Source organism: Prenolepis imparis, unplaced genomic scaffold, assembly GCF_030444845.1.
Source record: "Prenolepis imparis isolate NDT839.2.m4 unplaced genomic scaffold, iyPreImpa1.0 SCAF_63, whole genome shotgun sequence".
NCBI classification, from domain to species: Eukaryota; Metazoa; Arthropoda; class Insecta; order Hymenoptera; family Formicidae; genus Prenolepis; species Prenolepis imparis.
The window spans coordinates 74456-146544 of record NW_028141221.1 but is presented as its reverse complement, the minus strand read 5'-3'; the positions used below and the strand labels follow the sequence as shown (position 1 = coordinate 146544).

Here is a 72089-nt window from a genome sequence, read left to right as displayed (position 1 = left end):
TAAGTTCGTGCGGAGTGTATCGCGTGCCTTCGTGTACACTAGTGTTATATGAGAACGTAGCTAACTTCAAAAATTGATCCCATTCGCGGTTTTTATTAACATATTGTTTAAGGTATTCCCATAGTACATGGTGGGATCTTTCAATCGAACCATTCGATTGCGGTCTATAAGCTGTAGTTTTATATTGCTTAATTCTAAACTTACGTGCTATATTGCGCAACAGAGAATTAAGGAAATGTGACCCTTGGTCAGTTAACCAAGCTATAGGAGCGCCGTATATACATATGAATTCGTTAGTGAGTGCATCGGCTACGTCGGTTGCGGATGCGTGCTTCAATGGAATGGCTAGTGAATACTTAGTTAAAAGGTCCTGTATGGTAAGAATGTATGTATTTCCTAAAGAAGTTGTAGGAAGAGGTCCCATTATATCCATTGAGATTTTATCAAATGCTGTGCCTGGCGTATCTGTAAGCACCATTGGTTGTTTAGTTTTTACTCTTACTAATTTTTTCAGTTGACAATCTTTACATTTACGAATATATTCACAGACGTCTTCCTTCATCTTTGGCCAGGAGTATCGTTCTTTTAGTCGGTTATACGTTTTAGTTACTCCTTTATGGCCTCCTATCGCTGAGCTGTGGTTATCTTTTATAATTCTTTCTCTATCTGCAGGGAGTGGAATTTCGATCTTGTTTGCGCATACGAATATCTTAAGATTAGTGTCGCTTAATGTACGCTGCAGCAATGAATATATGATATTCCAGGTAATGCTATCTATATTGTCTTGACATATCGAGATTGACTGTAGGTCCAATTCTGTAACTACGTCCTTTAGTGAGCGTAGCGTTTCTTTGATAATTTCTATTTCAGTGGCGGCTGAGACTCTTTCTTTAGCGATAAGTGATATTAAGTGTCTGTTACCGTTGCAATTAACTTTTGCTCTGCCCAACGTGGCGTCTTTAATTACGGGTAGTATGTTATTATCATGCAACATTTGAGCTCCTCGTCCCAGCGGTACGCCTTGTTGCGTAGCAAATATAACAAGATTGTCTTTTCTGGTTATAAAGTTATCTGGAATAGTTATTATTTTGAATCTCGCGTTCGGTTCTCGTAATTCAAAGGGGGTTCTAGGGTTATCGAAGATTTGATTCTCTTCGTCTGAACTGGAGCTATCGTCAGTCTCGATTTCTTTGTCGGATTCATTTTCTGCGGTACTATCAACGTTATTTCTTGTTGATGAATTTACATTTGTTGGTATGGGAGAATCGACATTTGTTGGGGCTTGTGTTTTCTTATGTTGATTAGTCGAAAATAGTGATTCGTCGGAGTCGGATGTGTTTACAAGCGGGAGAATTTGTTCGATAACAGGGTTTCTAGATAACGCGTCGGCGTTAGCATTTATTTTACCTGCTTTGTATTCTACTTTATATTCGTACTCTAGTAATTTTAGACGCCATCGGACTAAACGCGATGATGGGTCCTTTACTGAGTGTAGCCATACTAAAGGCTTATGATCGGTCACTAACTGGAATTGTCGGCCATATAGGTATGGTCTGAAATAATTTACACTATATACTATTGCTAACAGTTCTTTCTCAATGGTAGAGTAGTTTATTTCTGCTTTATTCAATAGTCTCGATGTGTATGCTATAGGAAGATCCTTCCCTATAGTGCCCTGGCTAAGTATTCCTCCAACCGCATATCCGGATGCGTCGGTAGTTACAATGAACGGTTTAGTGAAGTCTGGGTATTGCAAAATCGGTTCATTACAAAGCGCATTGCGGAGCTGCGTGAAAGCCGACTCTTGTTCCTCTTTCCAGACGAATGATTCCTCTTTTTTTAGCAGATTCGTGAGAGGTTGTGCTATCTTGGAGAAGTTAGGTATAAACCTTCGATAGTAGCCCGCGAGTCCTAAGAATTGTTTTATGTTTTTCGCGTGTTTGGGTCTAGGGAAATCTTCGACCGCTGTTATTTTCTTGGGATCGGGTTTTACTCCGGCTTCACTTATTACATGGCCCAGGTATGTGACTTCTTTGCGGAGGAATTCGCATTTGTCGGGCTGAAGGCGCAGTCCTGCCCTTCTGAGTCGTTCCGCTAGTTTGTGGAATTTGATTTCGTGTTCTCGCAACGAACTGGAATACAATACTATATCGTCGAGATACACGAAGAGTTCGGCACCTTGAAGTCCCGACAGTACCTGGTCCATGAGCCTTTGGAAGGTCGCGGGGGCATTTTTGAGCCCGAATGGCATTCGTTTAAATTCATAATGCCCATACGGAGTGGAAAACGCGGTTTTATGTGTGTGGGATTCGTTCATCTTTATCTGGTGAAAACCCGATGCCAAGTCAAACACACTAAAGTATTTCGCGCTCCCCAGCTGATCGAGGATCTCTACTATGTTTGGTAAGGGGTAAGCGTCCCCGACTGTTTTTTCGTTTAGTGCTCGGTAATCTATTACCATTCGCCAACGCTTGTTACCTTGTGAGTCCGGTTTTTTGGGCACGATCCACAAGGGGGAGTTATATGGTGACATAGATGGTTGGATTACATCATTCTCAATGAGTTCTTGCACTTGTTTGTTAATCTCCTCCTTGTGCATCGGCGGGTATCTGTATTGTTTTGTGTGTACCGGAAGTTCGTCGGTCGTTGGGATGGTGTGTGTGGTGACGTTAGTAGAGTGTAGTTTGTCGGAAGGAAGGCGAAACAGATCATTGTAAGTGTGTATTAGGTTATGTACGTGTTTCGTTTCTTCCGTGTTTAGATGATCGAGTCGCAGTAGTGTCTTAATCTCGTCGGGACGGGATGTGTTTTGTTTACTTAGTGTTGCGACGTATTGTGTTTTCTTAGCGAAGGTCTCCTCATGCCCTAAGGTTGGGAGAGCGGCTTCGGAGGTTTTATGACTCTTGGTCGAGGGATGAGATTTGGAGAGAGTGCTTTTACGACTCTTAGAAGGGGGCGGTGAGCCCTCATGGTCTCGAGGATAGGATGTGGAGAATTTTTCTATCTCTTGAAGACTTATTCTAGGTAAGTTGAACTTGAGATCCTTATTGCTTGTATTGACGGCTTTTATGTAGGCTATGCCGTTGCGGTTGGTGACGATGGCGTCTCCTAAGTAGATGTCATCGTTTACGTGGATCCGTGATATATACCCTACGCTAACGTTGGTATCGCTAACACGGAGCGGTAGTGTAGTTCGCGATCTTGCTGGGATCGTGAATGTTTGTTCGGCGTTGAAAGGGATTGAGGCCCCATGCCAAATGATGCAGCGTTTGACGTAGTCTATTTTAGACGCGTCTTGTAAGAATTCGGAACCTAAGATTCCGTCTTGCGAGATTGGAAAATCGTCGGTGACGACGTGGAGTTTGATTTGGTGACCGAGGTATTTTATGCTAATAGTCCCGAGCGTTTTGATTTTATCGTTCGTGATTCCGCTAAGGAAGATCGTCGAACTTTTATCAATGTCGTTGCTGGGGAGTATTTGTCCTTGTTTAACAAGATTAGGCGCTGCACCTGTGTCTATCATAAAGCATGTCTCGGTCGATAATCCACCTGCGGCTATGGTGACCGCGGGCGCATGTGAAAAATCGTTCGGAGTTAACATTGCGATTCGCGTGTTTCCGGATCGTGTTCCGTGCTTATCGCTCTTATCGGGCGGTTCGTTTGAGAAGAGGCCCCTTGGTGAGGTGTACCCGACCTTCCCGCGGGGCTCGGTGCGTTTCCCGACTCATTTTTTTGTACGTTATTATTATATTCACGTTTTCTGCATTCTTCTATCTCGTGCCCGTTGTTTTTGCAATAGCGGCACCATTTATTGCGACGGTCGTTGTAACGAGTAGGCGCATTAGTGTTTGTGTTAGTATTATTGTAATTTTGGCGTCTATCGCCATATGTTGGGCGTTCGTCGGAGAATCTCACCGGATCGTTACGCGTATTGTTCGGATAGCGTTCCCGAAAATAATTTTCGTTACGCGGAGGCGTATTAGCGTATCCTCGACGCGTATGTTCGTTTCGCGGTGGTTCGGGTTCGCGGCGGTCACGTGTTTTATATCGATCGCGGTCTATTTCTTCCCGTTTTGCGAGTTCTTTCGCTCTCGCGAACGCCTCAGACGGGACGGAGTATAATCGTCTGTCCATCTGCAATCTGTACTGCAGAGGGAGTCCTTCGCAGAAAGATCGTGCCGTGAGCTCGTCGATTCTTAGGGCTGTCTCATTATCTATGCGTCCCATTACGCGGCGTTCGGCGTCTAAAATCGCGGATCGTAGATCTTTGACGCGGCTGATGTAATCTAACATGTGCTCTTGGGGTTTTAAGTATACGATACTAAGTTCTCCCCTGTATTGATCGATCGTTTTCGCGGGCCCGAATGCGTTATTTAATAGGTCGATCAGTTGTGTGATGCTTTCGCAGGGCTCCCCCTCGACGGCGCTATAGGCACGCCCGCTAAGCTTATTAAGTAAGAGTTTGGTGAGGTTGCGTTCGGATGTCGGGGGAATTATTTCTTTCGCGCGTTGGCATGCCCGTGTAAATTGCCTTAACGGTATATTATAACCGTCGAAAGTAGGCACGGTTTCGGTCGCTTCGCGAAAGGAGACCTTGGGGGACTGGGGTCGTCCGGATGGTAACTCGGAATGCCCGGCGGAGTCGTCGAGCGATAGTAGAGGTTGGCCCGAGAGTCTGATAGACGGACTGGGCTCTCGCCGCAGCCGATTCACCTCATTGCGTAATATTTCGATTTCCGCGAGGAGATCGTTTTTGAGGGAATTGATATCCTCAGGGATGGTGCCCTGGGGTTGGCTCTTTCCCGGATTCCTTTCCATATTTTCGCGGAGCGTTTCGATTTCGCGTTCTCGTTTATCTGCTCTTTTCCGTCGCTCTTCGAGGAGTGCGGCCTCCTCTCTTAGGCTGATTTCTTTGGTTTTCGCGAGAGCTTCCCTAGTTCTAATACGATTTTGAGCTTCGATAATTTCGACTTCCTTTTGCTTTAATTTTGCTTGTATATCCGCGAGCTGTGCTTCAGTTAATTCCTTTCCCGCGAATTCCTTTTCAACCGATTCTTCCTTATCTCCCTGTCTTCCGCGCGTCCCGACCATAGCTCGGAAATTTCAGTATCCCACCGCTGTCACCAGTTTTGTTACGTCCGGGGGTGCAGTTGCGGCGTAAATTTTACGAAATTTAAATCGGGACCTACGAACTCGAACTGCGGGGCGGACTACGTCGTATTTCGGAATTACTCCGGGGATACCCACGACGACAGGTATTTCCTTTATGGTCACGGTTGCGTTTTTGGGAGAAAGGGAGCGTTTCGTATAGGTTCGATTACTGACGAATCAGTCCATGTATCCGCGGAATCGTTCGAGTGAATCGTTGACGGAGTGGAAAATAGTGATTACTGTATTACCATCCGAGTCGATACGGTAGGGTTCTTCACCACGGCGGTACAGAAGGTAAGCTCGTTGGCAATGATAACAAGGGTGGTCGATGTCACGTGTTTTCGACAGTCGGTAAAAATTGCAGACTGAGCAAACGACTCCGGTCGGTACGTCGCCGATAACGAGGAGATGCTTAGCGCAAGTTAACCACTCAGATTGCACGCCAATAGGTAAACGCATACGGCAATCCGTACAGAGAGCGGCACTTGTTTCCTTATTAATAAAACCGATTATCCGTTGGCAATACGGGAGGTTATTTAGGGTTTCTTCAATAGTTTCTTCCTCGGAATCATCCTCGGGGAGGAGCAAAGTGGTGGGGATGTCCAAGTGTGACGGTATTATTGGACACATAGGAGTTGATTGTTTAAACTAATGTTAGTTAAAATAAATAATTGCCATGAGGTTCATTTGAATGTTCTAACACGTTCACGAAGTTTCTAGATATTCTGGAAAGATTTAGAATTTTCCAGAGGGTTGACTGTAGGATACCTACTGCAGTTTTATGAGGGCCATAAACTGACCCTTGATAAAAAAAAAAGGTTTCGCACGATTTCTCTTTTTGGGAGATGAGAAAATTTAAGACGCGCAGAGAATATTCTGGAAACCACATGGTAAGCTAATATTTCTAAAATTGCAAGAGAATTTATTAGTTATTATTGTTAAGTGATTCAAAAATGCGTAGACGTAGTTTCCGAAATAGATTCTTGTATTTCGCGGGTTCCCGGGCAGAAAGGAGGCTCGTGTTGTAAAGAAATATCTTGAGCACCTACCTTATTTAATTTCCAAGGAATGGACAACGACTGGATGGCGATGATCCGGGGTACTCGCGTTGTAGAGGGTGTACAGGATGCCAGACCTTTCTGCAGATACCTTGTACGGCGTGGATCGTTGTCCGGGATGTCGTTCAATGGCACCTTGGAATTCTTGATTTCGATCGCGTGCAATTGAGTAGGCCACTCCCGTAATTTAACGTCCGCGTGATTATTATTATTATTATTAATGCTAAAAGGCACGGAGTCGCCGAACAATCTATCGTATTCCGCGTCGTTGTGATAGTCGATTCCAATGAAATTAGAGAGACCACGTGTTGATTCAGTGCGATGTAGTCGTGCTGTTATACGCCGTAGTTGATTCTTTCTTCCTGCACGGCGTGTTTTAGGCATTATAAAATTTAAACATTCTGAACGTCGTTTCGCTTCTGCAATAACTAACGTGCGGCGATCCTCACTGTTCGTTGTTGCTTTCGGCGAGAGATTATGAGCGGTTCGTCCTCTCTGAATAATCACTACGAGGTTCAGGAAATATTTCTATGTTATAGAATAGTAATTTGTTAGGAATGGATTATTTGACGCGTGTTTTAGGCATTGTAAAATTTAAACGTTCTGAACGTCGTTTCGCTTCTGCAATAATTAACGTGCGGCGGTCCTCACTGTTTGTTGTTGCTTTCGGCGAGAGATTATGAGCGGTTCGTCCTCTCTGAATAATCACTACGAGGTTCAGAAAATATTTCTATGTTATAGAATAATAATTTGTTAGGAATGGATTATTCGGCGTGTGCAGGCGAGAGAATTCGAGATGCGTTGTAGAAATAATATAGGCTTGGAGCTACACGAGGTTGGAACTAATTTAGAATGAATTTAGAATATATATATATATAACACTTTTATTCTAGTATAACACTACGAGTAATACAAAGTATCTAAGTTAAATTTTAGAGTTAGAATCTTAGAGTTAAAGTTAGAATTAGAGTCTTAGAATTAGAATTAGAATCTTAGAGTTAGAATTTGAATTTTAGAATTCGGAGAGAGTCTTAAAGGTGACTGCTCTGCTTGACGGCGCGATTAGAACTGAGCTCCTCTGGGCTCGCTCTGAGGTCCTTCGGTTTTCGGCAGCTCGGTTGCGGCGGCCGAGAGTGGGGGAACTCTCTAGGGTAGGGAGTTGCCGTGGTAGGGAAGTTCCCAGGTGCTGCGGAGCGCCGCGCTCAGGCACTAGGCGGAGTTAGATGTCATGGCCGGCATTGGCGCGCATTTCGAACGGTGTTATAAGAACTTAGAATTATTTTGCATAGGAGTGAAAAATTTAAGTAGCCGGACGTGACACTTGTACTTAATTTGAAGTAACAACGTATGCACAACGCGGCGTCCGTACCTAGATGAATGTACCCTGTGGCACGTTGACAATAAATCGTCTCGACAGTCTCGATTGTCTCGTATTCCTCCTCAAAGGGTGGAATAATATAGTTGGAGAAAATACGCGGACACATGAGTAATATATTGTTCAAACAATTAAAGCGTGTTAATATTGGAAAATATCCGTTCTCTTACTCTAGCACGAAAAACGAAACCGGCCAAAGAATTTGGAAAGAGAAATCGCTCCTTTGTCTTTTTTTTATGACTGACCCTTTTTTTCTATCGGACCCGAGTTTCACTTTCATGACTGACCCTTTTTTTTTATCATGACCCGAGTTTCACTTTTATGACTCTGTAGCTACGTACTATTTTAATTTGGTTTGCCCGTTGAAGAAGTTGTTCATTTACAGTTAAAGTAGAACGTTATTGTTACTTTTAAGTGAAACCGAAGGATCATAAGTTGACGAGAGATATTTCTTTTACTTACCTTTTAGTCCAGCTTGTAGTTGGTGGGTGGCAGTTCCACGATGTTTTGAAGTGGCTTCTCGTATTGCTCGTGCAAGGCTTCAGCTCTGCGTTGGAGGTACCCGGATTTGCGGGGGTCGTTTTCTGGGATGTCGACTGGCGGGGACTCAGGTTTTTCGATGTCGATTTGCGATAATTTCGCGGGCCACTCTCTTAGTAGCACGTGTTTGGTAAATAATGCCTCGTATTCAGGATCGTTGTAATAATCTGTGCCAATAATAGCTGAATATTCGTTTGGTTTTGCCGGATGGTAATAACGCGCGACTATTCGGCGAAGCTGATTCTTCCTTCCTGCACGGCGTGTCTTAGGCATTATAAATCATATAGAACATTCTGGAGACTGCGTTACTTTCACAATAAGTCGACGTGCGGCGGTCCTCACTGTCGGTTATTGTTTCGGTATATAACTGTGAGCGGGTTGTCCTCTCGAAACAGTCACTACAGGTTCCAGAATTTAATAGAAGAAATGAATTGTTTAGCAACGATGAGTGGTTCATCCTCTCTAAATCGCAGCCTAGAATTCAATCGATAATAGTTTATTTAATAAGTAATTATACGACACGTGCACGCTGGAGAAACAACTGAATTTAGAGATTTTGAGAATGAATATAAGATGTAGAACTAGAAACGCGTGAGGTTAAAGATGAGGTTGTATTTTCAAATAAATATTAGAATTGTTAATATAAAACACATAATTTATTTAAAGTTAACACTAGACGCACTTAATACAAAAAAATCAAATCTTAGAGTTTGAGCTTATTATTAGATTTAGAATTAGAGTTAGAATTTGAACTAGGATTTAGAGTTAGAGAGCGTTCGGAGTAGAACTGCTCTGGTTGGAGTCGCGATTAGAACTGACTAAGTTTGGGACTGATCTGAGGTCCTTCGTTTCGGCGGCTCGGCGTTGCGGCGGCCCATGGTGGGGGACGCTTGCCGTAGTGGGAACGCTCGTCGTGGTGGGAAAGTTCCTAGGCGCTACGCAGCGCCACGTTTAGGCACTAGGCGGAGTTAGGCATCATGGCCGTCGCTGGCGCGCTTTTCAAACAGCGCTAGGGGACTTAGAATTATTTGTATGAGAAACATAAGATATTGAAAAATGTTTAGCGGCCGGACGTGACACCTCCCCCCTTAAATAGAAAATGTTGGACCATGTTCCAACATTTTCCGAATTTTATTCTAGAGATTAGTAATATATATGTTACGGTTTTTTCTCTTATTTTCTACGCTTAATTCTAATTTTCGCTATCGCGTTGACAGAGTTTAACTTCTTCTGAGAGAAGGTTGCGCAGTTCTCTATAGTCAATTTGCACTTCACTCGCTCGCACTTTTTCGGTTGGAGGGGGTTGGTTTCCTTGTGTGGGGGGGGGCTAGGGGTGCAGAATCTTCCCTCTCGTGGGATGCGGCCTTGCCGTGGCGAGAGGGCTCACCCCTTGCAAGAGGATAGTCTTGCAAGGGGTGCTAACAGCATCCCGTACCCGAGTAGCATCGGGTACATCAACTCCCCGAGTCTGGGGAGTTTCCCCAGTCCTGGGGAGCCCTCCCTGTGGGAGGAGGGGGCCCACTTCCCCTATAGAGCTTCGGCTCGTATGTGGTAGAGGATGGCGACCTTGAATACAAACGCCCGGTGGTATGGCACCGTTAGGGGATGGACATTGCACGGCGCCTCTGGCGCTGTCCTCCCTCCATGCTTTTGCGGCTTGTGCCGCTGGGATTTCCTCCTCCGTGCTCTGGGGGGGGGGTTTTCGGGGTTTCTTCCGAGGATTTCCCCCGGGTTTTGCGGGGGTGGGGATCTCGTGCGGTGCGGGCCGCGGGGGTGGGGACCGACCGTGACTACCCGAGGGGCATCGCCCGGAGGGAGTCACGGTGGTCAGTCGCCGGGGCCGTTCGGACGTATTCCGAAGCGGGGCCCGGCGACAAGAAGGGCCCAGGGTGCCGATTGGGAGTCCCCAGGCTGGGTAGCCTGGGTCTCCGTCCCGGCGTCCCTGGGGGGTAGCCGCGCCCGGGCCACTCGGACGTATTCCGAGCTCGGGCCGGGCGCGGCGTGGAGGTCACGCGTGGTTACCCGAGGGGCTCTGCCCGGAGGGGTTACCCAAGGGGCATAGCCCGGAGGGTGCCACGCGGGCCTGCCGCCGGGGCCGCTCGGACTTATTCCGAGGCAGGGCTCGGCGGCGAGAGTAGGTACTCCTGGCCGGTCGGGACCGTTTCCCCTTCCGAACCGGCCGGTCAGGAGAGGCGTGGTCCCTTCCGCTGGACGTGATTCCCGGCGGGGGGACGTGCTGGTCGCCACGGCGGGCAAGGTGTGGACGGGGAGCGGCGTCCTCACCCCAACCGTCCGTGGGGCCCCCTGGGTGGCGCCACCCCCAGCGGTGCCCGCGCTGTCGGAGGCGCGGGACCCCCGAAAAACCCGTGTGCGGTGTCACAGCTTCACACGGGGGAGTAAGGGGCTGGAGCCGGGCCAGGGGGGGTCTTTATCCCCTCTGGTTTCGGCATAGGTGGGCTCCCGGTGAGTCCACCGGGCCCGGCCGGCGGAGTGTGCCGGTCAGGTTTCGGGCACTTCGTCGGTCGGTGGGAGATACGCCGGCCCACCGAGCCGCTGGGGGTAGTGGGATTAACCAAAAATGACGGATCTAATTATAACAAAAAAAATAAATACGGGCGGTAACCCCTCGTTTACAGCGGGGGAGAACGGAGAAGAAGGAGAGAACAGGAGGGCGACGAGGAGCGGAGCAAGCTCGGCTCCCAACACCCTTGTCTCCACTACAACTGAGGGGGCCTTGACTCAGGAACGGATCAGGAATCTTATAGGGGATGCTTCTCCCAGAGTGGTTCTGGACCGCGTGCAAATGGGAACAGAGGAGGCTGTTGGGGGAACGTTTGTCCCTCCAACAGACTATAAAAAGCGGGAGAGACTCATGAGGGACAAACGCCGGAAGAACGTAAGGACTGAAGGCTATTCAAAGACGAGGACGTTAGGGACATCCTTGACCCCTTTGTCTGCGGCGTTAAATAGCGACGATGAGGGGGATGCGGAGGAGAACCGGAGTAGAGATAGGTCCTCCCTCAACTCTGGTTCGGAGCAGGAGGAAATGGACAGCATGGGGACTACTTCCGATGACGTCCAAAAAATAAGGAAGGGAATGCCTTATAGCACAGGGCTGAAAATCGGCGTGCAAGCAGTTCGCCGCCAAATGAAGAAGGAGGAGGAAGAAGATACCTACCTCCAAGCGGATAGAGAGCTTAGAGAAAATTGGCTGGAGGGGTGTAGCACCCGCTCCATGCAGGTCCTTCTGGGATGCCCCTCTGAGGAGAGGATGGAGGACCAACGCGGGCTCAGGGATCTCACTGCCACAGAGATCGTTGCAGAGACAATGAAGAGTGTGGGGGCGATTAAGAAAATATCCACTTTTACGAAAGGCTACAAGGGTACCTCTCGTAAAACTCTTAGGGAAACTGCCGAGGTTTTTACCTCGGCAGTGATGGAATTATGCCGCCGAACACAAAGCGGCGAGTCTAGGAGGCTGTTAGAAGAAAATAACAGGCTTAAGGAGGAACTAGCCTTAACGAGGCAAAATATGGAAAAAATCTTAGGGGAGGTCCAGGTACTGAGGGGAGAAATCGCTTCCCTTCAACGAAGGGAGGCTTTCCTTGCCTGTACCCCCTCCCCCATGGAAATCTCCACCCAGTCTTCCCGAAAGGGAGAAGGGGCTGCTATGAGGATAGGGGAGGGAGATAGTAAGCCCCCCACCACCACCCTGGGGGGAAATCCCAATTTCATCGCCATGGAGGCCAACATCTCTAAACGGATTATGGAGATGGTCTCGGCCCGTTTGGCGGTGGTCGAGGAGAGGCTCCCGGCGGATAAAGACTTCCGCCCCGAACTCGGGAATTCCTTCTCTAAAAAGAGGGAACCGCCTGGGGCCGCCCCCCGACATCATACGCAGCAGCGTTGAAGTCCGGGGGGAGGGTCCGGGAGGAGATGCTCGAGAGGGCTAATCCCTCTAAAGCTTCCACATCCCGAGAGGGGCGGAAAAAAGCTAAAGGCGCTGCGACAGCGCAGCCTTCCAAAGCCCCAGCAGCTCCACTAAGGAAGTCCGACACACCGCAGCAGACTAAGATAGCTGTGGAAAAGGGCAGCTTCACCAAAGTGGAATCAAGGAGGAGCAAAAGGAAGGCCAATAAGCCTTCCGTAGAAAAGGCGCAGCCCCCAAAAGGAAGTTTGCCTAAAGGGGGCAACGCCGAGAAGAAGAAGGGGACTCCTAATAAAGAGGAAGCAGTGCGCCTGAAGGCTGGGGATACCCCTCAGCCTCAGGCGAAGAAGAAAACCAAAGTCCACCCCCCCAAGAGAGCGGCTATACTGATTAGTATGGCCGTTCAGGGGGGGGACGCTATGGAGGTGACGGATTCCGCCGGGCAACCTGTTAATAGGCAACTCGGGGAGCTTGTAGCGGGGGTCCAAAAAGATGTTCGTCTCAAGGACTTCGGGATCCCCACTCTCAAGCCGAGAAGGGCTGCTACTGGCGGCATCCTCTACGAAGTAGTAGGAGAGGGGAGCGCAGACAAAGCGCAGAAACTTGCGGAGACCCTCAGGGCGGCTCTGGAGCCGAAAGGAGTGAGGGTCTCCGTACCCGTAAAGATGGCCGAGCTCAGGGTTTTTGGCCTAGACGACTCGGCATCCCCAGAGGGAATAGTCGAGGCCTTAGCCTCAACTGGGGGCTGTCCTGAGGGGAACATCAAGGTGGATAAAATCACCAGATCCCCTAGGGGCGGCCTGGGGAGTTGCTGGGTGCAATGCCCGGCTCTTGCAGCCAGCAAGATCCTGCGCTCGGGTCCAATACAAATAGGATGGATCACGGCAAGAGTAGAAGCCCTGGCGGCTCGTCCACTGCAGTGCTACAGATGCATGGGAGCGGGCCACACCAGGGCCACGTGTACGGCCGAGGTGGACCGCAGCGGACTATGTTACCGCTGCGGAAAGCCCGGCCATACAGCTGCCGGCTGCACAGACCGGCCTTGCTGCCCGTTCTGCCGTGTCAATGGGCGCAAGGCTGATCACCGGTACGGGGGAGGGGGATGCTCCTACTCCCGTGCCGGAAAGAAAGGGGGGGTCAAAAACTCAAAAGAGTTAAGCAAAGATAAGGGGAAGGAGAAAGAAGGAGAGACAACTCCCCCCCCCCAAGGATGCGGCCCAAGTGGCCCCTAGGGAGAATTGCCAGGAGGAGGCGGCTGTGCAAACATAAATGTTGCACAATAGCCGCCTTCTCCAAACAAATATTAATCACTCCGCCAGGGCGCAGGACCTATTATTGCAACACATGGCGGAGTGGAATATTGACTTGGCGGTGGTGGCGGAGCCATATCAGGTCCTCCCAAGAACAAATTGGTTAGGGGACACAGTGGGCTCCGTCGCCGTTATTGGGGACAGGGGGTCAAATTCCCTCCCGCTCTCCATTGAGGGGAGCGGTGAGGGATATGTGATCGCAAAATGGGGGGAGATCGTCGTGGTAGGGGTCTACTTCTCGCCAAACAGGGACCTTGCCCAATTCGAGGCATATCTGGGACGGATGGGGGCGAAGATTAACCGTTTCCTGCCCGGCTTGGTATTGGTCATGGGGGACCTCAATGCCAAATCTGGCGAGTGGGGTTCTCCCGTGACCAATGCAAGGGGCGATGTCCTTGGTGAATGGGGGGCGGAGCTCGATCTCTTAGTCTTAAACAAAGGATCGACTCACACCTGTGTGCGGCAGAACGGGGGATCAATTGTCGATGTGACATGGGGATCTCCCAGAGCTGCGCGCATGGTGACCGGCTGGCGTGTGATGGGGGGGTCTGAGACCCTCTCTGATCACAGATACATACGGATGGAGGTCTCGGACTCCTCCTTGGGCAGTCAGCCGCGCTCTCCAGGCGGGGGTAGACCACTGCCCCCCCGATGGGCGCTCAAGCATCTCGACAGGGACGCCTTGAGGGTGGCCGCTATTGCAAAGGCGATGGAGGAAACTCCCGCGCCTGGTGCCTGTGACGTGGATGAAGAGGCGGCCTGGTTTCGAGCGGCCATGACCGATATATGTGATACGGCCATGCCGCGGTGCCAGGCCGACAATAAAAGGAGGAGAGTGTACTGGTGGTCCGCGGATATAGCGAGGCTCCGAGCCATATGTATCCGGACAAGGCGCAGGTACACCCGTTGTCGTCGCAGGCGCCATGAAGAAGCAGAGGCGGCCGAGCTGTTGGAGGGATATCAAACTGCAAAGAAATCCCTTCAGCGAGCCATCAAGGAGGCGAAAGCTCAGGCATGGGACGAGCTCCTGCAGACCCTTGATAGGGACCCGTGGGAGCGCCCTTATCTGATCGTTAGAAAGAAACTGCGATCAGGGGGTCCGCCGATCACGGAGGGTCTCCACCCTCGATTCTTGGAGGAGGTCGTCTCCACTCTCTTCCCCTGTGACAGCGGAGAGGAGGGTGGGGAAGGACCAGCAGGTCCTGAGGTCCAAACTAACTGGACCGAGGACTTGCAAATAACGGGAGAGGAGCTCACCTGGGTAATCCGCAGGCTTCGGGCAAAAAATACCGCCCCGGGGCCTGATGGGATCCCAGGAAAGGCCTGGGCTATCGCGCTGAGCACTCTCGGAGGCCGGATGAGGCAGTTGTTTGACAACTGCCTCAAAATGGGACGTTTCCCCCGCATATGGAAGGAGGCGGGACTCGTTCTGCTAAGAAAAGAGGGGCGCCCCGCGGACTCTCCCGCGGCGTACCGTCCCATCTGTTTGTTGGACGAGGCGGGCAAGCTCTTTGAGCGTATTATTGCGGCCCGCCTCAGACTGCACCTGTCGCGGGTAGGGCCCGATCTGGCGGACTGCCAGTACGGATTCCGAGAAGGTCGATCTACGATAGATGCGGTACTGCGCGTGAAGGCCTTCTCGGATGAGGCGGTCCGCCGGGGCGACGTGTTGTTGGCGACGAGCCTTGATATATCGAACGCCTTCAACACGTTGCCCTGGAGATATATACGAGAGGCGCTTCGCTATCACGAAGTGCCTCTTTATATTCAGGAGGTGATCGGGAACTATCTTAGTGATAGGTGCATCACATACAGGGGACGGTACAAACAGCTGCACACAAGGGAAGTATACTGTGGGGTTCCGCAGGGTTCGGTCCTTGGACCAATCCTGTGGAACCTTGGATACAACTGGGTGCTGCGGGGCGCCCTCCTCGCGGGCCTGCACCTGGTGTGTTATGCCGATGACACGCTGGTGCTGGCCCGTGGGGATAATTGGGACGAAGCCGCACGCAGATCGCGCGCGGGGGTGACTCTCGTCGTTCGCCGGATTCGCGCATTGGGACTAAGGGTGGCCCTCCAAAAAACAGAGATCATGTTCTTCTCCGGGGAACGAAGGGGAGGGCCACCCTGGTCCCATATCTCGGTAGAAGGGGTCCGAATGGAAGTAAAGCCCCAGATGAAATATCTGGGACTAACACTTGATAGCCGTTGGGACTGGAAGGATCACTTTCGTCGCTTGGCCCCTCGAATTAGGGCGGCGGTCAACAGTATTGGCCGACTGCTGCCCAACATCGGGGGGCCCAAGGAGAGGACCCGCCGCCTCTACATGGGGGTGGTCGGGTCCATTGCGCTCTACGGGGCTCCGGTGTGGTCGGGCAGCCTGACAGTCGCCAGCGTAAAGTCGCTGCATGAATTGCAGCGGCAGCTGGCTGTCAGGCTTGTCCGAGCCTATCGCACCGTCCCCGTAGAAGCAGCGTGTGTGGTGTCAGGGTCGATACCATGGTCTCTGCTAGCGGAGGTGTACAAAGAACTGTACAATCAGAAGAGGGACCTCCGCGAGCGGGGACTGGCCCTGACACAAAGAGCGGCGGAAGTGGAGAGGGCGAGGGCCCGGCAGCGCGCGGTTGACAGATGGAAGGAGAAGCTTCTCCTTCCACGAGCGGGGCTGCGAGTTGTTGGGGCCATCCGTCCGATTCTGGACCAATGGCTGGAGAGACCCTTCGGACTCACCTACCGAGTAGTGCAGGTGCTCACTGGGCACGGCTGCTTTGGTGAGTACCTGCACGAAAAGGCGGGGCGCGAGGCAACGACGAGATGTCACCATTGCACGGAGGTCAGGGACACGGCGCAGCACACGCTGGAACATTGCCCGGCGTGGGCGGTGCAGCGTCGTGCCCTGACCGATGTGATAGGGGAGGACCTGGCTCTCTATACTGTGGTCCTAGCTACATTGGAGAGCCAGGCAAAATGGAATGCCGTCGCCTCCTTCTGTGAGGACGTTATCTCGCGGAAGGAGGTTGCAGAAAGAGAAAGGGAGGGCGATCCGGACGCCGACCCCATGAGAAGAAGAAGGGGCGGCGTCCGGCGTCGTCGCTTCGCTGCTCAAGCGGCGATAGATTGAGAAGAAGGCGGCGGAATGGGGGGGACATAAACCGGCTTGCCGGTCGGTCCCTCCCATCCCGCCGCGGGAGAAGGGGTCGCTTCCCTTAGGGGGAGCGGCTGGACCCCCCAAGAAAAGATAGCCTCCCGTGGGCTGCGGCCGGATCCTAACCCCCTCTGGGGGCGGAGGTGGCCGCGGTCCGCGGGAAGGAATATGGAGGAGCGGGACGAGGGGGACACGGTCTTCACCCTACGGGATGGAGACCTGGAACCCCTTCCTCCCGCTGAGGGAGGCCTCCTCTTTGGAGGTCTCTCGTAGGTGCCCCCTGGCCCGCGGCCGAATCCTAACCCCCTTTGGGGGCGGAAGGAGCCGTGGTACAGGGGGCGAGGGGCTTGCAGAGTTCTGGGAGCGGGGGCTTCTAGGACTCATTGCACGCAGACCCCCACGAGGGGAAGAGAGGTGGGTGGCCCCACTTCTCTTCTTCAGGACCGGGGTCAAACCCGGCTTATATCAAGGAGGGGAGCGCAAGCTCAGCGTACTGCGGTCCCGGAGCATGCGAAAGCGATTCCCGGGGCCGCAGTACAAGCGCTCAGAGGGCCACCGTGTGGTTTTAGTGGGTCGGGGGAGTCCCCGGGACGCATTTGAGTCCCGGTGGCGTTGATCCCAGCCCCACATAACCCTCCCACCTCCCCCGAGGTGTGAGGGTATGCGGTCGCGCATTTCCACACGCAAAAAAAAAAAAAAAAAAAAAAAAAAAAAAAAAAAAGGGGGTGCAGAATCTTCGGTCGTCGAAGGGGGATTTAATGGTAACAACTCTTTTCCATTCTTCTGCCCTTGGTCTGCTGGTCTTCCTAGATGTAGCAGGACATTAGTCACTGAAGTCCAGATGGCTCCCAAAAGATGTATACTCCACCCGTATACGGAGTGAAGTGCGTAACCGTGGATGAGTGTGTCGATTATTAGTTTAGTGAGACGCGCAGCGACGAATATTCCCAGTATTCCGGCACTGGCGTATCCGAAAGATATAAAACCTTTCCAGAGACGTGCTCCCGCGTTTTCTGCTATTTGATCCAGCGATTTTTCGTCCAGGAGATTCATCATCGAGAAACTTCCCGCTGAAACTTCCTGCCCCATAGCTCCTCTCGCAATTGTATTGAGCATAGAGGGCTTTTCCATTGGAAACATTATGTGATCGTGGAGTCGGTCGAGATCCTCGTTGGTGTAGATGCCGCTGGTGGCAACTGAATCAGGACTCACGTATTTCCAGGAGGGTTTAGTTAGTGGTTGTATCGTTGGCGGCGCGATCGACTCTACTGGCCTCGGCGTCAAGCGGTACCAGGTGTTGTGGATTTGATACATTGCCGAGAGTAGTTCGTTGCAATCCCTAAGTGTTCCTGTTTTGGTGAGTATCCTTGATCATGGTAACAGGAAGAGGGATTTGTTTTGGTTGGTTACGGGAAGCTCGTTGTAACAGTTCTCGGCTGGGCGTACTCGGCATTCTACTGGCACGCATTTGATTAGATGAAGGACTTCACCTGCTGTAATGGCGGTGTAGCCTGGTGTCTTCATAATTCGGTGTGCCATCTCGTCCGGAGCGATGCTGGCGAGTGAGAGGGCGTTTTGAAGAATTTGCCTTTCCAAGGCGCAATTTTGCTCCATTATGTCCTGGTATAGTTGCGTCAGTTGTGTCTTGAGGTGTTTCTCCACGTAAATAAATTTTGTGTTTATGTAGGAGAATATGTCGAGATTATCGATCAGGATTCTGAAGCGGCCATTGAACGCGTGTCCAGGTTGCGTCTCGAGGATACAGAGTTTGGGGTGCTCCGTTCTCAGAATTTTATATCCGCACACGTTTATTTCTGTTGTTCGTGCGAGTGCGAATGTGGTCTCCTGGGTGGTGACTGTGTAGACAGTCGGGGATTCTCTCTGCATAGACTTTGGCGTGAGTCGGTAAGCAAGTCCCTGGTATAGAACGTCGTAACGATTGAAGTGACAGTTGTCGGCGGGTAACACCGACCAGTAGGTAGTTGTACCGTCTACATCGTTGCATTCTCCTTCAGTTACGTGACACCGAGCACCGGAGGGTAATATCACCTCGTTGGTGCTATGTTTGACAGGTAGTTCCAATTTTCGAGTATAAATCTTTATTGAAGCTTGGACGACCACGTTATCCCATGTTCCAAACGGGTCACTGAACTGTGTACCGATGCATCCTCCGTCCAGTCTTGATCCCTGCGAATGTGAGGCTGCGTTGGTTAGTGATGTTTACCTTGATGCCGCTGATGTGACCGTTGTTTCCTAGGAATATGGTCCCTGTGTCATACAGCTTTTTACAGGTTTCAGTTGACACCTCGCGTATGTACTCGCGTCTTCCATTGTGTACTACGGATACATGCGAATGCATCCCACAATAGTAAATAGTTCGATCGATTTCGATTTTGCATTGAAGTCCAATGGTGTGATCAAACTCGCTTAGCTGTAGTAGCTGCACGTACACCTCTTTCTTGTCAGGCTCGATATTATCCATCTGGCATTCTCCTATATCTAAGAGAGAAAGCGAGGTGATATTTAGTCCATGACCTCCGCAGCCATATCCTACTAGTCCATGAGCCGGTATGGCTGTCAGCGCTATCAATAAGAGTGCGATGTTAGTCATTTCGACGTTTGCTTGGAACTGGCCGGTCCTCCATCCGGGCGTCGAAGTTATAACAGTTTGGCTTGGAGTGGGGGTCCTCTTCGGTGGGGGTACGATGCGGTGAGACCTTCAGTTTATCTTTGTGTCTTATTACTACTTATAGCTAGTTTAACGTTATGATTTCCTAAGAGTTTAATTATCCTATATGGACCTGTATATTGGTCCGCTAATTTCCCTTTTGTTGGTTCTTTTAACAAATAGACATAATCTCCTCCTCTAAATTCACGAACATTGGCTTTGCGATCATAATAAGTTTTTGATCTTCGCTTAGCATTATTAAGTTTTCGCGGGCGATGGCCTGGACGTCGGTTAATTTATTAAAAAGAGTTGTAAGATGTCACGTCCGGCCGCTAAACATTTTTCATTTTCTTATGTTTCTCATACAAATAATTCTAAGTCCCCTAGCGCTGTTTGAAAAGCGCGCCAGCGACGGCCATGATGCCTAACTCCGCCTAATGCCTAAACGTGGCGCTACGTAGCGCCTAGGAACTTTCCCACCACGACGAGCGTTCCCACTACGGCAAGCGTCCCCCACCATGGGCCGCCGCAACGTCGAGCCGCCGAAACGAAGGACCTCAGATCAGTCCCAAACTTAGTCAGTTCTAATCGCGACTCCAACCAGAGCAGTTCTACTCCGAACGCTCTCTAACTCTAAATCCTAGTTCAAATTCTAACTCTAATTCTAAATCTAATAATAAGCTCTAATTCTAAGATTTGATTTTTTGTATTAAGTGCGTCTAGTGTTAACTTTAAATAAATTGTGTGTTTTATATTAACATTCTAATATTTATTTGAAAATACAACCTCATCTTTAACCTCACGCGTTTCTAGTTCTACATCTTATATTTATTATCAAAATCTCTAAATTCAGTTGTTTCTCCAGGGTGCACGTGTCGTATAATTACTTATTAAATAAACTATTATCAATTGAATTCTAGGCTGCGATTTAGAGAGGACGAACCGCTCATCGTAGCTAAACAATTCATTTCTTCTATTAAATTCTGGAACCTGTAGTGACTGTTTCGAGAGGACAACCCGCTCACAGTTATATACCGAAACAATAACCGACAGTGAGGACCGCCGCACGTCGACTTATTGTGAAAGTAACGCAGTCTCCAGAATGTTCTATATGATTTATAATGCCTAAGACACGCCGTGCAGGAAGGAAGAATCAGCTTCGTCGAATAGTCGCGCGTTATTACCACCCGGCAAAACCAAACGAATATTCAGCTATTATTGGCACATTATTACAACGATCCTGAATACGAGGCATTATTCACTAAACACGTGCTACTAAGAGAGTGGCCCTCGAAATTATTGCAAAACGACATCGAAAAACCTAAGTCCCCGCCAGTCGACATCCCAGAAAACGACCCCCGCAAATCCAGGTACCTCCAACGCGGAGCTGAAACCTTGCACGAGCAATACGAGAAGCCACTCCAAAACATCGTGGAACTGCCACCCACCAACTACAAGCTCGACTAAAAAGTAAGTAAAAGAAATATCTCTCGTCAACTTATGATCCTTCGGTTTCACTTAAAAGTAACAATAACGTTCTATTTTAACTGTAAATGAACAACTTCTTCAACGGGTAAACCAAACTAAAATAGTACGTAGCTACAGAGTCATAAAAGTGAAACTCGGGTCATGATAGAAAAAAAAAGGGTCAGTCATAAAAATGAAACTCGGGTCCGATAGAAAAAAAAGGGTCAGTCATAAAAAAAAAGACAAAGGAGCGATTTCTCTTTCCAAATTCTTTGACCGGTTTCGCTTTTCGTGCTAGAGTAAGAGAACGAATATTTTCCAATATTAACACGCTTTAATTGATTAAACAATATATTACTCATGTGTCCGCGTAGTTTTTCCAACTATATTATTCCACCCTTTGAGGAGGAATACGAGACAATCGAGACTGTCGAGACGATTTATTGTCAACGTGCCACCGGGTACATTCATCTAGGTACGGACGCCGCGTTGTGCATACGTTGTTACTTCAAATTCAGCACAAGCGAAAAGTCTAATTGGGTAATTTCAGTAAAGCACCTCCTCATAATCGGCGAGTTGCCCACTGGAATAACGTGTTCCGTGTGTAATTTGAACAGATTGACACAAACTCGCGATCCACACCACCATTGTCTCATGTGTCAAATCGCATATTTAAAGTATCTCGACGGAGAAGAAACTCCCTACACGAACAGTGACGGCAATACAGTAGTGACTGTTTTCCACGCGATTAACAATTCATTCGACAGGTACCCAGAATACCTCTAACTAAACAACGCAAATTCGTGTTTCCTTTTCACTCTTGTATCTATCCGTTCTGGACGCGTGACCATACATTCGGATAGCCTCCGTCGCGGGCAATCCCCGGAAGTAAATCTCCGAAAAGCGACGTTGTCTTGCGCAATAGTCCGAGTACGTTGTTCGTGAAAATATATTTTGCGAATTATACCCCGCGACTCCGCGCGGACGTAACAAAATTGGTGACAGCGGTGGGATCGATAAATCCGTACAATGGTTATCACGCGCAAGAATCCGGAAGAGAAGGGAGAAAAGGAAGGATCGAGTAAACAACTATCTGATTCCGAGTTAGCAGATATTCAAGCGAAATTAAAACAGAAGGAAGCCGACATTGCGGCAGCTGAACTTAGGTTAAAAGAACAGCAAGAAAGTTATGAAGTAAATAATGAAGCTGCATACTTAGTAGAACAAAGAAAGAAACAAGATAGAAGAGAGCACGATATCGAACTGCTCAAAAGCCAAATGAATTAGGATAGCTTCAGTCATAAGCAAGGGGTTAACTCTAGCGAAATGGATAATTTCAAAAGTGATATTTTGTCCGAGATAGAACAATTACGTAGGGAGTTCGGGCGACATCGGCGCTCAACTAGTCCGACACCGCGCCACTCCGGGCAACCCATGTTAGTCCTCGATGAAACCGGACCAGTTAGAGAATCGACGTATGGATCCTCTCAACCACGAAAAGTATCCTTTCGCGAAGCCACGGAATCCGTGCCAAATTTTGACGGATATAATGTATCGTTAAGTCAATTTATCCGAGTATGTCGCCGCGCTAAGGAAATCGTGCCTCAGTCATCCGAACGGAATCTCACGAAACTGTTAATAAATAAACTTCGCGGACGCGCATACTACGCTGTCGAAGACGAACCTTGTGAAACCGTCACTCAACTAATGGACCTTTTAAACATCGCCTTCGGATCTGCGAAAACGATAGACCAATACCGCGGAGAGCTCAGTACGGTATATCTCAAACCGAACGAGCATATGTTAGATTACATAAGTCGCGTTAAGGACCTCCGTTCCGCTATCCTTGACGCAGAACGCAGAGAGACGGGATACCTCGACGAAGGGACTAAAACCGACGTAGATGAGCTTATCGCGCGCTCTTTTTGCGATGGCCTTCCGCTACAATATAGGTTACAAATGGACAGGCGCCTCTACGTCTTCCCCTTCGAGGCTTTTGCAAAAGCCAAGTCCCTCTCGAAACGAGAAGAGCTAGACAGAGAGCGATACAAAGCTCAAGACCGCCGTCAACTAGATAGGCCGCGATACGAATACGCTCAACGCCCAATTACCTATGCACCACCGCGCGATGGAAACCGCCCTAGAAGTTACCTCGCGAACGCTCCACCGTGACGCATATGTAAGACACGCTATTTCTCGAGAACCGGAAGGACGACGTGACAATAACGAGCGCAGGTCCCCTAATGCGAATTCAAACGCGAACGTCGCCCCTCCTCGGGATAGTCAGCTCACTAAACTGTGCCGGTATTGCAAACACCCAATGCATGAAATCGACGAATGCCGGAAAAAACAATATAACAACTCACGTCAAGAGCAGGGAAACTTCCCCCGCCCCTCGAGGCCAACGGACGAACCTCGAGCGGAAACCTCTCGCGAAGCAGTCCGTTCGATAAGAACGATAGTCGCGGAACAGCAGGAAGGAGCACAAGGATCGCAATGCTAAGTCCCGACGACTTCTCCCACGCACCCACTGTATCTATATGCGCAGATGGCTTATCGCAAGAAACAAGCTTTATGTGTCACGTCCGGTCATATAAAATTTTTACTTTCACATGAAATAAATTCTAAGTCCTCTAAGCGCTGTTTGAAAAGCGCGCCAGTGCCGGCCATGATGCCTAACTCAGCCTAGTGACTAAGAGAGGCGCTGCGTAACGTCTAGGAACTTCCCACTATGGGGAAACGCCCCCGCCACACCGAGCGTCTCCCACTCTCGGGCCGCCGCAGCGCCAAGCCACCGAAAACGAAGGACCTCAGAGCGGTCCCAAAATCCGACAGATCACATCGCGACTCCGACTAGAGCAGTCATACCTTGAACGCTCTCCTAATTCTAAATCTAATTCAATTCTAACATTCTAATCTAATATTATAAGTCCTAACTCTAGTATTAAAACTTCAACTTTAGTTAACTTTGTATCGTGTAGTGTTAATTTAGAATAAAAGTGTGTTTCATTTATAATAATTCTCCACATTTATTTTAAACAATTCCAATTCCAATTTCACGCGTTTTCAATATAATATTTTGCTTTAATATTATTACTATTCTAATATTACGATTTTAGTATTTCTAAAACATTCTAAAACGAGTTCTTCCAATCTGCACGTGTAGTGAAAATCCATTATATAAATAATTTTCTTAGTGGAATCCAAGCTGCGACTTAGAGAGGACGAACCGCTCGTCGCTGCCGCACGATTTCACTTTTCTTATAATTTCTGAATTTTGCTGTGACTACTTTGAGAGGACGAACCGCTCGTAGTTACGCACTGGAACAATAACCGACAGAGAGGACCGCCGCACGTCGACTTATTGTAAAAGTGACGCAATATTCAGAATGTTTTATATTATAAATCATTATGCCTAAGACACGCCGTGCAGGCAGGAAAAACCAACTTCGCCGTTTAACCGCGCAACTCTACTATTCAGCATCATCGAGTGAATATTCAAATCTCATCGGCATTAACTATCATAACGACTCAGAGTACGATAATTTATTTGACGGAACCGCGCCGTTCGCTGTTAATAATAAAGACGTTAAACTGAGAAAGTGGCCAGTGCAATTGACTCCAATCGAAATCGAGAACCCTCGTATTCCGAGAGACGACATCCCGGACAACGATCCTCGTCGCACCCGGTACTTGCAAATCAGGGCGGACATCCTGCACACCCATTACGACGCGCCTATTCCAGAGCATCGGGGAACCACTGTCCACCCCCTAAGAGATCAACTAAGGTAAGTCTCAACAATTATGAACAATTGAAATAAATAATAAAATTCAACGCTAAGATTCTAATATTAAAAGATAAGACTATTTGCCGTCACAAATAGCCAAATTATCAAAATAATTTCAAATACATACGTGCGTGTATAATTATTGTTTAAACATATTTAAAATTAATATTTTCTACGAAATTTGAAATATAACCTTACACGTGGTCTCTAGACTCTTGGAAAACTGCGTTTTCCAAGGGCCATAAAAGTGAAACTCTGTTTTTTGCCTAGGGTCATAAAACCGACCCTTAGACACTTGATAAAAAAAAGGGGTCTCGACGATTTCTCTTTTGCAAACTAAGCTAACGTAGCACACTCAATGAATATTCTAGAATTCAGAATAAAATAACGCGAACGTTTTATTCATTTATTTAATTCCATTTATTTAAATAATTCACCCACGTGCCCAATAAGGCCTCAGTACCTCACCGCCCCGTACATCTTGTCTCTTCCCGAAGAGGAAGAAGAGCCTATTGAACAGGGAACCCCTTACTGCCAAATATCAGTCGGGTTTATTAATAAAGAAACAAATGCCGCCCTATGCGTAGATTGCCATATGCGCTTACGCGGTACTGCTCGAAACGAATGGTTGAACATTGCCAAACATTTGCTCGTAATTGGTAACTTACCAACCGGAATACTTTGCTCAGCGTGTAACTTCCATCGACTGTCGGTAACTCGCGACCCTCAACTCCACTGTTACCGTTGTCAGATCACTTACCTACGGTACATCAACGGCGAAGAAACCTTTCGTATCGACACCGATGGCAACATCGTAATTACAATTTTCCACTCCCTCGATGATTCCCTCGAACGTTTTCAGGATTATATTCGATAATATCCCCATACTCCTGAGTAACATTTGCAACTCCCTCGTATGAATCTTAAGGCGACACCCTCCACTCCGCAAGACATTGCGTGTAGCCTTGGCGGAACACCCTTTCGTCGTGTGTATCCCCGGAAAAGTTTTCCGAAATACGACGTTGTTCAGCGCGATAGTCCGAACACGTGGACCGCGATAATCATTTCTCGCGAATTTCACGCCGCGACTGCGCTCCGGACGTAACAAATTGGTGATAGCGGTGGGATAGAAAAATTCCGTAATATGGTTGGCACGCGCGGGAATAAGGGGGATAAGGAAGATTCAGTAGAAAGGGAGAACGCAGGCAAAGAACTAACCGAATCAGAGTTAGTAGGGATACAAGCGAAACTTAAACAAAAAGAAACCGAGATAGCCGAAACTCAAAATAGACTTAGGACGAAAGAAACTCAGCTAAAAGACAGGGAAAATAGTTTGAGAGACGAAGCCATCTTCTTGGCAGATCAGCGGAAGAAACAGGATAAAAGAGGTCGCGAAATAGAACTCCTCCAGGAGAAAATGCAAAAGAACTCAGAAGTTCACGCCCAAAGCGCCGCCCTTGAGGATATGACCGCGCTTAGAAACGACCTTCTCGCCGAAATGGACGAGTTGCGTCGGGAAGTGTTCCGTTTACGCCAAGGGACTAGTCCGTCTATTCGACTTTCCGGACAACTCTTGACACCACTCGACGAATCCGGCGGACGTATCGAACCGCCTCCCGAACAATCCCATCTCCCTAAGGTCTCTTTTCGCGAGGCAACAGAATCCGTGCCTATTTTCGATAGGTATAACGTATCGCTAGGACAATTTACCCGGGCATGCCGTCGCGCGAGAGAAATAATCCCTTCAAGTTCGGAACGCAATCTTACCAAGCTTTTGGTGAACAAACTCCGCGGACGCGCCTATTATGCCGTCGAGGACGAACCCTGCGAGAGCGTTACACAATTGATCGACTTATTAAACATCGCTTTCGGCTCCGCAAAAACTATCGATCAATATAAAGGGGAACTCAGTACCGTGTACTTAAGACCCCAAGAACATATGCTTGATTACGTCAGTCGCGTTAAAGATCTCCGATCCGCGATCCTTGATGCCGAACGCCGCGTGACAGGACGCGTAGACGACGACACGACGTTAAAAATCAACGAACTAACAGCGCGTTCATTCTGCGAAGGGTTGCCTTTGCAATATAGATTACAAATGGACAAACGCCTCTACTCCGTCCCGTCCGAGGCATTTGCTAAGGCAAAAGAGCTCGCAAAAAGAGAAGAGCTGGATCGGGACCGATATAAGACGCGTGATCGCCGCGAACCAGAACCGCCGCGTAACGAACACACTCGTCGAATATATCCCCAGACAGCACCCCGCAACGAAACTTATTTTCGCGATCGCTACCCGAATAATACGCTACGTAGCAATCCAGTCAGACTCCCCGTAACGCGAGAGAGAGAGGAGCGCCCAATATACAACGATAGATGACAAACGTATAATAACATGAATGTAAATACGAACGCTCCTATTCGCCATAACGACCGTCCTAACAAATGGTGCCGTTACTGCAAGAACAGCGGCCACGAAATCGAAGAATGCCGGAAACGCGAGTATAATAACAACTTACAAAGGAACGAGCCGGGAAACGCGCTGAGCCCCGCGGGAAGGTCGGGTACCTCACCAAGGGCTCCACCTCAAACGACCCGTCCGGTAAATTTAGTCGAAGGAATGAGTACCGAGAAGCCAGAATCGCAACTCTAAATCTGCAAGGGCATTCGCAGGCGCCCACCGTCGCGTTAGTTGCTGACGGGCTTTTACACGAAACAACATTCATGATAGATACGGGGCCGTCCCTAATCTAATTAAAATCCGAAACTTACATCCCGAGACGAAAACACAACACGACACGTTGTACCTTAGCGGTATAACAGACGGAAAGATAAAAACCCTCGGGTCCGCCGAAGTTCTTTACATGGGACATCCCATCTACGTCCACACGGTGTCAAACAATTTTTCAATTCCTCAAGAAGGGATCCTAGGATCTTCGAGATGCTAGTAGTATCGATTTTAGAGATCGGTCAGTACACTGGCAAAATATTCGAATTCCTTTTTCCCAACGCGAAACCGTGGTAGTGCCTGCCAGATCGCTCTCGACATTCTATGTCAATATAAAAAATCTCGACATCGCAGTAGGATACATTCCGCGTCTTAGCGTCTGCGAGAACGTATTCCTCGGGGAGGTGATAGTCACAAATCGAAATGGGAAAGCATACCTTCACGTTATTAACGTTAGCGACACCGACCGTGAATTAGTAGTCCCGACGATAGATCTACAAGAGATCGACCAAATTTCGATAAACACGGGCGAAGAAGACTGTAAAATTACCTTACCGAGCACTGAGCTCCACGAGGTTGAAATATATTCTACATCCAGTCTTCAGAACCTTACTAACTCAAATTCCATATCTTGTTCTTCACAGAGTCATAAAAGCACTTTTCCGAACACCCACCCTCTGTCTAAATGTCGTAAAAGTTTAGAGAGCGATATCTCGTCCCTAGGGCACGAAACGAACACTCCTAAACAAACATGACATGTCGCAACATTAAACGGGAAGAGCGTACAATCCCGTAACAAAGAAATACAGTCTTTGCTGCGACTCGAGCACTTAAACGAGGAAGAGACGGAACACGTCCATAACCTTATAAATAATCACGACGATCTGTTCCACCTTCCGTCCGATAAACTACATTCCACTGACACTGTTTCACACACTATCCCGACGACCGACGATCTTCCGGTCCATACCAAACAATATAGATTTCCGCCTATACACAAGGAGGAGATTAACAAACAAATACAAGGCTTAATAGAAAACAACGTTATACAGCCGTCAGCTTCACCTTACAACTCCCCCTTGTGGATAGTGTCAAAGAAACCCGACTCCAAAGGTAATAAGCGCTGGCGGATGGTAATAGACTATCGCGCCCTGAACGAAAAGACAGTCGGTGACGCCTATCCCCTACCCAACATTGTGGAAATACTCGACCAATTAGGCAGAGCTAAATATTTCAGCGTGTTCGATCTCGCATCCGGATTTCACCAAATACCGATGCATGAGTCTCACGCGCTAAAGACCGCATTTTCAACGCCGCACGGGCATTACGAGTTTAAACGCATGCCGTTCGGACTAAAGAACGCACCCGCGACGTTCCAAAGACTCATGGACCAGGTATTGACCGGACTACAAGGAATAGAGCTATTTGTGTATTTAGACGATATCGTACTATACCCGAGCTCCTTACAAGAACAAAACATTAAATTCAATAAATTAGCCCAAAGGTTGCGAGGAGCGAACTTAAGACTCCAGCCGGCCAAATGCGAGTTCCTGCGAAATGAGGTCGGCTATTTAGGCCACTTAATTAGTAGTGAAGGCGTAAAACCAGACCCTTCCAAAATAATCGCAGTCAAAGAATTCCCCAGACCCCAACATGCGAAGAATATAAAACAATTTTTGGGTCTGGCCGGTTATTATCGTAGATTCATCCACGGATTCTCTAAGATTGCACGACCTCTCACAGATCTTTTAAAGAATGACGAACCATTTGTCTGGAAGGACGAACAAAAGATAGCTTTTACGCAACTCCGCGACGCGTTGTGTTCTAAACCCATCCTACAATATCCAGATTTCACGCGACTATTCGTCATGACAACCGACGCCTCAGGACACGCGATCGGAGGAGTCCTGAGCCAGGGAGACATCGGCAAAGATCTGCCCATCGCGTACACCTCGCGTTTACTAAACAACGCGGAAAAGAACTACTCCACAGTCGAGAAGGAGTTGATAGCTATCGTTTACTGCGTTAACTATTTTCGTCCTTATTTGTACGGACGTAAATTCACGTTAGTAACAGACCACAAGCCACTGGTATGGTTACACTCTGTAAAAGACCCAACCTCACGACTCGTCCGATGGCGACTGAAACTCGCAGAGTACGAATATTGCGTAGTATATAAGGCGGGGAAAATTAATAATAACGCCGACGCGCTCTCCCGAAATCCTATCCTACTTAACGCTTTACCTAAAAGAAACAAGACAATGCAAACGTTACCCCTTAGACACACGCGAGAACTCTCTAGCTCGGAAGAATCACTATATAACCCGAAAGGGGGGCGAATCGAAGAAACGCCGCGACAAGTATTAGATGTAAATGATAATATAGATCCTTTATCGACCCCGCGATCTCTTAGCACGGACGAAGAAAATAACGAACCGAGCGAAACAGTGTTACGTCCGCGCGGAGTCGCGGGGTATAATTCGCGTAATATATTTTCACGAACAACGTACTCGGACTATTGTGCAAGACAACATCGCTTTTCAGAGATTTACTTCCGGGGATTGCCCGCGACGGAGGCTATCCGAATATATGGTCACGCGTCCAGAACGGATAGATACAAGAGTGAATAGGAAACATGAATTTGCGTTGTTTAGTTAGAGGTATTCCGGGTATCTGTCGAACGAATTCGCGTGGAAAACGGTCACTACTGTATTGCCGTCACTGTTCGTGTAGGGAGTTTCTTCTCCGTCGAGATACTTTAGATATGCGATTTGACACACGAGACAATGGTGGTGTGAATCGCGAGTTTGTGTCAATATGTTCAAATTATACATGGAACACGTTATTCCAGTGGGCAACTCACCGATTATGAGGAAGTGCTTTACTGAAATTACCCAATTAGACTTTTCGCTTGTGCTTAATTTGAAGTAACAACGTATGCATAACGCGGCGTCCGTACCTAGATGAATGTACCCTGTGGCACGTTGACAATAAATCGTCTCGACAGTCTCGATTGTCTCGTATTCCTCCTCAAAGGGTGGAATAATATAGTTGGAAAAACTACGCGGACACATGAGTAATATATTGTTTAAACAATTAAAGCGTGTTAATATTGGAAAATATCCGTTCTCTTATTCTAGCTCGAAAAACGAAACCGGCCAAAGAATTTGGAAAGAGAAATCGCTCCTTTGTCTTTTTTTTTATGACTGACCCTTTTTTTCTATCGGACCCGAGTTTCACTTTTATGACTGACCCTTTTTTTTTATCATGACCCGAGTTTCACTTTTATGACTCTGTAGCTACGTACTATTTTAGTTTGGTTTGCCCGTTGAAGAAGTTGTTCATTTACAGTTAAAGTAGAACGTTATTGTTACTTTTAAGTGAAACCGAAGGATCATAAGTTGACGAGAGATATTTCTTTTACTTACCTTTTAGTCGAGCTTGTAGTTGGTGGGTGGCAGTTCCACGATATTTTGGAGTGGCTTCTCGTATTGCTCGTGCAAGGCTTCAGCTCTGCGTTGGAGGTACCCGGATTTGCGGGGGTCGTTTTCTGGGATGTCGACTGGCGAGGACTCAGGTTTTCGATGTCGATTTGCGATAATTTCGCAGGCCACTCTCTTAGTAGCACGTGTTTGGTGAATAATGCCTCGTATTCAGGATCGTTGTAATAATCTGTGCCAATAATAGCTGAATATTCGTTTGGTTTTGCCGGATGGTAATAACGCGCGACTATTCGACGAAGCTGATTCTTCCTTCCTGCACGGCGTGTCTTAGGCATTATAAATCATATAGAACATTCTGGAGACTGCGTTACTTTCACAATAAGTCGACGTGCGGCGGTCCTCACTGTCGGTTATTGTTTCGGTATATAACTGTGAGCGGGTTGTCCTCTCGAAACAGTCACTACAGGTTCCAGAATTTAATAGAAGAAATGAATTGTTTAGCAACGATGAGCGGTTCGTCCTCTCTAAATCGCAGCCTAGAATTCAATCGATAATAGTTTATTTAATAAGTAATTATACGACACGTCACGCTGGAGAAACAACTGAATTTAGAGATTTTGAGAATGAATATAAGATGTAGAACTAGAAACGCGTGAGGTTAAAGATGAGGTTGTATTTTCAAATAAATATTAGAATTGTTAATATAAATCACACAATTTATTTAAAGTTAACACTAGACGCACTTAATACAAAAAAATCAAATCTTAGAGGTAGAGCTTATTATTAGATTTAGAATTAGAGTTAGAATTTGAACTAGGATTTAGAGTTAGAGAGCGTTCGGAGTAGAACTGTGGTTGGAGTGGCGATTAGAACTGACTAAGTTTGGGACTGATCTGAGGTCCTTCGTTTCGGCGGCTCGGCGTTGCGGCGGCCGTAGTGGGAACGCTCGTCGTGTTGGGAAAGTTCCTAGGCGCTACGCAGCGCCACGTTTAGGCACTAGGCGGAGTTGGGCATCATGGCCGTCGCTGGCGCGCTTTTCAAACAGCGCTAGGGGACTTAGAATTATTTGTATGAGAAACATAAGAAAATGAAAAATGTTTAGCGGCCGGACGTGACAAATTACAATTTTATTTACAATTATATTTTAATATATAATTTACAATAAATATACACACCGATCGCAGATATATTTCTTGTGACCATTTTTGCTCAATTGCGTATTCATAAGGCGGGATAGATTCTTGATCCACGCGAAATGTCCAACGCTGTTACTGTCTTGCACATACAGCAAGTTGACATGCTTGTCTTTCTTTTGCTCCGAAAGACGTATCGGGACGATGTTATTCTCAATACTATATACATTGATGGAGATATTATTTGCTAGTTCAAACTTTTTAATTTGATTTATGGTCACTGGAAATTCAATGTCTTGGAGATTCAGCACTGTCGTATAATGAGGATATGACGATGTTCTCTCATTATATTTTGCAACTGGATGCAGAGCGGCCACCACTGACCACGCGAAACATGCATTGTCCGTTGATCGCACATTCACCACCGCTCTCTTTGTCACAATTTGTCGCGGCAAGTTTAGATAACACCCTGCGCGCATTGAATTATACTTATTTATATTTATAGTCAAGTTAATTATTTGTGACAACGCCCAACCACTATCGCGTTCTTGAAACTCTTCTAGCGATGCTAGCGTGGGCTCGATAACGCGACGCTCGTACCACTCGTGTAAATCGGACGTGTAAAAGAGTTCATAGTTTTTTGTATTGACACTTTTGTTGGCGCGTTTATCACCGGACACAAACTCGCCATTAAACATGGTGTTCACTTTTACATTAATGTGTTTTTGCATCACTTTCTGCACGTGTTCGATCACAATGTCTTTGGCATCTTCGAGAAATTGACGAGTTTCGATGTAATTATTGTTTATTACCGCACCGGTCAAGATGCGGCTCTCGAACGCCGTATCAATCTCTCGCCAAACTAGTCTTTCCGCGTTATTGTCGCCACTGTATTCACCACCACTGGATATAAATTGTTTCTGCAATCGAATTTTTGCACCCTCGAGTCGCGCGATTCTAGCCACCAAAGACTGTCTATTTCCAATCGAGAGTCGCGGACGCTTGTTACGGCTGTATCCTTCGAGCAAATTGATAAATACCTCGCAGCGCAGCGCCCATGCAAAATATTCACCCAAGGTGGTGACTTGGCGGGACCGCTCCAACATATCGCGTTCGTTCTGCTCGATGTTTTCCATTATTTCTTTTATTCACTATTATACCACTAACACTTCTAATATAAGAAAGTAGCCACTAAACTTTTTTCACCGCTGCATCTATGCGCTTTCAAATCGTACTATGGTTTGACGCGTTCTCATCCTCCTTATATATATTTCACCTAATTCTATGTTCTTTTCTAACATTTGGCGTATCTCAAAAGATAATTTCCCGAGATATTGGTTTTATGGATAGAGGAGTAAGGACACAAGCAGCCGAACGTTTGCGCTGATATGTTGCATTCTTCCTTAAAAAATATTAAGAAAAAATGTTTCGCTATCTGTTTACGACCGATTTTCTGCGAGGGTACAAAGCAGCCGAACGTTGGCGCCGATACGTTGCATTCTTCCTTAAAAATATTAAGAAAAAATGTTTCGCTCTCGTTTATGAAGGATTTTCCGCGAGGGTACAAAGCTGCCGAACGTCAACGCTTTTGCACCTAATCACGTTTCAACATGTTCGTTGCAGCGTTGGCCCTAAAATCTTCATTTCTTTCCTAATGATAAAATGTCCATAAAATGAAAAACATAGTTTTATGGATTCTAGAACGCTCCGTTGACAAGTTCGAGCAGCCGGACATCGGCGCTTCCGTAATAAAATTATTCTAATGAGGATACAAAATTGTCGATCGTCGACGCTTGTTTTATACCTTTTTGGGAAAATGTCTAGGATCCCTCATAAAAAAAAAAAGTCGTAAAGATATCCATCTACAAATATTGCACTCAGAAAACTCCCCCCTCCTTTGTCGAAACATCCCCTCCACCCGCGTGACGTCAGCCCCCGCGCCTACGAGATTCCCCCGCGCCCCGCACTCCCCTCGGAGCCCCGTGGGTTAGAATTGGCATAGTATACCTACTGTCTTTACCACTCTTCGTATGGCACTAAGAGCAGTAGCTCGACCAACATCAAATTTTTCATATATAGATCTGAAAAGACACCATTTAGTAATCATAAGCAAGAACTACTACAATTGTGACATCCAAAAATCTATTTCACAAGCAACACTTACCTATAGGAATCAGGAGTTGCCATACGCCATATTGCGATAAGATATTGTTTTTCAGAAGCATCTGGTCGGCTAGTTCCTTTTTATCGCCTATCAGCGGCGGAATTCGGTTCGCGACCCAAAACGTAACGCCACGCGCTCGGCGTATGTATTGCGCTATGTGGGCGAAAGCGGAATTAGGTGCGGTTACATAATTTGCGTTAGGCGCCTAAGGATGTCGCCATCGATCGGATTATCGATCGCTTATCCCTTCGTCGCGGTGATTGTCGCGATCGCGGGAAATCTCAAACAGATACAAAAGTATAGACGAACTTACAGTCATATGTATTAATTACGGTGTCAAATGAAATGCCATTTTATAAATGGTATATGCGATGTAAGGATGGTTAATAATAAATATAATACATGTGTCTTGTGACATGACTAATCCGTAACTGTGAATATTTAAGTCCTAAAGCAACAAACATTAAACGACTTTAATAACCTTATCGTATATAATGTTTAAATTCTCTGTGTCTCTATGTAGGTTAAGGGTTTTATTAAACTTTTTTATATTAAACATCTCAGCTATTTCTCTTTTTCTGGTGTGTTTTTCATTATGCAAAATAATCGGATTATCCCAATCGAAATCGTGATTAAATTCAACTCTGTGTTTACTCACTACTGAATAATTGCTGTCATACAATTTTATATTATTTTTATGTTCTTTTAGGCGGGTATTAAGATGTCTCTTAGTTTGTCCAATGTATGAAAATTCACAATCTTTACAATCGATCTTGTATACTTCAGTTTTCTTTAATTTTGAGATCTTTACCGCGTTTAATAATACAGTTTAATTTCTTCGGGATCGAATATACTACATTTAAGCCTACTTTAAGAAGGGAATATTTTATGTTTTCACTGAAGTGCTTTATATAAGATAAAGTGATACACGAAGTGATGTCGAATCTATTTTGTTTGTCTTTTTGTGGTTCGTCATTATTTTTATTTAAGTTTAAGTATCTTAGTCGTTTTTTAATAATTCGGTTAATTAAATTAGAAGGGAAACAATTGTTGACTAGGATTTTGTTAACTAATTCTATATTGTCATTGTGAAATTGTTCGTTGGACAGTAAAATTGCGTGGTCAACCAAATTAATAATCGTATTAATTTTATAATTGTGTGGATGACTCGAAAGATAATTAATATATCTGCCTGAAAAGGTCGGTTTACGATACCAGTTAGTAATTAAAGATTTATTCATTCTTATGATTGTTGTATTTAAAAAGTTAATCATGTTATTGTTTTCAATTTCATGTGTGAATTTTAATCGATCATGGTATTTATTGAAGGTATGAAGAATAGTATTGATTTTATCTCTAGGAGTCACTAATAAAATATCATCTACATATCTGAAATAAATTCAATTATCGAAATCTAACTCTTTAAGGCATTGTGTTTCGAGGTCATCCATAACCATATCTAGTATAGGAGACAAAGGTGACCCCATGGGGCTACCAAAAATTTGTTCATAGAAATCTCCATTGAAAGAAAAACTTGTCGAGTCTAAGATTATTTCAATGGCATATATGAACTAAGACAGACTGAATTTTGTGTTTTTACAAATGTCGCTCCAGCGTTTCTCAACAGCTTCAATGACGAGATTTGGGATGTTGGTGAATAACGACACATCTAACGACATTAATAATTCGGTTTCTTTGATTTTTGTGTTGTTAATGATTTTAGCAAAAGACCAACCGTCTTAAATGTAGGATCTGGGTTTTTTGATAGAATTATATAAGATTTTATGGATATAGTACGCTATATTGTATGTCGGGCTACCGAGAGAAGATACTATGATTCGGAGTGGGGCGTTCTCTTTATGTATCTTAGGTAACCCGTAATATCTCGGCAGATTTCCATTCCTGCAATTCAGTTGTTTATAGGTGAAGTCATCTATGAGTTTATTATCACGCCAGGATTTAATAACAGTGTTAATATTAGAAGAAATACGTTGGATGGGGTCCTTCTTGACCTTATTGTAAGTCGTCTGGTCATTTAATGCTAAATACATTTTTTCACTGTAGTCACTTTTACTCATTATTACCGTGATTTGGCCTTTGTCAGCCCTAGTTATAAGTAAATCATTATTTTTACGCAAAAAACTTTGACAATGTGAGTATCTATTCGTGAGAAATCTCTCCAAGTAATTAAGTGTTTGTTATTACAAAGAGATTTGTGAATCGCGTTAGTTATATTGTTTCGTGTGGTTTCAATCACTTATGTAGGTATTTTTTGATAGTTAGCTTTTACGTTTTTAACAATCTCTAATAAAGAAGTAACCCGATCTTTATTATCTCTAGTGTTAATTGGTAAACCAAAATTTTCGCCTAGACATAAAAATTCATTAACAGATTGTGGGATGGTTTTGTTGCTAATATTCACCAGCCATTTAGATTTGTCAATATTCACCAAAGGGTTGAGAGGTATTCTTCTTTTTAGTACTAAGTTATTGAATTTATTAATCAAAGTAATCTTTTTATTGTAATTAAGGTAAGAAATCTTGTGTTTGTTGAATGTAATGAATCTGTTTACAACGTCAGCAGGTAAAGCTTCGAAGAGTCTTTCTTCAGTAGAATAAATTAATTTTTGTAAAAATATTTATATACTATTTTTATATACATTTACATACATTTATATACATTTATATTCTTTTAAACACACACACACAAATGTATAATACACATTTATTCATAATTAAAAATATTTAATATTAAATTAATATATTCATTTAAAAATTGCTCTTCATTTCCTTCACTGCGTCATCTCTTGCGTGCGCCTCTCTTTCTCTTCTAAGCGCTATCTCTCTAGCAGTCCCTAACCTCGCGCTATCTCTCTCTCTTTCATGTTTCTCGCTGCGACACCTCTCTTGCGGTCCCTAGCCTCTCAGTCTCTAGCGTCACGTTCCCCCTTCCCCGCATGACGTCATCCCCCGCAAGGACCGAGCAACTATTGGGAGCTATACGTATAAGAGCTAGGGAACTGTTTACGGGTGGGAGAGAGTGTGGATTGGAAATGCGTGCAAAGAAATTACTTTTTTTTAAACTTAAAAACTCTTATTCTTTTACATATTTTTTTTCTTACATATTTTTTTCTTATATATTATGAACTAAAAACTAAAGCTGCCAGCTCACAATCGACGAGTTGATGTTTATTGAAGACGTTGCTAGCGCGTATTACATTTAATACTTCTTTACTATCCTTTACAGTGGACGCGATATTCGAAAATTGTATAAACTTGATATCGACTGTCCCGATAATTTTAACCAATCGATCAAAAGTTACATCGATGCATGGATCGAGATCGAACATACGGTGTAACGTCGATTCGATCATCATCATGCGTACATTTGAAGATTCAAGACTTATTACTTGGCGTCGTTAATCGTATGAAATCTCACTGTTAGTGGTCCAACGCTTATAAAATTGTGGATATCTTTAGAGTCGTTCCGAAGAAAATTCTCAATATTGTGACGCTGCTCGTAGAGTCCCTTCCACGTTTCGAGAGATAGTATCAGTTCCTTTCCTCGATGATCTCCTATGACAATCTCCACGTAACTCGGTGGACCTACGTTGATACCAATTTTGAGGAATTTGAATTCCGTAGCTGTCAATGCGTATCGTCTACCTAGTATACGAACCGCATGAGGCTTTAATGAAAAGCTGTAAAAATGAAATTAGTTTAAAAAATAAAACAATTTGGAAAAATATAAAGACAAAAATAGAAAAATAGAAAAAGTCAAACTTACTTGTCGCATTTGTTCTCAAACGATTTAGTTTCATCACAATTCGGTATGTAATTATTCACATGTCTGCCGGAGCCGCTGCTTCGTTCGGTGGAGTACATTTTTTTTCTACGTTATTAAAGTGAAACCAACAGTACGAACGGTTAACGCGACTGATCGTATAAAGAAATTAATCGAGTGCTGTACATGACCCTTATTTTTTAAAAGTAGTGGGGTAAATGTGGTGGGAGATTCTAGAATACTATTGGCGCTATGAAATTTAGGAGAAGGGGAAACGGCGCTCGGATAAAAAGAATTAATAGAAACGATTCGTGAGGGAAGGATTGGGGAAGGGGAATAAGAGATAAAACACATTAATGTTTAAATATTTTATTTTTCCAAATCTTGTAATTCTTTCTGGCGTTGCGACCACCAGTTAAATATTTTGAAAACATTTTGTAATGCGCAATTCTTAACATGTTTTCCACATCGCATAGTGTTTTTAACATCTAGATTATTTAGAGACTCGATATCGTCGTAATCAGCATCCAAGGTCTCAATAATGAAACCGTTTCCCGCATCATCCAATATATCGGCTAACCATTCTCGCTTTTCAAGTCCTTTTACATATACGAGAAAGGATTCTTCATCTTCTTCTTCTTCATGTGATCCACCAACGATAGCTGTTGTAATCAAACGCTGAACCATGCTATATGGAACGTTTCCATCTTTCCATTGTAATCCATGATGATTTTGAGTCAACCATGAGGCTTGGTGTCTCTCAGATTTTATGAGCACACCCCATGGTACAGGACATGCGAAAAAATAATGTGATAAAATAAATCCTCTTCTCAGGATTGCCGCTTCCTTTACAATGAATCGTTTATTGAGGATAAACCCCTGTAGATCCACAAACGTTGGTACGGACATGACGAATCTCTCTCTCTCTCTTCGATGTATCAGTTAAAAAAGAAGAATGACAACCATCTCATAACACTTTGATTTATATTCTGCTATGCTTCCCCCTCTCTAAATTGTTGGTGCATTTAGGTGATTTTGCGCACAACGTTGGTTAACGGGTTGTACTGGATCATGCGATCATGTATGATGAGACAGTACGCAGAGGTATTCATCGGCACGTTTTCCTTACACTCAAATTCCAATCTCACATCCACGGTTGCGCTCTTGATCGATTCGTTTTGTCGAGAACAATCGATGATGACGAATGGGCCATTACGTAGAAACATTGAGACGGTGAGACTCGGCTCGAGATACTCGTATCCATAATAGTTTTTGCAGAAACGCTCATACGTGTCGTACAGAATCGACCATCTGTTTTTATCGAAATCCAGATTCATGTCGTCGTACGGATAACATTCCCAGTTCAGATAGAGTTTCACGTTGGTCCATTTGCAATCGTCGAATCGACTCATATCCTCAGACATGACATTCTTCCGGCCTGTCTGCAGAGCAAAGATAACGTATCGTGGTTTCTCCAGCTGAGTCGTGGTTTTAATGGCCAACGAATGCTTGGTTGTACACTGCAATAACGGAAACTCATACAGATCCCACGAGCGAAAACCCATGCTGAGGTAGCGTCCGCTTTCCAGAGCGCGCAGCATAGACAGCTTCTTAATCTCGCTCAACAACACATGTGGCATTCGCCATTGTATTTTGAATATGTTGATAACAGGCTCCAGCGGTGAATCTCCAACCAGACAATTATTGTTGCGCGATCGTATTAAGATCAACTCATGACGAGCATTAATCACCACTCGTCTGTAATCCTCGCAAAATCCTAATAACATGTAGAGCGGCACGCAAAAATTGAAGTTTCCATTCACAATAGTCGGATCATTTCAGCTGGCGTTTCTCATAATCACGCTTCTATCGTATGATATCGTTACATAGGTTTTGAGCATACTTGTTATTCCCACGTTTCTGTTGCAATCAATCTCCAGGCCATCGAGTTCATATCGAATCTCATCAAACATGAATACGACGCAATTATTTCCCAGTATCACATCAGATCCTTCGGCTGGTCTATTTATCTTTAATACTCCTTCGATGTATAGAAAACTGTCAAATGGCAACATGTACAAATCCTGTTGTTGTATGGGTATTCTTATCTCATCACTGTGTCCGAACACTGGTGTTGGCGAACGGGTTGTCCGTGTGAGTCTCGATTTTGACGATGCGATCGTCGAAGATTGGCTCTTCCCCGATGTTGAGGATGTCGGTCATTGTTCAGATGTTTCGCACCGCGAATCCCAAAGATTGTAAAAACGCAACGTTTGATGCGTTCAATTTCTTTTTCTTGGCACAACCGGATGATTGGATATTAGAGAATGTCGACGTTGTTGTTACTGTTATCGCTGGCTCCGTAAAGATTGTGTTATCTCTCGTGTCTTTCGATCCGTTCAACACGAGCATCTCATACGGCGCACACGTACGTTATCGCTGTCGTCGTCGTACGTGCAATCTAATGGTGATCTCTTCTCCTCGAAAATCGAGCAATCGTCTGTCCTGGTCGACAACGCGTAACGTTAAATCCGTAATGCTCCGCGCGATGATCGGCAAGTAAATGATGTGCGCCGGTGTTTCCGATATCTTATATCCTGGTGGTACCCTCGGTGAAAATTTATGTATCGTATGAACGAGTTTGCCGTTGCTGTACGCGCCCGCGGTCACGTTACACTCTACGCAGATAATGTTCACGTTGATAATGTTAATCGGCATGTCCGACTTGTACCATTTTCGCGGCTGCAGTATACGGTTCGAGAATCCCAGCAGCGATCCAATGTTGTTATGCTTGTTAAAATTCATTCTGTAGGCGCATTTGATCTCGCTCCTCATCGTATTATAATTAACGCGGAGCACTATCGGGTATTCTCAATCTTCAAAGTCACCATTGTCAATGTGTTTTTTATCGTCATCACGAACAGCGTGTCGCAGACGTTTTCGTGAAATTGCATGTTTCAAAAACTCATGTATCGCTTGCAGCTCGTACGATCCCTCGGGAATCGTAATTTCCGCGTCATCTTTGCGAAAGTAAAATTTATTATTCGAGGATTTCACGTTCGATATCGTGTGATAAGTCTCAAAATCCGCTAGACCGAGTTCGTATTCATCGACGCTCAAATCTATGACGGGAAAGTAGTTTGCCGCGAGGACACTACTCTTTCCAGTCAGCGTGAATATCATAGACATATCGGCAAAACTGTTTAACGAATACTGAGTTAAATAATGCAATGTCTGTCTTTAAATTCGCGTGTATCGACCGTTCGGAGAAACTGCAAACACAATTGTCCGCAGATGCTCTGATCATAAGTTTGAACAGGTGTGTGATTGTACTGAATCTTTGTCACGTTCCGCCTGAAATATTGCACCAATTCATTCGGTGGTCGAAGATTGCCAAAACTGTCGAAATATATAGCGCGATTCCACCTCTTTGCGTATGTCACCCTATGAGTACCTAATCCTTTAGCGTTATCCAAATTTATGATGCTGCTCTGTTTTGATATATACTGTTACGTCCGCGCGGAGTCGCGGGGTATAATTCGCGAAATATATTTTCACGAACAACGTACTCGGACTATTGCGCAAGACAACGTCGCTTTTCGGAGATTTACTTCCGGGGATTACCCGCGACGGAGGCTATCCGAATATATGGTCACGCGTCCAGAACGGATAGATGCAAGAGTGAATAGGAAACACGAATTTGCGTTGTTTAGTTAGAGGTATTCTGGGTACCTGTCGAATGAATTGTTAATCGCGTGGAAAACAGTCACTACTGTATTGCCGTCACTGTTCGTGTAGGGAGTTTCTTCTCCGTCGAGATACTTTAAATATGCGATTTGACACATGAGACAATGGTGGTGTGGATCGCGAGTTTGTGTCAATCTGTTCAAATTACACACGGAACACGTTATTCCAGTGGACAACTCGCCGATTATGAGGAGGTGCTTTACTGAAATTACCCAATTAGACTTTTCGCTTGTGCTTAATTTGAAGTAACAACGTATGCACAACGCGGCGTCCGTACCTAGATGAATGTACCCTGTGGCACGTTGACAATAAATCGTCTCGACAGTCTCGATTGTCTCGTATTCCTCCTCAAAGGGTGGAATAATATGATTGGAAAAACTACGCGGACACATGAGTAATATATTGTTTAAACAATTAAAGCGTGTTAATATTGGAAAATATCCGTTCTCTTACTCTAGCACGAAAAGCGAAACCGGCCAAAGAATTTGGAAAGAGAAATCGCTCCATTGTCTTTTTTTTTATGACACCCTTTTTTTCTATCGGACCCGAGTTTCACTTTTATGACTGACCCTTTTTTCTATCATGACCCGAGTTTCACTTTTATGACTCTGTAGCTACGTACTATTTTAGTTTGGTTTACCCGTTGAAGAAGTTGTTCATTTACAGTTAAAATAGAACGTTATTGTTATTTTTAAGTGACCGAAGGATCATAAGTTGACGAGAGATATTTCTTCTACTTACTTTTTAGTCGAGCTTGTAGTTGGTGGGTGGCAGTTCCACGATGTTTTGGAGTGGCTTGCTCGTGGTATTGCTCGTGCAAGGCTTCAGCTCTGCGTTGGAGGTACCCGGATTTGCGGGGGTCGTTTTCTGGGATGTCGACTGGCGGGGGCTCAGGTTTTTCGATGTCGATTTGCGATGTCTATTTCGCGGGCCACTCTCTTAATAGCACGTGTTTGGTGAATAATACCTCGTATTCAGGATCGTTGTAATAATCTGTGCCAATAATAGCTGAATATTCGTTTGGTTTTGCCGGGTGGTAATAACGCGCGACTATTCGACGAAGCTGATTCTTCCTTCCTGCGGCGTGTCTTAGGCATTATAAATCATATAGAACATTCTGGAGACTGCGTTACTTTCACAATAAGTCGACGTGCGGCGGTCCTCACTGTCGGTTATTGTTTAGGTTTATAACTGTGAGCGGGTTGTCCTCTCGAAACAGTCACTACAGGTTCCAGAATTTAATAGAAGAAATGAATTGTTTAGCAACGATGAGCGGTTCGTCCTCTCTAAATCGCAGCCTAGAATTCATTCGATAATAGTTTATTTAATAAGTAATTATACGACACGTGCACGCTGGAGAAACAACTGAATTTAGAGATTTTGAGAATGAATATAAGATGTAGAACTAGAAACGCGTGAGGTTAAAGATGAGGTTGTATTTTCAAATAAATATTAGAATTGTTAATATAAATCACACAATTTATTTAAAGTTAACACTAGACGCACTTAATACAAAAAATCAAATCTTAGAGTTAGAGCTTATTATTAGATTTTGAATTAGAGTTAGAATTTGAACTAGGATTTAGAGTTAGAGAGCGTTCGGAGTAGAACTGCTCTGGTTGGAGTCGCGATTAGAACTGCCTAAGTTTGGGACTGATCGGAAGTCCTTCGTTTCGGCGGCTCGGCGTTGCGGCGGCCCATGGTGGGGGACGCTTGCCGTAGTGGGAACGCTCGCCGTGGTGGGAAAGTTCCTAGGCGCTACACAGCGCCACGTTTAGGCACTAGGCGGAATTAGGCATCATGGCCGTCGCTGGCGCGCTTTTCAAACAGCGCTAGGGGACTTAGAATTATTTGTATGAGAAACATAAGAAAATGAAAAATGTTTAGAGGCCGGACGTGACACACGTGTTCCGATGTCTTCCTCAGCACACATTCCAAGTCGGCATACACCATGAATGGAAGCCGCTCCTTTCTGTTATAGTTGTCGAAGCCGAGCCACTTATCATTATCGCTTGGTAACCGGATAGCGCAGTCGTTCATTTCTCCACAGTCTACCGTATGTTACGTCCGGAGCGCAGTCGCGGCGTGAAATTCGCGAGAAATGATTATAGCGGTCCACGTGTTCGGACTATCGCGCTGAACAACGTCGTATTTCGGAAAACTTTTCCGGGGATACCCACGACGAAGGGTGTTCCGCTAAGGCTACACGCAACGGTTCAATGTCTTGCGGAGTGGAGGGTGTCGCCTTAAGATTCGTATGAGGGAGTTGCAAATATTACTCAGGAGTATGGGGATATTATCGAATATATTCCTGAAAACGTTCGAGGGAATCATCGACGGAGTGAAAAATTGTAATTACGATGTTACCATCGGTGTCGATACGAAAGGTTTCTTCGCCGTTGATGTACCGTAGGTAAGCGATCTGACAACGGTAACAGTGGAGTTGAGAGTCCCGAGTTACCGACAGTCGATGGAAGTTACACGCTGAGCAAAGTATTCCGGTTGGTAAGTTACCGATTACGAGCAAATGTTTGGCAATGTTCAACCATTCGTTTCGAGCAGTACCGCGTAAGCGCATATGGCAATCTACGCAAAGGGCGGCATTTGTTTCTTTATTAATAAACCCGACTGATATTTGGCAGTAAGGAGTTCCCTGTTCAATAGGCTCTTCTTCCTCTTCGGGAAGAGGCAAGATGTACGGAGCGGTGAGGTACTGAGGCCTTATTGGGCACATGGGTGAATTATTTAAATAAATGGAATTAAATAAATGAATAAAACGTTCGCGTTATTTTATTCGGAATTCTAGAATATTCATGGAGTGTGCTACGTTAGCTTAGTTTGCAAAAGAGAAATCGTCGAGACCCCTTTTTTTATCAAGGGTCTAAGGGTCAGTTTTATGACCCTAGGCAAAAAACTGAGTTTCACTTTTATGGCCCTTGGAAAACGCAGTTTTCCAAGAGTCTTTACGAATATTCTAGAGACCACGTGTAAAGTTATTTTTCAAATTTCGTAGAAAATATTAATTTTAAATATGTTTAAACAATAATTATACACGCATGTATGTGTTTGAAATTATTTTGATAATTTAGCTATTTGTGACGGCAGTCTTATCCTTTAGTATTAGAATCTTAGCGTTGAATTTTATTATTTATTTCAATTGTTCATAATAGTTGAGACTTACCTTACTTGATCTCTGGGGGGTGGACAATGGTTCCCCGATGCTCTGGAATAGGCGCGTCGTAATGGGTGTGCAGGATGTCCGCCCTGATTTGCAAGTACCGGGTGCGACGAGGATCGTTGTCCGGGATGTCGTCTCTCGGAATACGAGGGTTCTCGATTTCGATTGGAGTCAATTGCACTGGCCACTTTCTCAGTTTAACGTCTTTATTATTAACAGCGAACGGCGCGGTTCCGTCAAATAAATTATCGTACTCCGAGTCGTTATGATAGTAGGTGCCGATGAGATTTGAATATTCACTCGATGATGCTGGATAGTAAAGTTGCGCGGTTAAACGGCGAAGTTGGTTTTTCCTGCCTGCACGGCGTGTCTTAGGCATAATGATTTTTTTATAATATAAAACATTCTGAATATTGCGTCACTTTTACAATAAGTCGACGTGCGGCGGTCCTCACTGTCGGTTATTGTTCCAGTGCGTAACTACGAGCGGTTCGTCCTCTCAAAGTAGTCACAGCAGAATTCAGAAATTATAAGAAAAGTGAAATCGTGCGGCAGCGACGAGCGGTTCGTCCTCTCTAAGTCGCAGCTTGGATTCCACTAAGAAAATTATTTATATAATAGATTTTCACTACACGTGCAGATTGGAAGAACTCGTTTTAGAATATTTTAGCAATACTAAAATCGTAATATTAGAATAGTAATATATTATAGCAAAATATTATATTGGAAACGCGTGAAATTGGAATTGGGATTGTTTAAAATAAATGTGGAGAATTATTATAAATGAAACACACACTTTTATTCTAAATTAACACTACACGATACAAAGTTAACTAAAGTTAAAGTTTTAATACTAGAGTTAGGACTTATAATATTAGAGTTAGAATGTTAGAATTGAATTAGATTTAGAATTAGGAGAGAGTTCAAGGTATGACTGCTCTAGTCGGAGTCGCGATGTGATCTGCCGGATTTTGGGACCGCTCTGAGGTCCTTCGTTTTCGGTGGCTTGGCGCTGCGGCGGCCCGAGAGTGGGAGACGCTCGGTGTCGCGGGGGCGTTTCCCCATAGTGGGAAGTTCCTAGACGTTACGCAGCGCCTCTCTTAGTCACTAGGCTGAGTTAGGCATCATGGCCGGCATTGGCGCGCTTTTCAAACAGCGCTTAGAGGACTTAGAATTTATTTCATGTGAAAGTAAAAATTTTATGTGACCGGACGTGACAAAGAATAGCACAGCGAGAATTAAAGCATATAGACAAGGATTGAGACCGAGCGACAGGAGCATAACGGCATTCTCGACATAATCATATTCGCATTAAATAAACATATTCTCCTATTATTTAACGTTAGTCTGCTCACTCAATTATTTTGTGTCTCGTCCTCTACACGGCATATCCGTATACATTTATATTCCCTGACGAAAGAAAACAACGAGATATCCGACTACAGTTTAAAAAAACTATTAATAACTTGAAATAACAAAAGAAATTTAGAAAAGTATAGATGAAAATTTAATATTTTATAATATATTTTCTGTACTGACATAGTTCAATATGAGAAATGATATTGTGTGCGTGAGAGAGAGAGAGAGAGAGAGAGAGAGAGATAAAGAGAGAAAGAAAGAGTATGCAGTTTAAAATTTTTGATATTATCTGAAAAAACTATATTAGAAGCAGTTTTTTATAAAAACAATTACATATTTTTAAAGCTTGAACTATTAGAGAGAGAAAATATTATGATTTTAAAAGATGATATTTTATAGATGTGAAGAATTGTGTAATATAAAATAATAGTTAATAATAAAAATAATTTTTAAAATTTTCAAATTCTCTTAATTTTTTCAAAAAATTTTTTCCAAAAGAACTAAAAATTTAAATAAAAATTTAACTAAAAATTTAAATAAAAATTTAGAATAGTTGAAAAAATTTTCAGAAAAAACATCAAGTTTTTATAATTATTTGATAAACTAAAAATTAAACGATGTATTTTTTGTTAAATTTTGGACTAATAATCTGATATATGTTATATAAAATCCATCTTTAAACATAAAACATCATTAATAAGTCATTAAATTTAATGTCTCAAAAAACGTTTTGTTTCCAAAATGCAAATACTTATAATACATTTACACAACTGCAATTTACTAAATGCAAATTTTTGCCGTCCAGAACCCAAAAAGTTATATTGAGATGCAAGATCATCGGTAAAGATATGTTTTAACATTCGATTTGTTCGAGAAGATATCTTATTCCTCCTAGAGATCCTAAATAAGAACTCTTAAAAAATATATATACATATACAAAATTAAAGAAATTAATAATAAAATGATTTAAGTAACGTTCAATGAGAATTACTACTTATAGAATTTTAACTAACTAGTGTAAAAAATAATTTTCGCAAAGTTAAATTCTTACAGCAGCTATATAGGTGGGAAGCGAGTGTAGAGAAAGGTGGAACAAATACAGATAAATTTGCATTTTTTACGGAGTATGTACTGCAAAAGTTTGAAGAAGCTTGTGATAGAAGAATTATTATTCATGACGTAAATTTAGGATTATGGGCTTTGGATGCAAAGGACCAAGTGGACCTACCCGAATTTAAGGCAAGTAAATGGTGGATTTGGAAATTCAAGAATGTGCACGGAATTGTTTCCCGCAAGATAACATCATTCAGGACGCGACTTACGCTTGAAAATATTGATAACCTACGAGATATCGCAGAATCATTTGTTTCAAACGTGAAGTCTAATATCCCACTTATCGGAGTTGAAGAAATTTATAATGCAGACGAGAATCGCTTCAACTTTGAAATACATTCTGGACGAACATTGGTGAAATCAGGAGTGAAAACAGTTGAAACAATAGTTCAATCGGTATCTTCTATGATACATAGTTACACTATAATGCCGATTATTTCGGCAAGCGGACGTCTTTTATCACCATTGTACATAGTTTTGAAGGAATCTACAGGAACATTTGGTCCAAGAGTACAAGAAAATCTTTTACGTCCAGTTAATATTTATATCCAAGCCTCAAAAAGTGGAAAACTCACATCTGAACATTTTAAAACTTGTTCAGAGAAGTGTACCGCATACTGGCCATAAAAGCATGTTACAACTCGACTCATGGATGAGACACTGCCCGAGCCAGCTAGAGCAGTTGATTCCACAAGACAAAGAAGTACTATTTTTTACCATTCCAAAGAAGGCGACGGGCTACATTCAGCCTTTAGATGTGTTTGGATTCTGGATTTGGAAAAATTTCGTGCAAACATTTTCGAATAATGTAATTCTTGAAGAGAGAAATGTCAATTTGCACTCCCGTAATGAAATAATAAAGTTGCGCTCACTAACTCATAATCAGCTTTCTGCGCCTAGATTCAAAAATCTTTTCAAATATACTTGGTTTAATAGCGGATATGTAGAAACGCATCCCGGCGAATTTCAAAACCCTGTAGATTTTTGTTACTTTAAAAATGAAAAGCATATACCCAAATGTAGTATCTGTGGGATGGCTAGTTTTATGCGCTGTGCATGATGTGGCGAATATTTCTGTTTTAAACATTTTTATGAAGAATACCATTACTGTACCAAATACAATCCGTAATTTTTATATATGTGTCGTTTTGTACTAATATAACTCTTCCAATGTATAATTAAACAACAAAGCATGTACAAAAAGTGAATGCAAATGTTTTATAATGTACGAACTGTTTTTCCTTAAGATTATCTTATCAATATATATTAGTGGTCAGGAATCAAACACGTCCGCATCATTTAAATCGGAAAGTGAAGTTTGCAACAATTTTTGAAAAAATTGTCCCCCAAAATTTTTTTTTTCAAAGTTTTATTAATGTGATTAAATAGAGGTGTTTTTACTATAAACTTTTGTCTAAAACATTTTTTGATATCTTGAATAATTTTCGAGATATATCGAGAAAAGGAGGTTTCACCACCTCAGACCGAAATTCAGCACAAAAAAAATATGTTTCTGTTGTGGATAAACTATTATACTTGTACACCAAGTTTCAAAATTTTTTGAATTTTCCGATTGCCTAACTGTTCGAGGGCGCGTAAAGGAGAGTGGAATCGACTTGGCAGTTGATGGATAGGACACTCCGATTTTCGTTTTAATAACACAGTTTAATATTCAACAAATTAATACATTTTCACAGTTGATAGTTTTCAAGCAATTCTGTCGTTATACAGATAATTAATCCAGTAATCAAAGTCGACGTCAATTTAGCAGCGGTTTTCGGCGGTAAATAAGCGGTTTCAGCGAGTGTGCGATATGCGGTTTTACTAAGCGGTGAACAGCGATAAAAGCTGGTACTCGATCGGGCGAGCTTCTTTTATTACTTTTACGAGGGAGTTGCTCCTTTTGTGCTGCGCCAATAGTTTCATATAGTTTTAAATTTGGTCGAGGTGACTCAAGGGCGCCAAGTGTAATTGGTCGTCCCATAATCTGCACAGAGTAAGCACGCTCCTGGCATGCGCAAGGTGTTGGATCGCTTGATCGATTGGCCCACGTAGGCCCACGTGATACTATCGCGCATGCTTCTCGTGATATCGGCGGTTGCGAGACAGTGCGGTAACAGTTAGATATTTATTTTCTGTTGGTGTTTTGAGAGCTGACAGTTTTATGATCCGACAATTTATGACTTATTTGTTGTGTGTACAAAGACGATCGAAGTCGAATTTTGACTGATTTTATATACGCGAAACAGGAATTAATAATTTATGTATTATATAATTAATAATTCTTATCACTATCTCAAACACTAACTTTCCTTGTAAGTATATAAGGTACTATCTATCATTTTATAAAAACAAAACAAAAACTGAAATGTATGAAGTGTACTTAGGTAATAGCTAAATATAGAATGTTTCAAAATATCAATACAAATTAATAAAATTTTGTTATCCTATGATGCATTGTTAAGTAAAAAGTTAAAAATATCAAAACTTTGATTTATAATCAAGATTCTAATATGATTTTTTAAAATACATGTCAGCATTATATTTGTCAATCATATTGTCACTAACTTTAAGGTTAAAACAACTTGTTTTGTCTTGCTAATAAATTTTTTGTTCTTAAAAGACCACTTAATGTTTTTGGATTTAATTTGTTTCTGATCTTATTTTTGTTTAAGTTAACTGCGCTGGATATTCTTTCGACAGTCGCACTACTATGAGGCAGACAGAAAATGTAATTAACAATTTTATTAAGAAAGGGATAGACTTCTTCTCAATTGCCGAGTTTGACTTTTTTTACTTGATCCTAGAATTCTAATGGAGATTTACTATTATCTAAATCTGTATTGCCTCTTAAAGCCAGCCATTCTCTATCAACACAATTGATGTCTAAGCTCAATATTTTCTCTAAATGTACTGCTGCAGGAGAAATTGATAAAATGTCTGCGATTTTACTTGGATTTAGAAAAGAAATATTTTTCAAAAATTGACAATTTTCTGATAAAAAAGGAAATCTGAGATACATTTGAGATGCAAACTCAACATAAAAGCTAAGGCATTTTGTTCGAAAAGCAAGAAGTTGAACTTCTGGCATATTGAAATTTACTGGCATATTGAAATATTACTGAGTATAGCATTGCATCTGGCTCCTAAATTCACTTTTTCTAAGGGTAAGAAATGTTCCGGATAGAAATTGAATTTTTTCTATATGTTTGTTCTTTAAATATTCTGGTTTTATGTAACAACTTAAAATACTTCGATAAGTTTCTTCGATTTTATTAAATAGTAAAAATATTTTTGGTTCTTCAGACTGAAATTCAATATATTTAATCGAGTAATAAAAGGAAGACACCAATCTAAGAAGTGCAAATACATATTACACTCTTATCTTCGTAATTTTTCAAAAATTGCTTTGGCTTTTTCATCAGAAAAGCTTTCTTTTTCAAAAAATGCAAACAGTACATCATACTGTTCGAGTATTGGCACTATGCATGTGTGTAAAGATAACCATCGGGTAGATGATAGTTTTAACAATTTATGAGGTCTTATTTCAAGAATATTTTAAAAATTAAAAAATTTTTTTTGTTTCTTAAAACTACATACGCAAAACAATTAGGGGAACGCTTTAAAACTAGCAAAATTTGATGATTTTTAAGAAGCCATATTTCGGCTTAGAGAGGTCGTAGAACAATGTTTCTGGGCGCATTTTAACGGGTGAAGCCTCAACTTTAAAGTGGGTAAGGTAGCATTATTCGTCTCATCGAACTGTTATTCATGTGAGGCTTAAAATCGGATGGCAAAAAACTCTAGAAATTTCTAGACTTTGTAGTTGTCCATGGAAAAAGCAGGGATGGAACCATAAATGCCACCATATTGGCTTTAAAGTAGGAATCCTTCCCTTTAAAATGCCGCAAGAAACATTGCTCTATCATGCCTAGGAGCCGAGTTATCGCATTTCAAAATCACCCCTGAATTTTGCAAGATTTTTAGCAGTACCGCCGGTATTCGCGTTATCCAATGTGCACCATGGGAAGGTTGCTCGGTCGGATTTTGCACATCATGTGTATGGTGTATGTGTATGTCAATGTCAAGTGTGTGCGTGATGCGTATGTGTGTCAGCAGAGATAAGGACCCCACGGTTTGTCACTCCCGCGGTAGTTAACGACTCCAAACCCTCTGCTGTGTGTATAAGTGTGTGGGTGTATGGGTATGGGTGTATGTGGATAGGTGTGGGGGTGTGTAAGTGTGTGTGGGGGTGTGTGGGGGTGTGTGGGGGTGTGTGGGGGTGTATGAGGGTGTGTGGGGGTGTGTGGGGGTGTATGTAGGGGTGTATGTGGGGATGTGTGGGGGTGTATGTGGGGGTGTATGTGGGGATGTGTAGTCGTTAACTACTGCGAGAATGACGAACCGTGGGATCTTTATCTCTGCTGACACACACACACACATACACTCACACACTTATTCAACATTTAGTCGTATAAACGTAATATCAACCTTAATAGAAATTTCCCCACATTTCTCCACAAATAAAAAATTCCCCACGCTTTCTCTACGCCACTTAAAATTTCCCTACAAATAAGCAAATTTCTCTACGTCTGGTAACACTGAATGGGGGGATCGACATTACCCCGAGTCCTACACTATTCCTGGGCCTACCCAGGGCAGTGCGTAACTGCATTTCCTCCTCCTGGCCAGCGAAAAAAAAAGTTATCGTAATATTTTGTTTTTTAAATAAATCAATTCAATAGATTATTAGATAAAAAAGAAAAAAGAGAGAGGTATATTTGTATGTGTGTGTGTATGTAATAAAAATATTTTTGATTTCAATATTAATATTGTTTATAAAAATAAATTATAAAAAAAAGGTAAAATCTTTGAGGCTCGCGCTACGCGTAGCGCGAAACAAAGGCTTTGAGGCCCGCGCTAAGCGCGGGCCAAAACGCTACTATATATATATATGTATATATATCGGGTGTTCAAAATAAAGCGTTACAAATTTTTATCTCCAAAAATATTGTTTCTAGAAAAAATTGTTTCAAATAAAAGTTGCAGTATTTCAAGGGGGAGATAAGTTTATGTTATAAAAATGTTTGTAGGAGATTGTTTTCAAGGTTTATTTTAAGGTCAAATTGAATTATTTAAATGGAATTACCCTAAATGTTTATAAATAGATTCCTTGTAACATTCTGCATAAAAAATTATAAGTGTAAGATAGTCAGCAATTGAACGGTTCACGAGATATTTTACATTTTAACATTAACATATAAAATACAAAATATCTTATAAATTATCCAGTTTTCGATAATCTTACCTTAATATTTTTATGCATAGAAAATCGAGACTAATTAATTGGTGTAAAGAAAACGCATAATTATTTTTAAAAAAATAAGTTGCAAACTAGATATTTTTTTATAAAATAACTGTTTTTTTACACCAATCGATTCTTTTCATTATTTTGTGCATAAAAGTATTAAGGTACGATTATCGAAAACTAAATAATTTACGAGATATTTTGTATTTTATATCAAAATATGTCAGATTAAGATGTAAATATCTCGTAAACCATTCGATTTTTGACTATCTTACCCTTATAATTTTTTATGCAGAATGTTACAAGGAATCTATTTGTAACGAACCCTCGTTACCCGGCAATACATTCCGCTATTATACAAAATACTTCGGCACGAAACTGCGTGCGGCCGCCGCACCGCCCAGTACCGCGCCGAACGACGACCGACTCCACCCGAAGCCTCCCGAACCGCATCGAATACGACCGCGAGGCCGTATAAAAGAGCGCGCACGGAACGCAAGCGGACATTCCGTCTCCGCTCCGATTCCGCTACCAAGCCGATCCGAATAAACGTGAAAACGCACTATCCCTTCTACGGCTTTCGAGATACCAGGGGGTCGGGCGTACCCAGCCTCCGCCGAGAGTTTGCGGCATCTCGAGTTAATTCCATCTCTGGCGACACCGGCAGAAAACGTCCGGAAGTGGGGCGTGCCCGCTTTCTGCGGGAGTTCCCGTAGCCAGTGTCCTCCTCGCTCCCCGCGATCCTCTCGCGAACCGATATAATCGCCCTAAGAACCAAGGCGCGTATAGAACGGCCTTTAAGCTATAGAAGCGCAATCAGCTGATGCGAACCGAACAAACCGTACACAAACCGATGCGAGGGCAATCTCCTGCGGCACGCGGCGAGCCACCGCGGCTATCTCCCTCACTCTCATGAAGAGAGGCCGAGCGCGCGTTCGATATATATCGAAGTCGCATCGCTTACGCACCGGCGTAAAAGCATAACTGCGACATATAGATCACCGTATTAGCGCGCGTGCACCAAGCGCCACTCACACACACCGCAACACCGACACCCAATTACGCTCACACCAACACTTGTAAATAAGCACATGTTTTCAAAATAAATATATTTTGAACAATCAAACGCCAGCGTTGTGTCTCACCGCCTCTTTTACGAACCCGTTACCTCCGACCGAGCTATCCCGCCATCTGAGTCGAAAAAATCGATTGTTACATTGGCGCCTGAACAGGGACCGTTTCGCCCCGCCCGCAGTGGGACACGAACCATATTCAAGCGTAACTAAATTTTGTTTTGAAATATCCTACAATCCCCAAGTCATAGATTTATGTATTACCCAAGGAACAACTCGTCGCGATTATCCGGCTACCGCCGGTTTGGACGCAACCGGGACATTGAACGACCTTCGTCGGCGAATGAGCCATCACGTCGACGAACACCCCGATAACTTCACGCCGCCGGAGGACGTAAGGGGCGAACCGCTCGCCGACCCCCCAGCCCTTCACGTACTACCGCCAACGCCGCCGACCGCGAGGGCACCTACAAGGCCCGTGCCACCGGATGACGCGAAAGTCATAAATCAAATGCGAAAATGGGGATGCCACTTCGATGGCCGCGACCCTCTATCCTTCCTAGAACGCATCGCCGAATTAAAAGACGCATACGGGTACTCGGATACTCAGATGTTAAAGGGATTACCGGAACTACTGCGGGCCGACGTATTATTGTGGTTCCGTAATAATCGTGACAACTGGGCGACCTGGAGGGAATTCGAGTACGATTTCCAAGTACAATATCTCCCGCGCCGATATCAAGCCAAACTCAAACGCGAAATCGCGGACCGGAGGCAACATCCCGGGGAGACGTTCGCAAAATATGCCACCGACTTACTGACCATGATGCGCCGGGCGGGCGGATTTCGTCGTGACGACCAGGTCGAACGATTATACGATAAAATGCATCCGGATTACAAGATATACGTCCGATACGACGAATGCATCCGCGTGACCGAATTGCACGCGCTAGCAGCGGAATACGAGGAAATTGAGCTCCAACGTCGCGCCGCGAGAAAGATCGAACACACCGACACGAACACACACACCATCGCGGTGATCTATAATCTCGAAGAGTGTTGTTGGCGCTGTAAACAGCCGAGACACACGCGATTCAATTGTAAAAAGCCGCCGAAAAAGTTTTGCTCGCAATGCAGGCGGGACGGCGTACTTACGAAACAATGTCATCCGATGCCGGGAAACGCCGAAAGGGCAGGGATGATCGCGACCGCCGCCTCGGCCCAAGTCCGAATAACATATAATCCGCGACCGCACGTAAACATCCACATCGACCGACACCGATATCCCGTGCTACTCGACTCCGGGTTTGAGATCTCGTTAATTAACAAACAAACCGCCGCCCGGGCCCGCCGCCACGGTCATACGTCGGAAGAAACCGGATACGCAATTCAAATGGCCAACGGCGCCGCGGCCAACATGCTCGGAAAAATCACGCTGCCGGTCCGAATCGGCAACCGAGTTTACCAGTATAAGTTCGCGATATTACCGAACCTAGACAGCCCCGTGCTGATCGGGGTCGACCTTTGGGCGCGAACCGGCTTGAGCATACCGCTACCTCGAGTCACCGCGAGTACGCAACGTCCTGGCTGCGCCGGTGACCTAGCAGCACGATCCGCGATAGAAGATGTCCGCGCGGAGTCGCGGGATATAATTCGCGGAATATATTTTCACGAACAACGTACTCGGACTATTGCGCAAGACAACGTCGCTTTTCGCAGATTTACTTCCGGGGATTGCCCGCGACGGAGGCTATCCGAATATATGGTCACGCGTCCAGAACGCATAGATACAAGAGTGAATAGGAAACACGAATTTGCGATGTTTAGTTAGAGATATTCTGGGTACCTGTCGAACGAGTAATTAATCGCGTGGAAAACGGTCACTACTGTATTGCCGTCACTGTTCGTGTAGGGAGTTTCTTCTCCGTCGAGATACTTTAGATATGCGATTTGACACACAAGACAATGGTGGTGTGGGTCGCGAGTTTGTGTCAATCTGTTCAAATTACACACGGAACACGTTATCCCGGTGGGCAACTCACCGATTATGAGGAGGTGCTTTACTGAAATTACCCAATTGGACTTTTCGCTTGTGCTTAATTTGAAGTAACAACGTATGCACAACGCGGCGTCCGTACCTAGATGAATGTACCCTGTGGCACGTTGACAATAAATCGTCTCGACAGTCTCGATTGTCTCGTATTCCTCCTCAAAGGGTGGAATAATATGATTGGAAAAACTACGCGGACACATGAGTAATATATTGTTTAAACAATTAAAGCGTGTTAATATTGGAAAATATCCGTTTTCTTACTCTAGCACGAAAAGCGAAACCGGCCAAAGAATTTGGAAAGAGAAATCGCTCCTTTGTCTTTTTTTTTTATGACTGACCCTTTTTTCTATCGGACCCGAGTTTCACTTTTATGACTGACCCCTTTTTTTTATCATGACCCGAGTTTCACTTTTATGACTCTGTAGCTACGTACTATTTTAGTTTGGTTTGCCCGTTGAAAAAGTTGTTCATTTACAGTTAAAATAGAACGTTATTGTTACTTTTAAGTGAAACCGAAGGATCATAAGTTGACGAGAGATATTTCTTTTACTTACCTTTTAGTCGAGCTTGTAGTTGGTGGGTGGCAGTTCCACGATGTTTTGGAGTGGCTTCTCGTATTGCTCGTGCAAGGCTTCAGCTCTGCGTTGGAGGTAACCGGATTTGCGGGGGTTGTTTTCTGGGATGTCGACTGGCGGGGGCTCAGGTTTTTTGATGTCGATTTGCGATAATTTCGCGGGCCACTCTCTTAATAGCACGTGTTTGGTGAATAATGCCTCGTATTCAGGATCGTTGTAATAATCTGTGCCAATAATAGCTGAATATTCGTTTGGTTTTGCCGGGTGGTAATAACGCGCGACTATTCGACGAAGCTGATTCTTCCTTCCTGCACGGCGTGTCTTAGGCATTATAAATCATATAGAACATTCTGGAGACTGCGTTACTTTTACAATAAGTCGACGTGCGGCGGTCCTCACTGTCGGTTATTGTTTCGGTATATGACTGTGAGCGGGTTGTCCTCTCGAAACAGTCATTACAGGTTCCAGAATTTAATAGAAGAAATGAATTGTTTAGCAACGATGAGCGGTTCGTCCTCTCTAAATCGCAGCCTAGAATTCAATCGATAATAATTTATTTAATAAGTAATTATATGACACGTGCACGCTGGAGAAACAACTGAATTTAGAGATTTTGAGAATGAATATAAGATGTAGAACTAGAAACGCGTGAGGTTAAAGATGAGGTTGTATTTTCAAATAAATATTAGAATTGCTAATATAAAACACACAATTTATTTAAAGTTAACACTAGACGCACTTAATACAAAAAAACCAAATCTTAGAGTTAGAGCTTATTATTAGATTTAGAATTAGAGTTAGAATTTGAACTAGGATTTAGAGTTAGAGAGCGTTCGGAGTAGAACTGCTCTGGTTAGAGTCGCGATTAGAACTGACTAAGTTTGGGACTGATCTGAGGTCCTTCGTTCGGCGGCTCGGAGTTGCGGCGGCCCATGGTGGGGGACGTTTGCCGTAGTGGGAACGCTCACCGTGGTGGGAAAGTTCCTAGGCGCTACGCAGCGCCACGTTTAGGCACTAGGCGGAGTTAGACATCATGGCCGTCGCTGGCGCGCTTTTCAAAAAGCGCTTAAGGGACTTAGAATTATTTGTATGAGAAACATAAGAAAATGAAAAATGTTTAGCGGCCGGACAAAGACGAAAAATTACGCACGTTTTTATATATATATATATGCCGAATTTAATAAATTCAAAGAGGTGCACGGCCCGACCGATCGAACGCAGCACCATATACGCCTCCGCGACACCACTCCGATTAAGCAACGGTACCGCCCGCGGAACCCGGCGATGCAAGCAGTCATCGACCGAGAAGTCCGGAAAATGGAGGAAGCCGGAGTTATCGAACCATCGTGTAGTGCCTGGAGCTCACCGGTAGTCGTAATTAGAAAGAAGGATGGAAAATACCGGTTTTGTATCGACTTCTGCCGCGTGAACGACGTCACCGAAAAAGATGCATACCTGTTACCGCAAGTGACCGCGACGTTAGACAAATTACGAGGTGTACGATACCTCACCACCCTCGACCTAAAAAACGGGTATTGGTAGGTACTCTAACGTCGGAAAACCGCCCGATTACCGCGTTTACAATACCCGGACGCGGGTTATACCAATTCACCGTTATGCTCTTCGAACTACATTCCGCCCCCGCCATGTTTCAACGCCTATTAGATAAACTAATCGGCCCGACGCTGGAGCCAAATGTTTTTGTTTACCTCGATGACATCGTTAGTGAAACGTTTGAGGACCATCTCCGTCTGCTCACCGACGTTTTCCGCCGCCTACGCGACGCCCGATTACAATTTAATCCGGACAAATGCCGTTTTTGCGTCGATCAATTAAAATACCTTGGGCACGTCATCAACCGTTTCGGCATACGCACCGACCCGGAAAAAGTAAACGCGGTAGCCAACTGGCCACAACCGAAAACCATCAACCGCCTCTTTTACGAACCCGTTACCTCCGACCGAGCTATCCCGCCGTCCGAGTCGTAAAAGTCGATTGTTACATATTGACATAAAATATTTAGAGTAATTCCATTTTAAAAAATCAAGTTGACTTTAAAATGACCTTGAAAACCATCTCCTACAAACATTTCTATAACATTAACTTATTTCCTTCTTGAAGTACTGCAACTTTTATTTGAATTTTTTTTTCTATATACAATATTTTTGGAGATAAAAATTTGTAACGTTTTATTTTGAACACGTGGTATATATATATATATATATATATATATATATATGTATATATTGTGACGTGACATTTTTAAAATTCGTCCGTCACAAGGGTCAAATGACCCGACCGGGTAGGAGTTTATAATTGAAAAGAAATACAATTATTCCTCCTCAGAGGATTCTCTATGCTCAGCATAGTAAAATCTACAAACGCTCGACTCGAATTGGTGATAACGATTTTTCGGATCAGCATCAAATTTCATAGCCCATGATAATTTAGAGAATCAGTATGAGGATTTTTCAAACCTATTTCGCACGCATGTATCATCTGCACGATTAAATTAACCGGAATATTTGTCGATACTGCCGGAACATTCATATCTACGCTTAAGAAACGTTTACGTAGCGCCTTTCTTATTTCTTCAAGTCGCATGATTCGAGCTTTCCGCGACTGCAAATTTCCAATTAATAATTTCTTGGGGTTGATTTTCATTCCGAAAATTCTAGTTCTTGTGGGCATTGCTCTTCTAACAAGTCGATACATCCATCGCAATCTGGCTCCCAAATACAGTAAAACTTTTATCAATTTCATGTGGATGCATTCCTTCGATTAAATCTTGTTTTTTCAGCCCAGCAGCCTTCTCCAACGCAAGTTGTTCCAGTAAATCAATGTATTCCACCAGAGTTGACATCTTTATAGCACTTGCAGAATTATATATTTTACGTTTAATGCTTTCACACAGCACTTGAGTACAAGTCTGCTACTCTATAACACGACACATATATTATAATGTTGCTCCCCTCTTGATTTTTAATTCTACATCTCTCTTGATGTAACTGGAATATCATGTCTCGGCTAGCTCATCACTTTTTAAATCTCCAGAGAACGAAGAAATAGTTTTGCCAGCTATATCTTATTGGGAAAGAAATAATTAAACATAGATTAACAGTAAAAAAAAGACTATTTGTTACAAGCATCGTGAAGAATATTATTTACAGCACATGTTAATAATTCACGTTCAATAAGTGCGTTATCAAACATAGGGCTTTCACGTATCGCCTTTGCAGCATTGCTCGCATCGCGGATATTATCACTTTGTAAAATATTTACAAATTGATTAAATTTTTCAGTAACAATATGCAGATTTTCACACAACCAGGAATACATATGATCTATACATTTTTTTAAATTAAATAAACGTAATAAAGTTGATGGTTTCATGTATAAAGTATTATTAAATGATGTAATCTTTATAATTTTTGAAGTAGACATGTTAATCAATTCAAGTGTCAGATCACAAATCCATAGCGGAGTTTCAATTAACTGCTCAATATCAGCTCGTTTCTGCATTAGCGATTTCCATGTTTCAATAGGCAATATTATTTGATTGCTTCGATTATCGCCAATAGCCAATCCCACATAAGATATGACTCCAACACTGATTCCTATTTCCAAATACTTGTATGACGTAGCAGTCAGGGCGTATCTTCTTCCAAGTATACCGCACGATGAGAGGAAGCGCTATAAAAATTGTGATTATTTAAAAATCATTATTTAAAAAATCTTTATTTGACAAAAGAGACTCGAAACTTACTTGTCACATTTCTTCTTGCACAAAACATCACTCTCCTGAATTCTCGAAGCGTAATAATTTATGCTTCCGGCAGAGTACATTTTAAAATAATCTTTCACATAAGTGATTGAAGATACAATACTAAATCATTATTACAAGTTTTTATTGATACAATGCAATGGGGTGGGGATTATTGCTGACGCAATATTATTTTTAACGAATCATCAAAGCGCCGCTGCAAGGCCGCGATGACATCCTCAACGAAAAATTAGATGTAAAATAATGCAACATATCCAAAATTTCAAGCGCCAATGCACGGCTGCTATGACATCATCCGTGCGTGACAAAATCACAATTATCCGATTTGCAATATGTATCACGAGCGCCAATGTACGGCTGCTATGACATCATTCTCAACGAAATATTAGATGTAAAATAATGCAACATATCCAAAATTTCAAGCGTCAATGTATGGCTGCTATGACATCATCCTCAGATGAAATATTAAATGTAAAATAATGCAACATATCCAAAATTTTAAATGCCGATGCGCGGCTGTTATGAAATCATTTGTACGTGACATAATCCCCAATTTTCGATGTACGACTGCTATGACATCATCCTCAACGAAATATTATATGTAAAATAATGCAACATATCCAAAATTTCAAACGCCGATGCACGGCTGCTATCACATCATCCTCAGATGAAATATTAGATGTAAAATAATGCGACATACCCAAATTTTCAAGTGCCGATGTACGGCTTCTATGACATCATTTGTACGTTGTACAAAATCCCCAATTTTCGATGTACGGTGTCACGTCCGGCTACTTAAATTTTTCCACTCTTATACAAAATAATTCTAAGTTCTTATAACACCGTTCGAAATGCGCGCCAATGCCGGCCATGACATCTAACTCCGCCTAGTGCCTGAGCGCGGCGCTCCGCAGCACCTGGGAACTTCCCTACCACGGCAACTCCCTACCCTAGAGAGTTCCCCCACTCTCGGCCGCCGCAACCGAGCTGCCGAAAACCGAAGGACCTCAGAGCGAGCCCAGAGGAGCTCAGTTCTAATCGCGCCGTCAAGCAGAGCAGTCACCTTTAAGACTCTCTCCGAATTCTAAAATTCAAATTCTAACTCTAAGATTCTAATTCTAATTCTAAGACCCTAATTCTAACTTTAACTCTAAGATTCTAACTCTAAAATTTAACTTAGATACTTTGTATTACTCGTAGTGTTATACTAGAATAAAAGTGTTATATATATATATTCTAAATTCATTCTAAATTAGTTCCAACCTCGTGTATCTCCAAGCCTATATTATTTCTACAACGCATTTCGAATTCTCTCGCCTGCACACGCCGAATAATCCATTCCTAACAAATTATTATTCTATAACATAGAAATATTTTCTGAACCTCGTAGTGATTATTCAGAGAGGACGAACCGCTCATAATCTCTCGCCGAAAGCAACAACAAACAGTGAGGACCGCCGCACGTTAATTATTGCAGAAGCGAAACGACGTTCAGAACGTTTAAATTTTACAATGCCTAAAACATGCGTCAAGTAATCCATTCCTAACAAATTACTATTCTATAACATAGAAATATTTCCTGAACCTCGTAGTGATTATTCAGAGAGGACGAACCGCTCATAATCTCTCGCCGAAAGCAACAACGAACAGTGAGGACCGCCGCACGTTAGTTATTGCAGAAGCGAAACGACGTTCAGAATGTTTAAATTTTATAATGCCTAAAACACGCCGTGCAGGAAGAAAGAATCAACTACGGCGTATAACAGCACGACTACATCGCACTGAATCGACACGTGGTCTCTCTAATTTCATTGGAATCGACTATCATAACGACGCGGAATACGATAGATTGTTCGGCGACTCCGTGCCTTTTAGCATTAATAATAATAATAATAATCACGCGGACGTTAAATTACGGGAGTGGCCTATGCAATTGCACGCGATCGAAATCAAGAATTCCAAGGTGCCATTGAACGACATCCCGGACAACGATCCACGCCGTACAAGGTATCTGCAGAAAGGTCTGGCATCCTGTATACCCTCTACAACGCGGGTACCCCGGATCATCGCCATCCAGTCGTTGTCCATTCCTTGGAAATTAAATAAGGTAAGTGCTCAAGATATTTCTTTACAACACGAGCCTCCCTTCTGCCCGGGAACCCGCGAAATACAAGAATCTATTTCGGAAACTACGTCTACGCATTTTTGAATCACTTAACAATAATAACTAATAAATTCTCTTGCAATTTTAGAAATATTAGCTTACCACGTGGTTTCCAGAATATTCTCTGCGCGTCTTAAATTTTCTCATCTCCCAAAAAGAGAAATCGTGCGAAACCTTTTTTTTTATCAAGGGTCAGTTTATGGCCCTCATAAAACTGCAGTAGGTATCCTACAGTCAACCCTTTGGAAAATTCTAAATCTTTCCAGAATATCTAGAAACTTCGTGAACGTGCTAGAACATTCAAATCGACCTCATGGCAATTATTTATTTTAATTAACATTAGTTTAAACAATCAACTCCTATGTGTCCAATAATACCGTCACACTTGGACATCCCCACCACTTTGCTCCTCCCCAAGGATGATTCCGAGGAAGAAACTATTGAAGAAACCCTAAATAACCTCCCGTATTGCCAACGGATAATCGGTTTTATTAATAAGGAAACAAGTGCCGCTCTCTGTACGGATTGCCGTATGCGTTTACCTATCGGCGTGCAATCTGAGTGGTTAACTTGCGCTAAGCATCTCCTCGTTATCGGCGACGTACCGACCGGAGTCGTTTGCTCAGTCTGCAATTTTTACCGACTGTCGAAAACACGTGACATCGACCACCCTTGTTATCATTGCCAACGAGCTTACCTTCTGTACCGCCGTGGTGAAGAACCCTACCGTATCGACTCGGATGGTAATACAGTAATCACTATTTTCCACTCCGTCAACGATTCACTCGAACGATTCCGCGGATACATGGACTGATTCGTCAGTAATCGAACCTATACGAAACGCTCCCTCTCTCCCAAAACGCAACCGTGACCATAAAGGAAATACCTGTCGTCGTGGGTATCCCCGGAGTAATTCCGAAATACGACGTAGTCCGCCCCGCAGTTCGAGTTCGTAGGTCGCGATTTAAATTTCGTAAAATTTACGCCGCAACTGCACCCCCGGACGTAACAACGGCTGCTATCATCTTGAGATGAAATATTATCATCAAGATGTCAAAGTGTATTAATTTCAAGCGCCGATGCATCAGAGTTGCACGTGACAAAATTGTGCAACATACTCGAGTGTCAATGATCTCTACGATCAAATAAAAATCATGGTAAAGAGGTATACTACGTCAGTATCTATGTCAGAGGTTCAGCAAGAACATCTTGAAAAATGGAAGCAAGTTTAATGGAGCAATCAGCAAGGGTGAATTCGGTGGAAGAATTCACTGTGTGGGAGCAGCAATGTGATACATACATCGAATCATTGGAAGAACAAAGCCGAATCAAACGCCCACGATCGTAATTCGACAATCGCTTGTCGTTCAAATTGCTCGTCCTGGAAGGGTTGAAAAATTCGGTACGCAGATGTTTTGTACACGCAGGTGCCGGAAGCAGTTCGCGAGACATCGGACTCATATGGCGAGAGATTGATACGGCGTTCGAGAGCCACATTTTGACCGGTGCGGTAATAAACAGCAATCACATCGAACCTCGTCAATTTCTAGAGGATGCCAAAGAAATTGTGATCGAACACGTGCAAAAAGTGTTGCAAAAACATACTAGTGTAAAAGTGAACACTATATTTAATGGCGAGTTTGTGTCAGGCGATAAGCACGCCAATAAAAGTGTCAACATTAAAAACTTTGAAATCTTTCGCACCTCCGATTTACATGATTGGTACAAAGGCCGCGTTATCGAGCCCACACTAGCATCGCTAGAAGAATTTCAAGAACGTGATAGTGGTTGGGAATTAATGAACAAAAAAGCAGTAGTTAACGTGCAATCTAAAGACAATGCATGTTCCGCGTGGGCGGTGGTTGCTGCTCTGCATCCAGTTGCAAAATATAGTGAGAGAACGTCGTCATATCCGCACTGTACGACGGTGTTGAATCTCCAGGACATTGAGTTTCCGATGACGTTGAATCAAATTAAGAAATTTGAATTGGCAAATAACATCTCAATCAACGTGTACAGCATCGAAGAAAAGAACATTGTCCCAATACGTCTCTCGGAGGAAAAGAAAGACAGACACATCAATCTGTTGTACGTGCATGATAGCAACAGCATTGGACATTTCACGTGGATCAAGAATTTATCCCGATTTGTCAACTCGCAATTGAACAAAAACAATGACAGAAAATATATCTGCGATCGGTATGTATATTTATTGCAATAAAATTATATATTAAATAATCATAAAATAATTATAAAATGTTTAAAACTGCTATTATCTTTTACAAATGCTTGCATTATTTCGGTTCGGAGGACAAGCTGCAATCACACGCGGTAGACTGTGGGGAGATGAATGACTGTGCTATCCGGGTACCGAACGATAAGGACAAGTGGCTCGCGTTCAACAACTTTAATCGCAAAGAGCGACTTCCTTTTGTCGTATACGCCGACCTCGAATGTGTGCTGACAAAGACGGATAAGAAGGAAGAAGAAAAGAATTTATACCAACATCACCAAGTATTTAGTATAACATATTATGTACATTGCGCATATGACGATTCATTATTTGAGTATTATTCTCGTCGTAGTGTAGATTGCGTTTCGTGGATTTCCGAACAACAAAATTTAGCGATACGCGTAAAGAATATTTTAGCAACTAACGTCTCCATGATAAATTTAACATCAGACGAGTGGGAAAAATTTCATAGTGCGACGCATTGTCATATATGTGAGAAACCATTCACGCAAGATGACGATACACGCGTACGCGATCATTGCCATCTGACTGGCCGGTACCGAGGTCCCGCGCATTCAAATTGCAATCTAAATTATAAAAACTCCTTTTGTATTCCAATAGTATTTCATAATTTATCCGGTTACGACTCACATTTCATAATTAAGGAAATAGCTACAGCGTTCGAAGAGGGAATCGAATTACTTCCAATAACTAAAGAAAAATATATATCATTTATAAAAAATGTTCAATTTGCAGAAGACAAATTCAGAAATATTAAATTACGTTTTATCGATTCATATAAATTTCTCAATACTAGTCTCGACAAATTGGCATCATTTCTAAGTAAAGATAAACTCAAAAATTTTAAATCAAAATTTCAAAATTTATCCAGCGAAAATTTCAATTAATTAACATGGAAATGTGTCTTTCCATACGAATACATCAACTGTTTTGAAAGGTTGCATGATACGTGTCTACCACCGCGCAAATCGTTTTATAGTTCCTTGACCGATCACACTGTATCCGAGAACGATTACGCGCATACCGAAAACGTATGGGAACGGTTCTCCATTCGAACGCTAGGCGAATATAGCGATCTGTATTTAAAAACTGACGTCTTGTTATTAGCCGACATTTTTGAAAATTTCCGGGATAAATGTATCGAAATTATGGGCTCGACCCCGCGTATTACTATACTCTCCCCGAGTATACGTGGGTTGCCATGTTAAAGAACACAAAATTACGTTCGAATTACTTACAGACATTGACATGGCAATGTTTATCGAACGCGGTATACGCGGTGGATTGAGTCAATGTTACAAACAGATATGCACACGCTAATAACAAGTACATGCAGTCGTATGATCCATCGAAACCATCTTCGTATCTAATGTATTTCGATGTAAATAATTTGTATGGATGGGCAATTGTCACGTCCGGCTACTTAAATTTTTTTTACTCTTATGCAAAATAATTCTAAGTTCTTATAACACCGTTCGAAATGCGCGCCAATGCCGGCCATGACATCTAACTCCGCCTAGTGCCTGAGCGCGGCGCTCCGCAGCACCTGGGAACTTCCCTACCACGGCAACTCCCTACTCTAGAGAGTTCCCCCACTCTCGGCCGCCGCAACCGAGCTGCCGAAAACCGAAGGACCTCAGAGCGAGCCCAGAGGAGCTCAGTTCTAATCGCGCCGTCAAGCAGAGCAGTCACCTTTAAGACTCTCTCCGAATTCTAAAATTCAAATTCTAACTCTAAGATTCTAATTCTAATTCTAAGACTCTAATTCTAACTTTAACTCTAAGATTCTAACTCTAAAATTTAACTTAGATACTTTGTATTACTCGTAGTGTTATACTAGAATAAAAGTGTTATATATATATATATTCTAAATTCATTCTAAATTAGTTCCAACCTCGTGTATCTCCAAGCCTATATTATTTCTAAAACGCATCTCGAATTCTCTCGCCTGCACATGCCGAATAATCCATTCCTAACAAATTATTATTCTATAACATAGAAATATTTTCTGAACCTCGTAGTGATTATTCAGAGAGGACGAACCGCTCATAATCTCTCGCCGAAAGCAACAACAAACAGTGAGGACCGCCGCACGTTAATTATTGCAGAAGCGAAACGACGTTCAGAAAAAATTAAATTTTACAATGCCTAAAACACGCGTCAAGTAATCCATTCCTAACAAATTACTATTCTATAACATAGAAATATTTCCTGAACCTCGTAGTGATTATTCAGAGAGGACGAACCGCTCATAATCTCTCGCCGAAAGCAACAACGAACAGTGAGGACCGCCGCACGTTAGTTATTGCAGAAGCGAAACGACGTTCAGAATGTTTAAATTTTATAATGCCTAAAACACGCCGTGCAGGAAGAAAGAATCAACTACGGCGTATAACAGCACGACTACATCGCACTGAATCAACACGTGGTCTCTCTAATTTCATTGGAATCGACTATCATAACGACGCGGAATACGATAGATTGTTCGGCGACTCCGTGCCTTTTAGCATTAATAATAATAATAATAATCACGCGGACGTTAAATTACGGGAGTGGCCTACGCAATTGCACGCGATCGAAATCAAGAATTCCAAGGTGCCATTGAACGACATCCCGGACAACGATCCACGCCGTACAAGGTATCTGCAGAAAGGTCTGGCATCCTGTACACCCTCTACAACGCGGGTACCCCGGATCATCGCCATCCAGTCGTTGTCCATTCCTTGGAAATTAAATAAGGTAGGTGCTCAAGATATTTCTTTAGAACACGAGCCTCCCTTCTGCCCGGGAACCCGCGAAATACAAGAATCTATTTCGGAAACTACGTCTACGCATTTTTGAATCACTCAACAATAATAACTAATAAATTCTCTTGCAATTTTAGAAATATTAGCTTACCACGTGGTTTCCAGAATATTCTCTGCGCGTCTTAAATTTTCTCATCTCCCAAAAAGAGAAATCGTGCGAAACCTTTTTTTTATCAAGGGTCAGTTTATGGCCCTCATAAAACTGCAGTAGGTATCCTACAGTCAACCCTTTGGAAAATTCTAAATCTTTCCAGAATATCTAGAAACTTCGTGAACGTGTTAGAACATTCAAATCGACCTCATGGCAATTATTTATTTTAACTAACATTAGTTTAAACAATCAACTCCTATGTGTCCAATAATACCGTCACACTTGGACATCCCCACCACTTTGCTCCTCCCCGAGGATGATTCCGAGGAAGAAACTATTGAAGAAACCCTAAATAACCTCCCGTATTGCCAACGGATAATCGGTTTTATTAATAAGGAAACAAGTGCCGCTCTCTGTACGGATTGCCGTATGCGTTTACCTATTGGCGTGCAATCTGAGTGGTTAACTTGCGCTAAGCATCTCCTCGTCGACGACTCTATCGGCGACGTACCGACCAGAGTCGTTTGCTCAGTCTGCAATTTTTACCGACTGTCGAAAACACGTGACATCGACCACCCTTGTTATCATTGCCAACGAGCTTACCTTCTGTACCGCCGTGGTGAAGAACCCTACCGTATCGACTCGGATGGTAATATAGTAATCACTATTTTCCACTCCGTCAACGATTCACTCGAACGATTCCGCGGATACATGGACTGATTCGTCAGTAATCGAACCTATACGAAACGCTCCCTTTCTCCCAAAACGCAACCGTGACCATAAAGGAAATACCTGTCGTCGTGGGTATCCCCGGAGTAATTCCGAAATACGACGTAGTCCGCCCCGCAGTTCGAGTTCGTAGGTCGCGATTTAAATTTCGTAAAATTTACGCCGCAACTGCACCCCCGGACGTAACACAATGTGTCAACCATTACCATATGCAGATTTTCGATGGGTCGATGACATGTCTAGTTTCGATTTATCATCTATCGCGCTTGATTCGCCTACAGGCTACATCCTCGAAGTAGATTTAAAATATCCACAATGTCTTCACAATGCGCACACTGACCTACCGTTTTGCCCGACACGCGACAAAACGTCCGGTGCGCGACAGGAGAAGCTGCTCGCGACATTATACGATAAAAAGCGTTACGTGATACACTACCGCAACCTGCAGCAATGTACGCGTCACGGTCTTTAAGTTACAAAAATACATCGCATATTACAATTCGCGCAATCTCCATGGCTTCGAAATTATATCGAACTTAATATGCAATTTAGAACGCAAGCAAAAAATGATTTTGAAAAATATTTATATAAATTAATGAAGAATGCGGTATTTGGCAAGACGATGGAAAATGTGCGTAATCGTGTCGATGTAAAACTCATCACACATTGGGATGGATACGATGCAGAGGCAATGATTGCGAAACCAAATTTTCACAGTAGAAGCATCTTTTCTGAAAATCTAATCGCTGTCGAATTACGCAAACTCGAGGTAAAATTTTATAAACAAATCTATATCGGTATGTGCATACTCGACATCTCCAAAACGTGTTTATGCGAATTTCATCACGAGTACATGTCACCGCTATATCGCGACAGATGCCGGGTAATGTACACCGACACAGACAGCCTAATATATCACATTGAATGCGAAGATGTGTACGAGAATATAAAGCGCAACCTCGACAAATTTGATACGAGCGATTACGCGGTATACCGTACGCATTGTTCACAGCGTAATCGCTCGTATCAAATTTGACGAGATTTTCAGAAAAGATGCTTCTACTGTGAAAATTTGGTTTCGCAATCATTGCCTCTGCACCGTATCGTCCATCCCAATGTGTGATGAGTTTTACATTGACACGATTACGCACATTTTCCATCGTTTTGCCAAATACCGCATTCTTCATTAATTTATATAAATATTTTTCAAAATCATTTTTTGCTTGCGTTCTAAATTGCATATTAAGTTCGATATAATTTCGAAGCCATGGAGATTGCGCGAAATGCCTTGCATACATTTTTGCTCTAAGCCCTACAAATTCGATCATTATCGCGCCGTTGTTTTCATCTTTCATTAGACCGGGTACCTTTTTATTCACGAGCGGTATACCGTACGCATTGTTCACAGCGTAATCGCTCGTATCAAATTTGTGTGGATGGCAACTATATTATTCCACACTTTGAGGAGGAATACGAGACAATCGACACATCTACATATATATATATATCTAGGTACATTCATCTAGGTACGGACGCCGCGTTGTGCATACGTTGTTACTTCAAATTAAGCACAAGCGAAAAGTCTAATTGGGTAATTTCAGTAAAGCACCTCCTCATAATCGGCGAGTTGCCCACTGGAATAACGTGTTCCGTGTGTAATTTGAACAGATTGACACAAACTCGCGATCCACACCACCATTGTCTCATGTGTCAAATCGCATATTTAAAGTATCTCGACGGAGAAGAAACTCCCTACACGAACAGTGACGGCAATACAGTAGTGACTGTTTTCCACGCGATTAACAATTCATTCGACAGGTACCCAGAATACCTCTAACTAAACAACGCAAATTAGTGTTTCCTATTCACTCTTGTATCTATCCGTTCTGGACGCGTGACCATATATTCGGATAGCCTCCGTCGCGGGCAATCCCCGGAAGTAAATCTCCGAAAAGCGATGTTGTCTTGCGCAATAGTCCGAGTACGTTGTTCGTGAAAATATATTCCGCGAATTATACCCCGCGACTCCGCGCGGACGTAACAAAATTGGTAACAGCGGAGGGATCGATAAATCCGTACAATGGTTATCACGCGCAAGAATCCGGAAGAGAAGGGAGAAAAGGAAGGATCGAGTAAATAACTATCTGATTCCGAGTTAGCAGATATTCAAGCGAAATTAAAACAGAAGGAAGCCGATGCCGACATTGCGGCAGCTGAACTTAGGTTAAAGGAACAGCAAGAAAGTTTAAATAATGAAGCTGCATACATAGTAGAACAAAGAAAGAAACAAAATAGAAGAGAGCACGAAATCGAACTGCTCAAAAGCCAAATGAATAAGGATAGTTTCTGTCATAAGCAAGGGGTTAACTCTAGCGAAATGGATAATTTCAAAAATGATATTTTGTCCGAGATAGAACAATTACGTAGGGAGTTCGGGCGACATCGGCGCTCAACTAGTCCGACACCGCGCCACTCCGGGCAACCCATGTTGTAGTCCCAACCGGACCAGTTAGAGAATCGACGTACGGATCCTCTCAACCACCAAAAGTATCCTTTCGCGAAGCCACGGAATCCGTGCCAAATTTTGACGGATATAATGTATCGTTAAGTCAATTTATCCGAGCATGTCGCCGCGCTAAGGAAATCGTGCCTCAGTCATCCTAACGGAATCTCACGAAACTGTTAATAAATAAACTTCGCGGACGCGCATACTACGCTGTCGAAGACGAACCTCGTGAAACCGTCACTCAACTAATCGACCTTTTAAACATCGCCTTCGGATCTGCGAAAACGATAGACCAATACCGCGGAGAGCTCAGTACGGTATATCTCAAACCGAACGAGCATATGTTAGATTACATAAGTCGCGTTAAGGACCTCCGTTCCGCTTTCATTGACGCAGAACGCAGAGAGACGGGATACCTCGACGAAGGGACTAAAACCGACGTAGATGAGCTTACCGCGCGCTCTTTTTGCGATGGCCTTCCGCTACAAAATAGGTTACAAATGGACAGGCGCCTCTACGTCTTCCCCTTCGAAGCTTTTGCAAAAGCCAAGTCCCTCGCGAAACGAGAAGAGCTAGACAGAGAGCGATACTGTCACGTCCGGTCATATAAAATATTTACTTTCACTTGAAATAAATTCTAAGTCCTCTAAGCGCTGTTTGAAAAGCGCCCCAGTGCCGGCCATGATGCCTAACTCAGCCTAGTGACTAAGAGAGGCGCTACGTAACGTCTAGGAACTTCCCACTACGGGGAAACGCCCCCGCCACACCGAGCGTCCCCCACTCTCGGGCCGCCGCAGCGCCAAGCCACCGAAAACGAAGGACCTCAGAGCAGTCCCAAAATCCGGGGGATCACATCGCGACTCCGATTAGAGCAGTCATACCTTGAACGCTCTCCTAATTCTAAATCTAATTCAATTCTAACATTCTAACTCTAATATTATAAGTCCTAACTCTAGTATTAAAACTTTAACTTTAGTTAACTTTGTATCGTGTAGTGTTAATTTAGAATAAAAGTGTGTGTTTCATTTATAATAATTCTCCACATTTATTTTAAACAATTCCAATTCCAATTTCACGCGTTTCCAATATAATATTTTGCTTTAATATTATTACTATTCTAATATTACGATTTTAGTATTGCTAAAATATTCTAAAACGAGTTCTTCCAATCTGCACGTGTAGTGAAAATCTATTATATAAATAATTTTCTTAGTGGAATCCAAGCTGCGACTTAGAGAGGACGAACCGCTCGTCGCTGCCGCACGATTTCACTTTTCTTATAATTTCTGAATTCTGTTGTGACTACTTTGAGAGGACGAATCGTTCGTAGTTACGCACAGGAACAATAACCGACAGTGAGGACCGCCGCACGTCGACTTATTGTAAAAGTGACGCAATATTCAGAATGTTTTATATTATAAATCTTTATGCCTAAGACACGCCGTGCAGGTAGGAAAAACCAACTTCGCCGTTTAACCGCGCGACTCTACTATCCAGCATCATCGAGTGAATATTCAAATCTCATCTGCACCTACTATCATAATGACTCAGAGTACGATAATTTATTTGACGGAACCGCGCCGTTCGCTGTTAATAATAAAGACGTTAAACTGAGAAAGTGGCCAGTGCAATTGACTCCAATCGAAATCGAAAACCCTCGTATTCCGAGA

The 72089-nt window shown here is 43.5% G+C and overlaps 1 pseudogene; it reads left to right on the top strand.

Moving 5' to 3' along the window:
* Window positions 1-43712: 43712 nt before the first annotated feature.
* LOC145947299 (uncharacterized) lies at window positions 43713-48204 on the top strand (annotated as a pseudogene).
* The last annotated feature ends 23885 nt before the right edge of the window (window positions 48205-72089 follow it).